General features: G+C 37.3%; 1 protein-coding gene across 1 annotated transcript; it reads right to left on the reverse strand.

Moving 5' to 3' along the window:
- Window positions 1–14293: 14293 nt before the first annotated feature.
- On the reverse strand, window positions 14294–59458 carry LOC114046354 (sulfotransferase 1C4-like). Its single transcript, XM_027866668.1, has 7 exons — window positions 59281–59458; window positions 33926–34048; window positions 31528–31625; window positions 27932–28058; window positions 23887–23981; window positions 20342–20516; window positions 14294–14406 (listed from the first exon to the last, which is right to left on the reverse strand). The coding sequence occupies exons 1-7, from the start codon at window positions 59456–59458 to the stop codon at window positions 14294–14296; spliced, it is 909 nt and encodes a 302-aa protein (XP_027722469.1).
- Between the last annotated feature and the right edge of the window lie 12631 nt (window positions 59459–72089).

Consider the following 72089-nt stretch of genomic DNA (forward strand, 5'->3'; position numbering starts at 1 on the left):
GACTTTTTAAGCTAAGGTCTTTCACAGGTCTCTGTCTGCAACCATTCAGTAATTAAGGCTAGGTATGAAATAAGAAAAAGAATGGCCTCTTTTACCTAGTTTAAAAAAAATCTATCTAGGAGGGGAAGAGCCTCAGGGTTTTTGGGCAGCACAGAAACAGTTGCTATTTGTGCTCACTTTGAGCCATCAGAGCCTAAGTAAAGACAAAATGAGGCTTGGACTGGGACCTATTGCTGGCCAATCAATGAAAGCCAGAGTGATTTGAGTTTAAAGCATGGTCCTTAAAAGAAATCTAGTCTGTAAACCCCAAGATAATCCTGTGAGGTTTCATCGATCAAAATTTATATTCCTTTGGCAGAGCACCCACAGGTAAAGGTATGATTCCTTATGTGGACAGAGTGAGAATAGGGAGGGAGAGGAGAGATGGAGAGTTACAAAAGAAAGCTCCCAGGGGAGGTATACACAGATCCAGAACCAGATTGCCAGAATATATGTATGAGCATGTCTTTGTCAACCACTGAATAAGGTGGAAGCCATAATGACTACATTAGATGCACTTTGAGCAGTCTTTTGTGTGTGTGTGTGTGTGTGTGTGTGTGTGTACAGAAGGAAAGTAACACCCTTATTGGCCGGCAACAAGTTTAAGCACCAAATTTTTTTTCAGGTGAAAGGATAATTGCCAAGAGACTCAAGAGAGAAGAAGAAGTCAGGAGAAAGAAGCTATCAAAAGTTATGGAGATGAAAAGTGGGAGGGGAAGCAGGAATTAGAATAACAGAGGATAGAAACAGCAATAGCAGTACTTGTTAGAAATTTAAGTAAGCAATTGGGATGGTGGTTGCAGCAGCTGCTGACCAAGATTGAGAGCATCTGTGAGAAAGTCTGTGAGTACTTGGACAATGGAGAAGAAAGTTAATGGCATCTAGATAGACCATAACACAACTGTACATTCTAGAAGGACATTTTGGATGTGTCATCTACTGCTTAGAGGTGATGATTTCCACTAATGGAAGTGCTAATGATGGTAGGGTTAATTTTTGGCTTGATGATTTTTCTGTATATCTGGCCTAGGAGTTCCACCCAAATGTACCAAGGGAGTCTTCCTTGTTTCCAAACTGAAACAGACCGACCATTCCCTGCTCTAACAGGAACCTATAGCTAGCTAGTTCCTACAATAATTTTGGGACTTATTTAGTGACTTTTTCAAATTGAATCTAGCAATCAGCAGATCCCCTGTCTCTGTCAGGGGAAGAGGCCTATAGTCAAGCATGTCAGTACTTTTTAAGTCTAAGTTGAGATCTCTGCTACAATCCGATGATGGTCATGGATAAATTTCTGGAGAGCTTAGTTGAGCTCTCCAGGTTTACTCTATTCCTTTCACAGAATCACAGATTCTCAGAGTTGAGAGGGACTTCAGAGTCATTGTATTCCAACCAGGACCTGGATGAGAGTTCCCTCTTCAATATCCTAACAAATAGCCATTTAGCATTCACTTAAAAACTTCATATGAGGGAAAATGCATTAGCTACTAATAGTAATTCTACTTTTGGAAGGTTCTATTTGTTGGGAAGCTTTTGTTTATGTGGTAGCTAAGTCTATTTCTGCATCTTTTACCCATTGCTCCTAATTCTGACCTCTGGGACCATATGGTACAAAGTCTTCCTTATGTCAGCCATTCAGGTACTTGAAGGAAACTCTCATTCCCCCAAACATTGACATTTTCTTTAGCTGTTCCCTGCATGACATGATCTTGAGACCCTTCACCATCTGAGGTACTACCATTAGATGTTTTCCAGCTTGCTTTTGTGTTCTGATGAGAGTGGAGTACAGTGGGGCTGTTATCTCCCTTGTTTTGGGCTCCATGTTTCTCTTGATGCAGAGTTATTGAATGCCTTTCAACATCAGTTTTTCTGGTTGCTCTGATTTGTGTAAAGTTAGTTGTCCACACAATCCACTAGATCTTTTTTTTTTTTAAACAAGTACTGTACATAGCCATATCTCCCCCCTCTTGTATTTGTGAAACTTATTTTTTGTCACCCCAGGGATAGGTGTTTGCCCTTATCCCCAGAAAATTTTATTTTATTTGATTGGCCCCTAAAAGTCTGTTGAGATCTTTTTGTTTTCCAACTTGAACACAGTATATTAACTATCTTTCGCAGCTTTTTTTGACTTTGCCCAAGTCTGTGTCATTTAAATTTCCACTAGACATCTATAAGCTGAATTTGAGTTACAACTTCCTGAGTGGGTTTATTGAAATGTTCCTACATCTATCTACCAATACTTTTATTTAGATCATACCTTTTTTTTTGTGTACATACCAGGACAGAATGAGAGGTATCAGATACTTTGCTGAAACCTAAGTAAAATATATCCAGAGCCCTTGATCCATCATTCTAGTTACTTTGTCAGTAAAATGAAATGAAATTAGTTTGGCACCATCATCTATTCTTATAAAGCTTTCTTTTCTAGATACGAATTTACCATTCCTGTTCTTTAAATTCATTGGAATATAAGTTCTGTCTAGGCCTGGCACTTGAAATCATCTAGGACATTTAGGAACTCTAGAATTATCTTGCTACTTACCTTTAATTTCTAATTTCTTTTAGCCACTTTTGTTCTCTTCTTTCCATTCCAGGTCATTCTTGGTAGAGAAAACCAAAGTCAAGTAAGAGTTGAATAATTCTCTTTCTCTGTTGTCCATCATCCTTATTCAATGAATCCAAGAAGCAACCCTACCTGTTCTTGGGTCTTCCTCTTTCCTCCAATATAATTTAAAATAACACATTATTTTGGCCTTTAGTTTTCCTTGTCAGACTTAGTTCATTCTGAGCTTTTGCAAGGTGGACACTATTATTATAGGACAGTGCCATACTCATTCATTAACATTATCTGTCCCCTTTTCTTTCTTCTACTTCTTTTAAATATCTAATGTGCTCCATTATTTTCCTGTGCATTCACATTTGGACTCTTTAGGTGGTTTTCCCTATTCCTCTTAATCAGAATTGTTTCTCAATTCAATTAAAAAAAATTCAACAAACATTTATTAAGTGCACACTATGAGACAAGGGCAGTGCTAGGTGCTAGGAACACAAAGAAAAAATAAAACAGTCCTTTCCCTCAAAGAGCTAATGTTCTGTTGGAGGATGGGCACAGCATATACATAAATAGGTAAATACAAAGTTTATAGAAAATTCTACAGAGAAATTTCAGGATGGGGTGAGTGCAACTAATTAGAGGAATCAGAAAAGACTTCCCCTAGGAGGTGGCACTTGAGCTATGTTTGGAAGGAAGCTAGAGATTCTGAGAGGCAGAAGAGAAGGAGGACTCCATCTGTGCAAAGACATAGAAGTGAGACACAGAGTATTGTTGTATGGTGAATATCTGGCAGGACATTTTGGCCAGAACAGAGAGTATATGAATGAAAGAATGATTAAAGTATTTAATCAAGTGCTTACTGTGCACTAATCAATGTGCTAAGTGCTGAAGAAGAGTAATATGAGGGAATTGAAAGAATTGGGGAATTGAGTGAACCACGCAGACTCCATGTTGTGACTCAATTCTAGAACTAGCTTAGTTTCTATTCAGTTATGAATCTAGTCCAAATTCTGTCTTGTGAGAAGACCTTATTCAGTTGTAGGGATTGGGAGAAAATCTTATTGTATTGTTTGAACCTAGCGTTGCCTAGCTGGGAAACTGGACCACCTCTATTGGCTGTTTAGAGACCCTTAACTAAGGGCCTAGGTTATATTGACCAGAAACTCAGTCAAATCCAAAGACTGATGTGAGCAGTTTTCAAACCATTGTACATCTCAAACAGCCCATATATCTTATCTGAAAACTGGCCCTGTACTGATCAATCAGTTATTGTTTCCATGTTCCTTTGATTGTTTACAGACACTTGGGGCTAGTGGGACATCTCTTTCTGAATTCAAGGAACTGCACCTGTTTGCTTTCCACCTTCCCACTTGGAAAGACCCTAATCTTTCATTCAATTAGAAATCAAATTATTTAATGTATCCTGGCTAATTGTTTCCTTTTACTTAATTGGCCTTATTTGATTAATTGTTTGTAAAATATAAAAGTCTGTCTCTTCCTGTATTCCAGTTCCAGCCCGAAGCTGAAGAAGGAGTCTGGTTCTGATTTGTTAGGTAATTGCCATACATTGCTTAATAAATTAAAATGCTTGGAAACTTGAACCTTTGTTTCCTCAGTATTTTCATCTTTCACTTGGCACAAATAGGAAATTATATGGAAAGGAAGATACAGAGGGCTTTAAATGTTAGACTGAGGCATTTAAATTTGTATTTTACCTTACTGGCAATAGGATGCACAGAAATTTTTGAGTATGGAATGAGATGATCAAATCTGTGTTTTAGGAATATCAATTTGACAGTTATGTTGAGAATGGATTTGAGAGGAGAGAAACTGGAAGGAGGGATATTGTACTAATACAAGAAAGCAGGGATGAGGGCCTTATAACCTTTATGAGGAGATCATTAAAAATACCCTTCATTAGTTATTTGATTCCTACCAATAGGAGTCAATTTTGCTGTGCTGAGAAAACTGGGATGTATCAGGCAGGGGAAAGGGCCAAAATTAAGATCCTGCATGGAATATATTCTTCCTCTGGGTCCCCAAAGTTCAAAATTATAGACTATTAGTAGGAACTCTCTGGCTGCTGGTAATTGCTGGGAGGGTGCCCATGATGAGATACAAATAGTAATATATCTGTGTCTCAAACCACATGGAGCTTCATTAAATAAAAGTAAAATATTGAATCTTGGTAGGAACCATATGGGCAGACATTGCATTGCTGCATCCTAGGCTGTGTAAACACCTTGTGCTCTGAAGAAGAAAAGAACTCTGTAAACCCAAGGCCATATTGATAATGCTGCTACAAATGATAGTGCTAAACTCATATTATTACTAAATTACTCACTTTGCTAAATGGCAAGAGAATTAATGATATTTTATTTTATATTTTTTGCTCTTTCTACCATTCTTCTTGCTATACATATGCCAACACGATTTTGTTATTGCATAACTGCATATTTTTATTATACTGTATATTGTTATTTTTAATTATTTAAATACTCACACAAAGATGTTAGTTACTTTCTTTCTTCCTTCTCTTTCTCTTTTTCTTTCTTCTTCCTTCTGTCTTCCTTTCTGCCAAATAACTTCTCGAATTAAATTGGAAGGGTTGTACATAGTGGGATGTTTACTTCTTTAAGTGTCTCTTGTTGCTGGTTTCACAGCAACAGGTTGAAACAAGGGGGAATAGGAAACTGTTCAATTCCCAAACTTGTCTCATGCTTTCCCTCAGTCATGACTTGCACCCACAGAGGATGTAGGAGGAATTAATTAAATTCAAAGAGCAATAATCAGTGCTGACATAAAGGAATGATGATTTGGAAGAGACTTGGGGACAGTAAATGGCTTAAAATGTGATTTAACCTCTGCCAGAAAATCATTGGAGCCTCAGTTATTGCCATGAGATTAACTGTGAAGAAATTTGGATCTACACAGATTCTGTAGCTTTTGGAGAATCTGTATATTAAAAGGTAGAAGAAAGGTGGCATTTTTGAAAAGAAGAAATAGCTTAGAATAGGAGCTCTTAACCTTTTTTGTGTCATAGACTCCTTTGGCATATAGACCCCTTCTCATCATGATGTTTTTAATTGCATACAATAAAATCATATAAAGAAAATAAATCATATTAAAATACAACTCTCTATGGTGATTTATTTTGTGAGATTCTCAAGTTCCTTATATGTTATTCACTCTAAGTCCCACTTGTTTGTGTATTCTCTCTCTCTCTCTACCTTTCCCCTCTCCCTTCTCCCTTCTCCCTTCCCCCCCTTTCTCTCTCTCTGTCTCTGTCTCTTTCTCCAAGTTAATGAACCCCAGATTAAGAACTCTGGTTTAGAGAAACTGATTCTAGGGGTATTTCCAGGGGCAGAGATTGCCTGACTATGGTCATCCCTCAGTCTACAAACATCTTCCCTCTTAGTGACAGAATTTTTTCACTTAATTTTGTTAGATTGTCTGAAACTCTGCTATTAATAGATTCATTTGAGTTAATAAGCAACCTTTTTAAAAAATGCAAATATCACTAATGGGACCAAAAGTTTATAAATATTCAAATATTAGTATGAATGTCTTCAATGAGATTACTTTTGATAGTAGTGATTAACTGGAGGGAATGGGGATTTTGATTTGTATGTCTTGATTTCTCATCCTCCATCCAAGACAAATACTAGAAGAGGAATAGAATAAATGAGATCCATCCCAAAGGCACAGGGGAAAACATGATCTGGATCCTGGGGTTCTCATTTCTATATGCCTCTGACCTACAAGACTGGAGAAAGTGAGGCTGGTGACCTGGCACAGCCCTCTCTCTCACTCAAATCAAAGTCAATTGCAAGTCATGCCATCATCTCCATGATGTCATGGTCCTCTTCAAGAACAAAGGACAAACACAACCTGTGAGTAGTCCAAGCTGCCTGAATAGGGACCCAGAAGTCCAGTTCCAGCTGAGTAACTCATCTGGTTGTCCCCTTTTCATCTCCCTCTTTCTCTCCCTCTTTCTCCTTCTCTCTTTCCCTTCCTTCTCCCTCCCCCTCTCTTTTTCTTCTCTGGGGTTTACTGGCTAGATTTTTCTTTCTCAAAGACCAAGCCTCAAGCCCAATTCACTCATAAATTTGACAATAGGTCCCTGCCCGAGCACCACTTCATGGTTATTTTTTGGGCCCTCCTTGCTCAGAGTGAATGTAGATAGTAACTGTTTCTCTTTTGGCTAGCAACCCCGAGGGTCTTCCTCTCCCAGTTTGATTTTTTTTTTTATTAAAGGGGCCATCCCTTGACTCACTTCTTAAAGAGGCCTGTTCACTGAATGGGTGTTACCTCACTCAAAGTGAGAACCTGAAAAGACCTTAACTTAAAAGGGCCAGGGTCTCCCATTGTGGCCTGGGTCATTTCCAGTTGTCCCGATAAATATCTGGCCACTGGACCCAGATGGCTCTAGAGGAGAAAATGAGGCTGGTGACTTTGCACAGCCCTCCCTCACTCAAACTTGACTTACTCCCTCACTCAAATTGACTCAAAGTCAATTGCAAGTCATGTCATCATTTCCCTGATACCATGGTCCTTTCCTAGAAGGAAGGACAAACAAAACAACAACAACAACAACAACAACAACAACAACAACAAGACCACTGGGAGGGCTGAGGGGAATGAGCCCATGTATCCCTAGTAGAACCAAAGGCTGAGTAGACATACTTGTCTCTGTATCTGGCTTTGCGCTACCTCTCTCTCCTGACCTAACCAGTGCTTACCAACTTCTATTTCCTGCCATGACTCTTTCTGTTTCTGACTTTGGATTTTGCTCTTAGCTACTCTCATTGTGTTCAGCCTTAACTAACTTGGGTCCACTTGGTGGGCTTTACCACATATAGGGCAAGTGGCTATTAGTCCTATCTATCACCTCCCCGCCTGCATCTCCACATTTCTATATCTACAAAGATGAACTGTTTGCAATTGCTTTTGGCTCAGTTACCTTGCTTCCTTTGCTCCAGATTTGTATGCAACATGGAAGAAGGAAGGTAGATAATTGTTAAGTGTAGAATATTTGCAAGGATAGGACAGGCCTGGGTTGAGGACTTAGGGCAGCAAGAATATCTGATGTTCCCAGTAGCCTGGAGATTAAGTGTGAAGAAGTGGAAAAGAGTTGCAAAAATATTGCCAAAGACAAACTGGCAATTTCAAATTTTGCTTAGGGGTGGACAAAGAGAGGAGAGATATAGAACTGTCCTTCTTGTCATCTTTCTTCTCTTTCCTAAGTTAACAAACATTTATTAAGCTTCTACCATGTGTCAAGCATGGTGCTAGATACTGGAATAATTCAGTGACATAATTCAGGCTAGTACTATTACTATTATAGTTCAACAACAAACGTGGGTTCAATTGACTCTAAAATGCTAATGTGATCTTGGGCTACAGTAAGAGGGGCATAGCTTCTAGGAATAGGAAGGTAGTAGTTGCACCGTTCTCCATCCTCCTTAGACATCTCCTGGAATATTGTATTCAGTCTTGGTTACCATGGTTTGAGAAGGACTGAATAAGCTGGCAAATGTACAGAGCAGGACAACCAGGATGGTGAAGACCTTGATTCCATGATAAAAGAGCTCCAGTTGAAGGAATCAGGAATGTCTAGTCTGGAGAAAAGCCTCAGGTGGGATAAGATAGCTGTCTTCAAGCATTTGAAAGGCAATCATATGCAGAAAGGCTTGGAAATGTTCTGTATGGACTCAGAGGGTAAAACCAGGAGCAATGAGTGGAAGTCCTAAAGAGGCTAATTTAGGCCTGATGTCCTCACAATTAGAGCTGCCCAAAAGTGGAATGGGCCATCTTGAGAGCAGTAGGTTCCTCTTCACTGGTGTTCTTCAAGCAGAGGCTAGATTCCTTTGGTGTATGGGTTGGACTAGATGACAATTGAGGTCCCTTTCAATTCCCAGAGGCTATTATTGTGTGACTCTTATGCAGGTTTTAAATTTTTATTTATTTTTATTTTTTAATAGTATTTTTTCCAATTACATATAAAGACAATTTTTAACATTCATCTAAAAATTTTTAGTTCCAAATTTTCTCCCTTCTTCCATCCCTTCCCCTTTCCCTAAAATGGTAAGCAATTTGATAGAGGTTATATATGTTCAATTATGTAAAACATATTTCCATATTAATCATGTTGTGAAAGAAGAAACAAACCAAAAGGAAAGATCTACGAAAAAAAACAAAGTGAAAATAGTTCATTTCAATCTGCATTCAGACTCCATCAGTTCTTTCTCTGGCTGTGGACAGCATTTTCTATCATGAGTCCTTTGGAATTGTCTTGGATCATTGTATTGCTGAGAAGAACCAAGTCATTCATGGTTGATCATCGTGTGCAGGTCTTTTAGAGAACTTAATCTTCATTTATGCTCTCTCTATGGGAAAATATACTCTGTATTCTGAGCAATCAATATACAGGCAAACTTTGTTCATAAATTTTATTTTATTTTATTTTTTTAGGCAGTTGGGGTTAAGTGACTTGCCCAGGGACACACAGCTAGTAAGTGTCAAGTGTTTGGTCTGAGGCTGGATTTGAACTCAGGTACTCCTGACTTCTGGGCTGGTGCTGTATCCACTGCGCCACCTAGCTGCCCCTGTTCATAAATTTTATGATGAGACTAAAGTACTTACACTGGTATTGTCCATAACAGGGAAAGTTAATTAGCAAAATGCATGAATTGTACTTGAGAATGTAGTTAATTTTTTGTAATTAATTAGGTTTTTAAATTATGACCTCTTCATTATAGCCATTAGTAAATTAAACTCTTTCTGTATTTCCACAAGTATACTTGAAGTAACAGTGTCATTGAATTTTAGAGTTGAAAGTTTTGTGAAACATTAAATACTTTTATGTAATTCAACTTCTGATAATAGCAAGGAGGACAATTACAAAGAGATTTCTAAAAAGTTTTATTGATAACTTTTGCTTTTTATATCTTAAATATTTCTCAATATGTCCCTGCCTCCACAGGATAGAAAAAAAGAAAAAAATCAGTTCAGCAAAACCAATCAACATAGCAGCTACGTCTGACAGTGTATGCAATATTTCAAACCCATAGTCTCCCACCTATGCAAAGAATGGAAGGAGATAAGTTTTCTCAACTCTTCTCTAGTACCAAGCTTAGTTGTTACAATTACACAGTATTCAGTTTTGTTCTTATCGTTTTTACATACATGTATAAGTAGAGTTTTTTCTTTTGAAAATAAATTTTTATTGCTATCTTTTGTTTTTATATTGTTTGCTTTTACCTTTGTATCTCTCTCCTCTCCACTTAGAGTGTCATCCTTTGATATAAAAAATCTTTTTTAAAAAAGGAGGAAGAGAAAAAAATTTGCCAAAATTTATCAACATATTGAAAAAAATCTGATGCTGACTTTAATGCTTCACTCACCCATAATCTCCTACCTCTGCAAAGGACCAGGGGAAGGAGACAAATAAACTTTTTTTAGATTTTTAAAAGTACATTTTTTACTGATATCTTAAAATCACCAAAATTTCATGCCAATATTTCTCTTTTCTGCCTCCCAGAGAGCCATCCCAAGTAACAGATAATATTTTTAAAGAAAAAAAAAGAGAAAAAATCAAGAAAACTGATCAAAACATCAAAAAAGTCTGAAAATGAATACAAAGTACCACACCTCTGCAAGGGGTAGGATCGGGGCATCTTCTCATATCACTTCTTTCAAGTCATGCTTGTCCTTTGTAATATTAAAATATTCTCTTTTAATTGTTTTGTGGTTATTCTTTCAATGGACATCTGCTTTGATTCCAATTATTTACTATGACAAAAATTTCCGCTATAAATATTTTGGTGTGTATAGGACTTTCCTTTTATCAGTGGTCTCTTTTAGGGTTTAAGCCTAGTGGTACAATCTCTGGGTCAAATTGTATGGATGTTTTATTCACTTTCACTAATAGACTTTCAAAAAAGCTATAACAATTTATTAAACATCTGTTATGTGCTTATGTACTTTGTCAAGCCTGGTGAAGAGATAGTTAAATATGAAATAACAATTATTTTTAAGGATTTTCTAATCAAACAGGAGTCAAGATGGGTACATGAATAACTGATGTAAAAGACACTGAGATGAATGTAAGGGAAAATGCTATGAGAAATTTGAAGAAATAGAGATTTCTCTTTGGGTGTGAGTGAAAGAAGAGGGTAAGATGAGAAGAAGTTAGTGAAGGCTTTGTGGCAAAGGTGGTATTTCACCCCTTGAAGGGATGGATGTACGTGAATGGATGGAGGTAGGTAGTGGAAAAATCTTCTAAGGTATAGGGGATTAATGTGAGTAAAAGCATGGAGATGGGATAGTAAAGGACAGGAATGTAGGCTGGAGAGTATAGCATTCAAAGTCCTTCATACCTAGCTCCCTCCTACCTTTCCAGTCTTTTACACCTTACTCTCTGCTATGTGCTCTTCGATGAAGTGACACTGGCCTTCTGACTGTTCCATGACCAAGGCACTCCATCTCAAGTCTAATCATTTTCTCTTGCTGTCCCCCATTCCTGGCATGCTCTCACTCCTCAACTCCACTGACTGACTTCACTGGCTTCCTTTAAATCCCTTCTAAGATCTCATGTTTTACTAGAAATCTTCCCCAATCCCTCTTAATTCTAGTGCCTTTTCTCTGTTAATTATTTATTCTGTAGATAGCTTGCTTTGTCTACATTTGCTTTTATGCTGTCTTCCCCACTAGATTGTAAATTCCTTGAGGGCAGGAACTTAAATCTTTTGCTTTTTTTTTTTTTTGTATCCGTAGGGCTTAGTATAGTGCCTGGCACATAATAGGAACTTGATAAAAGTTTATTGATTGATTTTATTGATTGGTTTACTGGGAATATAGCTTGGCTATCTTGAAGGTCTCTGAATTTAAGGATCAGGAAGTGATACTTTATTTGGTAGACAATGGACAGTCACAATACTATTTCTAAGTATAGGATGTGATACCATCTGGATGGTTATTACTTTGGTAGTGATATGAAGGATGGATTAAAGTAAGAATAGACTGGAAACACACATTCAGGGAAGGAAGTGTGGTATAGGCAAAGAACACTGGGCTTTGACTCATGAGACTCTGAAAACCTGGGTTTGAGTCCTAGCACTTCCATATATTAGCTGTATGACCATGAGTAAATGACTTTTCTTTTTTAGGCTTTAGCTTCTTTACATATAAAATGGCTAGATTGGACTAGCTTTTACCATGCTCCCTTTAAGGTAATATTCTGTAATTCTTTAAGACCACTGCAGTAGTTTAGGTAGGAAAAGATGAGGGACTGAATTTGGGTGGTTACAGTTGGAAAGGAGAAGAGGAGAGAGATGGAAGAGACTTTGTGGAGGTTATTTTTATACTAGATATGAAAAGAGAATAATAAATCATGATTTCATTCTTTACTGAAGATTGATTCTTTTCTATTGATTGCTATTAGATAGGTATATTATTTACATTATGTATATGCCAAGAGGTAGTCATGGCTATGGTTTAGCCTCCCTCAGGTAAATGAATTTGAAAGGTGGCTTTATGTTTCAGTATTGTGTGATGACATGTATCCACACCCATCAACATATGCATTTATGTACTATTTAAATGTGTAAACATCAGTTAAACTGGTTTGGAAAAAGTATAGTGTATTTTTCTACTAGTTGTAAAATGCGTGCGAAATTTTTTTCTTTTTTTAGCAATACCAGGATTCTTACTGTTTGTGTGAGGATGAAAATACTGATAGTTTCAGTGAGAAAGAAGCCTTTTTGAAATTCTAGCAGGGTTGGATTAAAGGGGAAATAAAGGAAAAATGACCATATATGTGAATAAGAAGTTCATTGTTTTGCTTATGATTAATAGGAAATCAAGTTTTTGGCTGCCATATTCATGTCATATTCATTATCTTAGACCTGTACAGTATAGACCAATAAGTTTTCCTGGCTATATCAGAAACATTTGAAGACAGAAAAATATGTAGGGTATTTAGTAGATTTCTAGCTCAATACGATTGGTAGCCCCCAAAGCTAATTCAGTTGTTGGCTTCATTAAGAGTGGCATAACTTCCAAGAAAATGGAGGTAATAACCTTCTGCCCTAGTCAGGCAGCTTCTGAACTATTTACATACAATTTTGAGCATGACATTTTATTTTATTTTTTAAAAATAATTTATTTATTTATTTTTAGTTTTCAGCATTCACTTCCATAAGATTTTGGCTTTTAAGTTTTCTCTCCCTTCCTCTCCCCACCCCAAGACAGTGTGCAATCTGATATAGGCTCTACTTATACAGGCATATTAAGCATATTTTCCCATTAGTCATGATGTAAAGAACAATTAGAAACAATGGGAGGAACAATGAGAATGAAGAAATACAACTAAACAACAAAGGAAAAGGAGAGCAAATAGTATGCTTCCATCTGCATTCAGACTCCATAGTTCTTTCTCTGGATGTGGATAGCATTTTCCATAGTGAGGCTTTTGGAGTTGTCTTAGAACCTTGTATTGCTGAGAAGGGTCAAGTAATGTGGCTGTTAGTGTGTACAATGTTCTCCTGGTTCTGCTCATTTCACTCAGCATCAGTTCATATAAGTTTTTCTAGGTTTTTCTGAAGTCTGCCTGAGCATGACATTTTAGAGATATCCTTGATAAGCTGGAGAATATTCAAAAGAATCTACCATAATGGTTAATACCCTCAAGTCCATGTTATATGAAGATCCATTGAAATAGATGGTGATATCTTACCTTGGGGGAGAGGAGAAAACTCAGGGTGATATGATTCCTTCCCCTTCCCCCCCAAAGTTGTTGAAAGGTTATCATATAGATTGTTTTTGGCCACAGAAGGCAGAACTAGGAACAATAGGCTGCAGAAGTGGAGGCAAATTTAGACTCGATATCAGGAAAAAACTTCCTAATAATTGATGTTAAGTCAATGAGCTACCACAAGACACTGGGTTTTATCCTACCTTTAAGACTGAATAACCCTGTGTCAGGAGGATTGTATTGTAGAAACAAATTCATTTTGGGGTATATATTAATTTTGAGACCATATGACTGCCAAAGTCCCTTTCAACTCTGAAAGTCTGTGATTCTAAGTTTTATTCCCTAAATTAACTATAGTAGAAAGTTACGTGAAATCAGTATCCTTGAGGATTGGGGTGAATTTGTCTATGTAAAATTTTTTTTTTGCTACATGGGGAACCAAGGATCTCTGAATCCTCCCTTCAGATTGTAGAGTGACTTGGCACAAAAGCCATCATGCTTTCTAAACTTTTTATATATTTTTCATTTTGGGCCTTATTTTGAGAGTCTATAGGTACACTATGGTTATATATGGATTTGGTGGCCTGTAAATTATTGTGACATAATCAAAGAGGAGAGCAAGATAACTATAAATGAATATATATAATCTCAATAAAAGTGTCAGAAACATACTAAATTCAATTTTATTATGAGTAGCATTATGGAAATGCACCTATGTTAAAGATCTATGGAGAGGAACATGAAAAAATAGGATAGTTCCTGGGGTAATTGGAGCCAATGGAGACTAATCTAAAAAGGGCTTAGAAAAGTGAGCCTAAAATTTTTCCTTATTTTAAGGCATTGTTATGAGAATATTGTATAGTTAGCAGCAATCTATTCAACTTTAAAGCTTTGGGTGAGTACAAAATTCTTCATCATTTTGTCTCAGTTCCAAATTTTCCTTCTTAGTATTCCATGGAGAAAGAGAGTGTAGTATCATCCATCTTTTCCCTATAGTCTTCATTACATCTCTCATTCTGGGCTACAGTGAAATAATTTTTCCAGTCTCCAATCACACCTAAAATAGAGCAATGAAAGTATTAGTAAGCATATTTAACAAAAACAGAAGATGGGGCAGCTAGGTGGTGCAGTGGATAGAGTATTGGCCCGGGAGTCAGGAGGACCTGAGTTCAAATTCGACCTCAGACACTTGACACTTATTAGCTGTGTGACCCTGGGCAAGTTATTTAAGCTCATTGCCTAGCACAAAAACAAAAAATAAAGACAGATGACGCTAAGTGCACATGCTATAGTGTTGTGTAGAGTGCTACTTTGACATTAGGAAGACAAAGGTTCAAATCCTATCTGGCACTAGGCATGTAATGATCAACAGGTTATTTAATCTCTCTGAGCCTCAGTTTCCTTTTTTGTAAAATAAGGATAATAAGCCTGTTTGTGACTGCCTCATGGGTTTTTGTGAGATTGAAATGAAACGATATGTGTAAAATGCTTTGAAAATGTTAAAGTGCTGTATAAAAGTGGATAATTATTATTTCCTTTCTTCTCAATAGCATGTTGAGTTTTCATGGCTATGATGATACGAATACAGATTTAGAGCTGAGAGGGACCTTAGAAGCCATCTAGTCCCACCAGCAGAGGTCATTTAGGTGACTTGTCCACAGTCACACATGTAATTCAGTGACAGAGGCAGGATTTAAACCCAGGTCCTTTATTCCAATCAGAACCCTTTCCACTCTAGCATGTCGTCTCAATGAGAAAGGGAGGAGTAGGTATTATCAGTCTTATTTTATGGAAGACACTGAGGCTAGAGAGTTGGCCTGGACTCCTAGTCGTGACTCTCTAAGATTATGTTGTTACCATGTTAATCATTAAGGATGCTTTTTATTTAAAAAAAAAAATCTATCCCGCATGTGTAAATTTACAGCACCAAAACTTGGAAAGAGCAAACCTTATTTTACAATCATTTCAGCTTTTTCCCAGAGTATGTTTTTTCCCAGCTCATGTCACTTTCTATATGAAGCTGTCCTTGACTGCCTCAGCTGGTAAACTCCCCCCAACAAATTGCCTTATATTTATTTAGTATATCTTTTTCATTTACTTACATATGCATTTCCATGCTAGAGTGAAAGTTCCCTAAGGGCAGGGACACTTTTGTTTTAGTCACTGGATCCTTAGCATCTCGCATGGTATAGGATCCCTAGCACAGAGTGTAATATTAATCACACAGTAGCTACTTAATAAATGCTTGCTGGATGTTTGAATGCTTGAAAACAATCTTATATAGTAAGCTAACAAAATTGTACATGGGTTTAAAATATCTTTGGGCTCATACAAACTAGCTCACTTTCATTGGCCTCACCCATACAGGGTGGTGCTACATTTCTCTTTATTTTCATTAATAGCATGTCAATATAAAAATGTAAGATATCACTATTAACCATTAAATAGTTTTCATTAATAGTAACATACCAAATATATGCTAAAACTCAAGTCATTAAAAAACCTCCAAGATTCAAAGTATGCTGATTTTTATTTTGGAGAGGGAAGGAAACAAGCATTTATTAAGCACCTACTATGTGCCAGTCACTGTGCTAAGCATTTTACAAAAATTAACTAATTTGATCTTCACAACAATCCTGGGAGGCAGGTGTTATTATTCTCACCTCCATTTTACAGTTAAGGAAACTGAGGCAGATAGGTTAAGTGACTTGCCTAGGGTCACACAGCTGGTAAGCATCTGAGGCTGGATTTGAACTCATATCTTCCTTATTCCAGGCCTGTTGTTCTATCCACTATGCCTCCTACCTGCCTCTGTTTTAAAATTTGGCTCATTTAAAAGTTCAGGATCTTATTTGTGGGGTATCAACTTTTTTCTTAAATGTATTTGTACTAAATTTCCTATAAAAATTCATGCAGAAAATAATTCTGTGGATGTGTATATAACAGGGTTGTTTCACTTTTAAGTCAACATGAATGATATGTATGGTAATGAATAATGCATGAGAAATGTAGTCTTGAGTGGTATAGAAAGACTAAAAGACTTTATTTGATTTGGGAATAGCAAATTCATTAATGAGTAACTAAATATTTTAAGGAAAATGGTTAAAGGACTTGTACTTTCCGTTTCTAACTGCTTATACTTACAAAGTGTTTTAAGCAAAATTAGGCTCATCTGTCTATAGCTCTTTATGCTCTTTAGAGGAAAGGAAAGGATCTCTAGATATTCAAAACACTATTATTGAGAGTCCAGAGATCAATGTTGTAATGAGAAGGAAGAGATATTAATTATTCTACCTGGTAGGAATCTTTTTTTAATTTTAATTTTTTTATTATTTAGGCAATTGGGGTTAAGTGACTTGCCCAGGGTCACACAGCTAGTAAGTGTCAAGTGTTGGTCTGAGGCCGGATTTGAACTCAGGTCCCCCTGACTTCAGGGCCGGTGCTCTATCCACTGCACCACCTAGCTGCCCCCCTAGTAGGAATCTTAACTAGAGGTTGTTATTAATTATATACCCTGTTAACTAGTAGGCTAATTAAGGATAAACTACTATCCACTTAACCCTTTACTTTTTGCTCTTATAACTCTCTTATCATATTGCCTCATTGGAGAGGAGAAGGAAATTAGCCATGAACCCTGTCTTGGGTTGGCATTACAAAACTTTTGAAGTTGGACCTTACCCAAATAATGTAGGCTGTTCAAGGTTCCAGCACCAGAAAGGACCTCAAAGGTCATTTAGTTCAAATCTTTTATTTTGCAGATGAGAAAACAGAGGCAATGAATGTTCTTTCCTCTGTTCAATGCTGCCTCTTAGAGTTGAAGGGCTTGGGAGTAGGATATCTGGAAAGCCTGGAAAGCCATGACGGGAAAATGTGGGAAATAACACAAAATACCAGTGCATGAATTTTGAGAAAAGAGGGGTCAAAGAGAAGAGGCAAAATAGCCTTTGCTCTGCAGCCTTTTTCCTGTGACAAGGCTTTAATGATGAAGCTTATCTATACTTTTGGAGAGGAGCTGGTTCATGGGGTCAGTGGTGAGGCAGGAGAGGCTGGAAACAAGGTGGGAGTAGAACATGGCAAGAGAGAAATGTGGCTAGAGGAGTAATCATTTGATTCTAGGTTGCTGGCCACTGCCTTTTTGGGTGAGCCAGAAATGAGCTGAGGGGCCTCTGTTTCTCAGGTTCCCCTTCTGACTTGATTGTGACCCTTTGCCAGTCCATGAGAAAGCTAATGGGGGCACTTAGGCCATTTTCTAAATTAAACATTGAGGATACTTGAGTGAGAGTTCCTAAGTCTAGGTACCTGAATGATGTGAGTCAGGTAACTTCTGGGTTTGGGGCATGCTTATAGCATGGTAACCTGCATCTTGGAAAACTTAGGGGTGAATAGCCTATGGAATAGTTGTTTCAATGTATTTCAAGTCTATTTCCTTTGGTCCTGAATATGGTATGTAATTAAGCCATCCGTTTATGAGAGAGAATTACTTCCTGATCTTGTATTTTATATTTGATTTTACTCCATAAATGAGTTCATTTTGTAACCATATTTTGTGTAACAAACCTGAAGCCTGTTCTCTTTCACTGAGTGAAGAAGCTTGTGTGTGCAAAAGTTCAATCACCTTTCTCTTTGAAGATAGATACCAAAGGCTTAAGCTTGCCCATAATCATTAAAGAAAAACTCTATTTGCAATACTCTCATTAAACATTATTTCAGCATTTCCTACGAGGTTTGTACGTTTATTCTTGAGAAGCTGGACTAATTGACCTCTTCTCTTTAGCAATTAAGGTGATCTTATCTATTCCTCAGGTGCCAATGAGTCTGTATTACCTGGGTCCCTATCAGTATCAGTATTCAGGAAGCAACTGGGACCCATACAATTCACAAAAGCATTCCTTAGAGATAGAGAAGTGGTCTCCATTCCACATATGGGTTATACCAATTTTCTTTAATGTAACCAATAATGTGCCCTCAACCCGGTGATGCTGGCCAATAATATGATTTCTGTTCTGATCTTTGTTCTATGCTTATAAAAATGAGTTACATCTTCAATTCTGGGTCTTCTGGTCAGAGGTAGTGCCATCCTTTATTAAGGTGAACCCATCTTTTATTATTGGGTTATATTCTCCCATTCATAAATGATAGCTTTCTTAGAGAATTGCCTCAGTTTAGCCTTCTGTTAAATTTCACACATGACATGTGGTTGATTCTAATATGACACATTCATGTGATAAATGTTTACTGAGATTCAACAGGCTAGGGATGAGAGTACAGTTTTCCCTGTGAATGGGGGCTTGAGTCAAGAATTTAATTGGATAAATTCATACTAGCTCCTCCTTCCCAGATTAATGCAGTGAGCATCTATGACCCACAAAAGAGACAGAGGTGAGGGATAGAGACAGTTCTCTGTAAAACAGAGAGCTTGGCATTCTTCCTAAGCACCCCTTACTGGTGTTGGCTAAAGCATACAACTGCTAGAATGAGCATGAGCTAGCCAGAACTTAGCCAGGTGGTGCAGTGTATAGAACACTGGGCCTGAAGTCAGAAAGACTTATCATGATGAGTTTAAATCTGGCCTGAAATACTTGCTAGCTGTGTGACCCTGGGCAAGTCACTTGACTCTGTTTACCTTAGTTCCTCACCTGTAAAATGAGCTGTAAAAGGAAATGACAAATTGCTCCAGTATCTTTACCAAGAAAACCCCAAGTGGGTTCATGAAGAGTTGGACATGACTGAAACGAATGAACAACTCAAGTGTTGGTTAATTGGGTAGTAGCACCCCTAGTGGCTAAACTCTATTCATCTTTATATAATTTTATCACCATGTACTGAACACGATTTCTTAAGAAGGAATGTTTTAATGCTCAAAGAATTTTCCTTTCTTCCTTCCATTCTTCCTTCCTTCCTTCTATATCTATCCTAAGTTTAAGATCCTCATTTATCCCATTAGACATTATTCATGGATGCAATGTTAAGTGTCTATCTCTTTTTCAGTGTCCATAAGTGATAAGTAATTCTAGAGTAAAGCAATGTTTCATTTAAGAAAACCATATTTTATACACTGTGCCATCTCGAGTTTGAATGATAGAAAAGTGCTTTATGAATTAATATTAGTATTTAAAATATTGAGTACCCTAATGGGATGGTGGATGGCGAGTTGCCCTCAAGCCAAGAAGACTTGTTGGGAAACATATTGGCTATGTGATCCTGGGCAGTTACTTCAGTACTCTGGATGACTCTCTGACACTCTAAGTTGCTGAGAAAGTGCTCAGCTGCATTGATTGTGAACATTCCCTCACCTCAGAGTTTTCTGTACCAGTGAAATCACCAATCCAGTGCTTAGTACAGATCCTGGCACATAGTAGTGACTATAGGTTGCACAGTGGATAGAGCTCTGGTTCTGGATTCAGGAAGACCTGGGTTCAAATCTGTCCTTAGATACTTCCTAGCTGTGGGACCCTGGGCAAGTCACTTAACCTCTGTTTACCTTAGTTTCTTCATCTGTAAAATGGAAATAATAATAGCACATACTTCTGAAGGTTGTGAAGATCAAGTGAGATGATAATTGTAAAACACTTAGCATAGTGCCTGGCATTTGGTAAATGCTATATAAACATTAGGTATTGTTATTATTATTGTTATTATTATTATTATGGCAGCTAGGTGATGTAGTGGACAGAATGTCAGACCTGAACTCAGGAGGATGTGTGTTCAAATCCAGTCTCAGACACTTATTAGCTGTGTGACTGTAGGCAAGTCACTTAACCCTGGTTGCCTCAGTTTCCTCAACTGTAAAATGATCTGGAGAAGGAAAATAGCAAACCACTCCAGTATCTTTGCTAAGAAAACACCAAATGGGGTCACAAAGAGTTGGATACAACTACTCAACTAAACAAATTATTATTTTTATTAATGCTTATTCCCTTCCCTATACCAATTTAAAGCATTGACAATAATGAAGAAACTTAATTTTCTTAGTAAAAGAACATATACATTACCTTTCCTCATGAATGGGGATACAGACTGATTCATCAGGGAACTTAATGTATAGTTTGACATAGGATTGTTCTTCATTACATTAAATGAAGTATAATAGACAATTTTATCTAAAACTTTTTCATCCAGGTTCTTCCCCAGGAATTCCATCACTTTCTCAATTTCCCGCCTGGGATGCTGCAGAGAGAATGGAAGGAGAAATAAAAACTTCTTCATTCTGCATTAAGATCAAATGTCATAGCTGGCATCACAGCAGAGCACTAACCATGGGAATTGTGATGCATCTCTTTACAAACCTCTTGGTTCTACTTACATGTTGTTCTGAAGACCTAAGTCAGTTTTGAGGTTATCTGAGATTTCTAACAGAAAGTTCTATTCAAAAGGTCTTGGGCAATACCACTTCCATCAGAAACAAGATTCTGATTCTTGGTTAGTGCTTAATTTGTAAACTTTGAAATTTTGTTTAAACTTTAATCCTATTTCATGCAGCATATTAGTGATAAGGGAAGGGGTTAATATTGCTGTCATACAGTTTAAGAGGCATATATGTGACAGATAGTCTTTTTTTTTTCTGTGTGGAGGGAAGGAAGCAACCCTTAAGATATCACAGTAGAGATTTTTCTTTTGCCTTTTCAGAGGTGCCAAATAGGTGATATGGTGGATAGAATACTGCACCTGGAATAATAATAATAATAACAATAACAGCAACAGTGATAATAGTGAACATTTATATAGCACTTATGATATACTAAGCACTATGCTAGGTGCTTTACAATTATTATCTCATTTAATTCTCACAACCACCCTTGGAGGTAGGTTCTATTACTGTTCTTACCTTACAGATAAGGAAACTGAGACAAGCACAGGTTAAGTGACTTGCCCAGAGTTAAACGGCTAGTACATGTCTGAGGCCAGACTTGAATTTAAGTCTTCCCAATTCCAGACCTGGTGTTCTGTCCTCTGCACCATCTAAGTTTAAATCTGGCCTGAGAAACAGGAGTAGCTGTGCAACACTGGATAAGCCATTTAACCTCTGTCTGCCTCAGTTGCCTCATCCATAAAATGGGGATCATTGCAGCACTTCCCTATTATGAGGATCAGTCATGATAATATTTGTAAAGTGCTTTGCAAACATTAAAGCACAATTGAAATGCTAGTTATTATTATTATTATTATTTATCAATCTCTTACTCCATTCTATTTACCATTACCCTAAGGTAGCTAACCTACTCCCTCCTTTAGTTCCTGGGCTAGTCATTCTTTTGATTGGCAATTGCTTCAGTAGGAAGCATAGAGGAGATTTTCCATCTGAGGTAGTGACTTGAATGAATTTCAAGGCATCCTTGCTAGTGGTGCCTTTGGGTTGGCTCCTGATCTGCTTCCCAGCTTTGGATTAGCTTTAGTTAATATCATTTACTATCATTTACCATTACTATCATTAATGCCATAGCATAGACAGACACAGGCTATAAAAACAACACTTGGTCCCCATTCATAGCTGGTTATCTCTACTAGCTTATGAGCTGTATTTCAGACCCGACGCCTTCTCTGAATTTTCTGAGAGCAGTTTGTTGTAGTAGTCAGTGACCTCAAGAACATTTCCCCTAAAGTGTTTGGAGATCTTCCTTATTTCTGGTATTGTGAAACCTTTAGGTTATGCCCCAGGGGTTAAGTTAGGTAACTCCTATTGACTGAGTCTAAGGATGTGAACCTCTATGGGGATTTTCCGTAGGGTTCATATGTTCTTGGGGACGGAGTTAGACACTTATTGTGGGTTAGGTGAGTGGGAAGCCTGAAATCATTGCCAAAAATTCTATCAGAGATGATATAGTTTTGAGGTCCTACACTCATTCTAAGCTGGGCATAGAGCACATATACTTGACCAATAGAGGGGAGCACAAACTACCATCATATTCCAAAAGGAGGGTAATGAAGTGTATCTGGAAATAAAGGCAGCTGTAGGGCAGAGACAAGAAGGGAGGGAGGAAAAGAGAAAAGAAGAAAATCATGTGAAGAATAATGGAGAACAGTAGCCAGTGAAGAAATTTAGGATATAGACAATTACTACATCATTCAAATGTTAGAATGAAAGGCCTTAGAAAAGAGTTTGGAGAATCAAGACATTAGTACTTATTTAAACATGAAAGGGACAGAGATGATAATAAACATAAATACAGAAGAAACGAAAATGCCTTGTTTTAAATGGATTGAATTGAGCGTCCCTGGGAAAGAGCCAAGTAACTTTTCTCTCCCCAGCAGATATATGATGAAATGCATAGCAAAGTGATTACTGGAGAATACTTTATTGTGAATTATTAATAACTCTTGAAATGCTCTTGAAAGATGCTAGAAATCTGGATTTTTAGAACACTTGGTTTCTAGTATTTTATTTGTTAGATTCCTTATTTGGATAAACCTTTTGTAGGTGCTAATTGACTTGTGCACAATTAAAATTTTGTAGTAGGTACAGATTCAAGGCAATGTAGGCCACTTTGGGTTTATGTCTAATTTATACAAATTTGACTTTAGATAAGTTATTTTAACTCTGGGCATTAGTTTCCTTGTATGTAAAATGAGGAGATTAGATTAGATCATTGGTTCTCAAAGTGTAGTTTGTAGAGGTTCTTGAGACCCTTTCAGGGGTTTGTGAGGTCAAAATTATTTTCATAATAATTTGTTATTGTTCAGTTGTTTTGGTTGTGTCCGACTCTTCACGACCCCATTTGGAATTTTCTTGGCAAAGTTACTGGAATGATTTGCCATTTCCTTCTCCAGCTCATTTTACAGAAAAGGAAACTGAGGCAAACAAGGTTAAGTGACTTGCCCAGGGTCACATAGCCAGTAAGCATCTAAGGTCAGATTTGAACTCAAGAAGATGACTTTAAGCCCAGCACTCTGTCAACTGCGTCATCTAGCTGCCTTTTCATATTAATACTAAGATATTATTTGCCTATGAAAAATTCTTTCCCTTTTCCCTGTGTGAGGCAAAATTTTCTTCATAGGTATAAACCAAAATGACTTATCACAGCAGATTAAATGTAGAAGAAGATATGAGAATCTAGCTGTTTAATATTAGCCAGATATTACTTAGATATGAAAAACTTCAAAAATCTATTCTTTTCACTATTAGGTTTTGGTTTGGAAAATATAGTTTTTAAAAGTAAAATAATGTATAATATGTAATGATTTTTGTTATTTTTAAAGAAATTAAATATTTTAAAATGTACCAATTATAATTTCTAATATGGTAAATATTGATAGATACCACTCACATAAAGAAAGCTCTTTGGGGGTCCTCAATAATTTTTAAGAATGTAAAGGGAGTGTGCAACCCAAAGAGTTTGCTAAGGTTTAGAAAGGTTACTTGACTTGCCCTCAGTCACACAGTTAGTAAATCAGAGGCAGGATTTGAATTCAGGTTTTCCTGACTCCAAGACCAGCACTCTATTCATTATGACATGTTACATCTTAGCCTTCTTCATTACTTTCATAAAATTGAAATGGTAGGTAAAATAGATATATAGTCACAATCCAAATTATTATGTACTTTCTTAATGTCTTCGTAGAAGAGGTAGAGAATGGGGTAAATGTCTTTTGCTTCCCACCATCCTTTTACGTGATCATACCAGGATCCCCATAAACCTGAAAGAGAGGAACATGGTTATCTTGGTCACAAATAGTAAAGGACGGTATGTCCCCTGCTACTTACTCGCTGGGACAAGAGGCAAAGAGAGTGTTTGGCAGAAGCACACTTGCACTACATGGTCTGTTCCTGACTCATACAGGAACTGACCTGGGCCTTGGCCCCTGATTCTGCAGACCCCATTTCTTCAGACTTTCTGGTGTCAACATTGGTCTTGATTCTGACCGTCTTTTTGCTTTTCACTTCTTTTTATTCTGACATCTTGCATCCCAAACTCTGTTTCTGGTGTTTATTGTCCAGTTAACCTCTTACCTCTTGGCAACTGTGGTGGTTAAATCTTGCCTGCCTAATGCCAACTGACTAAACTTGACATTTGGAATACCTATGTGAGAGCAGGGCTGAGTCCAACTAAAGCTATAAAGCAAGAGATGTTTGATTTTGATCTTATCTCTTCTTGCAGAACACCTCATTTTTCTCATGTTGGTACTCAGAACTTGGTACATTCAACATCTCTCCACATTTCCTTCTATCAACATGTCTGTTTTGTATCTTGGAGGGTTATTTTTTATTCTGTCACATTAGAGAGCAATATCATAGTACCATTCCCTTTAAGACATTAGTGACAGATTAACGCGTTACCTGTTCCAGGAGTATTTGCATTTCAATGTGTGTGTGTGTGGAAACTATTGAGTCCACTGTTAGTGCCTTTCTTCCCTACCCTTTATATATCTTGTTGTCTCTCCCATTAAAGTGTGAGCAACTTGAGGTCAGAAATTGAGTTTTTACCTTTCTTTGTGTCCCTAGCACTTATCAGAGTGCCTGACATGTGGTAAACACTTAAGAAATGCTTGTTGATTGACTATCATGATTGATAAGCCCTGTGGCATCCCAGGGGGTGTGATATTTTTGAATGTGGAGACTTTGGCCACATCTCTTAAATCACAATATGTCAGTGGTTATGTATTTCACCTATGCATAAGTTGGTCATATGTGACTGATATTTTTAACGTGTGTCCAATAAAGTACACGCTTATTGGGAGGTTGAATTGGTGCTGCTTGGTCACCAGCTTTCTGACCCTCCTCAAGGAAGTCAGGACAGCTCTAAAGGCATGGATGTGGCTTGGGAAAACCCTGGGAGGTTTATTTTCTTTAATACCTCAATAATTCTGTGTTCCCATTGATGTGAATAATCCCTTTAATAATGCACATGGCACTTAGCCCTTCATCCCTCTCCATACTGTGGGTCTCTTTTATCTGTCTCATAAATATGATACTGGGGTATCTACTCAATATACTGAGTAAAGGGGATCTTTTTTTGTGTCTCTTGATATTGCCTAGATATCAGTGGAGTATGTGGCCTGTTCATTAGTTAGCCATTAATTAACATTCCTCTTGCCACATCTTTGCTTTTTCCTGGTCAAACATTTCTCTGGTGATAATGTTTACATAACAATTCCTACACAATTACTTATCTATAACTGTTGCAGCTTTCTCACACCTATTATGTGCCTCTTTTTTTCTCCCTTTGAATGGTTTTAAACTTTAAATTACTAGAGATTGTGGTAATCTATGACTTGCAATTGCAGTTGTATACAACTTTGCCAGAAGAATGGGATGTTAAAAAGATGTTCTTTAGTTTCAGAGAGAAGATTGAGATCAATTAAAAAAAAACTGCATAAAACTCTCTGCGTGCATTTATGTATGCACATGTATTTATAAAGCACATATCAAACCTTAAACCACTACATAAATGCTAGCTATTATTATTATCATTATAATTATATGCCGATGGATGAGCTATGTGGGTTGCTTGTCTAAGTGCATTTAATGTACTGGACAATAGACATTCTCTATCCTCGTGGTTTTTCCAGTGAGGATTATTAGGCTAATTTTTTTCTAGGCAACTGGGGTTAAGTGACTTGCCCAGGGTCCCACAGCTAGTAAGTGTCAAGTGTTTGGTCTGAGGTCGGATTTGAACTTGGGGCCTCCTGACTTCAGGGTCGGTGCTCTATCCACTGCGCCACCTAGCTGCCCCTTGGCTAATCTTTTGAATGATTAGGAATCCCATTTCAGAGGCCCTGAATTGTTCTAGAACTAGATGAGAAATCAGAGAGATAGAACATGGTGGAAGGTTTTAAATTTATAATAATAATAATAATAGCTAGTAGCATTTGTATAAGACTTTAAGGTTTGCAAAACATTTTACAAATCTGATCGTATCCTCACGACAACCCTGGGAGGTGGGTGGTATTATAAATCCCCTTTTACAGATGAAGAAACTGAGGCAGACAGGTTAAGTGACTTGCCCAGGATCACAACTAGCTCAGTTTCTGAAGTTGGATTTGAACTGTGGTTTTCTTGACTCCAGGTCCAGTACATAACCAACTGTGCCACAGAACTATTTTGGAATTGAACACTATGCATAGAAACTGAGAATGGATTATAATCTTTTGACTCAATTAGGAAGCCACAATACAAATCTACTAATCCCTAAGGTTGTCTTCCTCTCATATGTTCACCTTGGTCACTCATCCAAGCTTTCTGTAGTCAGAGTAATTGAATTAGTTTCACTGTTGGCACAAGGAGAAAGAAAATTTGAAAATTAAAACTAACATTAAGTACAGTATAGAGATGTTTTCTATACCCAATGTATCTCATGAAAAACAAATTTCTATAATGTTAAGATATGTTAATTATCATAGCAAAAAGTTACTTTAGGTCTGAGGATTATTTCTATACTTTCCTCCAGAGTCATCGAAGTCCAGTGACTTGAGGAGAGAGTGAGGCTGATGACTTTGCAGCTCTGCCTCACTTGAATCCAATTCATGTACAAGTCAAGACATCGCCCTCATGGTGTTATTGGTCCTCTTTGAGAACGAAGGGCAAACAACAGCAGCAACAACACTCTATGCCTTATGGATGTTGAACATACTACTCTAGCAAACTTATTGATATCTTTCTTAATGAAATAAAGATTAAGTTCAGCTAAATGTGAAGTGGCAACAAGTCAGTGGACTCACTATGAAAGCAAGGAGAAAGGTGTTGAATTATGAATTTTGAATCTAAAAAAGAAAAAAAAATAAATTCTTATGTGGCTTATCATTTTGACTTGTGACATGAAGCTGCAAATTTAATCTTACATTGCAGACAAAATTTGTGATAAGTTTTTACTGTTGTTTTGTTGATTAGTCATGTCTGACTCTTAGTGACCCCATTTGTTTGTTTGTTTTTTCTGGTAAGGATACTGGAATGATTTACTTTTTCCTTCTCCAGCTCATTTTACAGTTGAGGCACAGAGAGGTTAAGTGATTTGCCTAGCATGTCACATAGCTAGTAAATGTCTGAGGCTGGATTGGAGCTCAGGTCCTCCTGACTTCAGGGCTGGCATCCTATCCACTGTACAACTGTGATATATAACAGGTCATATTTACTAAATGTATTGTCAAAATGGTAGATTATCTTAAAAGGGTTAAAATTATACAACTAAAAGAGTTAAAATAACTCAAATCATTGGCAAGTCATAGACCTCCCATACCTCCAAAACTGTAATTCCGCAATGATCATTGCTGTGGGAGAGTTTATTAAAACATATGCAAGAAAGTTATGACTTGGATGTAGTTTTGAAAGCATGGTTGCATATTAAAAATTAATATAGATTATAAAGTAACTGATTTAAAATTAAATGCTGCCTATTGCCATTGTCACATTTGTTTATGCTAAATGATGTCTCTGGTTGAAACACTTTCTCGTAGAGAAAATGAAGGGGGTTCCCAAATTGTATCCTGCATATAAACAGCCTTGAAATCCCAATCCCTTGGTACTTCCAATGTTACCAGTCCTGCAGTAAGCTTCAGGGCCCATGTATGTTCACCTCATTTTTTTTTTTTACAACAGAAATACTATATTCCTTTAGGTGCTGGAGAAGCTGATTTTCCTGTACCTCACTCACCCTTGCCTTCCAAGAATGTTTCAAAATACTCTTCCCAGCTTCCTGGATCTGGAAGTCCTTTATTCATCCTTTGGAAATGGAAGAAGGACACTATGTTATCCTTGATATTTCTGGCCACATAGATTATCTGGAGTAGGTAAAAGGAGTAAAATAAAATGCAAGAGAAAGATAAACACAAAGTATTGCATTTAGCATGCCTACCATGTAGGCAGAGAGAGAATGTGGTGGACATCTAGGATTGTCCTGGTAAATGTTTAACAGCTCACTTTCCAGAAAAGAAATAAGTACACTTGACATACTTTTGAGTTTAATCAATGTTATTAACATTTCCTCCATCATTTTCTTAGCCTAGAAAATGTTCAAAGCAATCAATAAAACCCTGATTGTAGCCTTTGCTGATTTTCGAGGTTTAAATGCTCACACTGAAAATTTAGCAGTCTTTTCTTATGAGAGGGTATGGACTGACTCCAGTACACAGCTGTGTAGAGCTGTCCTTGAAATCAGGAACACTTGAGTTCAAGTCCTGCCTGTGATACTTACTGGCTATGTGACCCTAAGAAGGTCACTTAAATTTTCAGTGATGAAGATAATTTTCTAAGATTGCTAGCTGCAGAGAAGGTGCTGATTTGCATTGGAAGAGCAAATTCTCTATATTTACTGGTCCAATCTCTATTCCTAGTCCTATCATGTAACTGTAACTGAATATTCTTTTTGTTTACTTTCAAATCAGGTTCATTAACACATGCTTTTGCTTTACATTTATCCATAATTAACTCAAGTTTCTCTGAAATAGACAACAATAAATTTGCCTAAGTACTATGCCCTTCACATATACAAAGTCCAAAATTCTATGTAGGCATAGCATAAGTGTTTGAAAAAGTTTTAAGCTAAAACTAACATCTTTTGTCAGTGTATGTTTGCTTTCTTCTAATTTCTGTTGTGTAGCTGAGATATCCTTTGTTATTTCTACCTGAATATGGTTAATGCCAATTTGATTATGGGTGTGATCACAATGACAAGAATGAATAGTTTTCTGTCTCCCAGAAAAGCTTGTAACTCTATTTTAGATCAGAATTTGTCTTAATGTTTTATTTTGTGAAAAAAAAAATAAAGCCGCTCTGTCTAGGACACCAGAAGTTGCATCATATTTATTCATGCCGTCTAGGTAATACTAGTAATTAATTTAGTATTACATAATTGGTTTAAGTTGAACCACATGTATGTCACATTCTATCTAGCTTAGCCTGGGGTGGGCGTACTCCAGGGTGATGGCAAGCTTTGGCTTATGTGGGGGAAAGTGGAACCCTTGTCTATAGAAACCCACGGTGGCAACCTGGTGCCTTCTTATTTTTCCAGTCTTCTTGTTCTTCTTTACCCTCGCCACCGTCTATGATTCAGTTACACTGGCCTATTTGCTGCTTCTCACATACAGCTCTATCTCTGGATAGTCTCTTTGCACAGGTTGTCTCCATGTGTAGAATGCTCTTCCTCTTCACCTGTAACTCCTAGATTTCTTGTCTTCCTTCAAAATTCATATCAAATTCCAACTTATAAAGGATGCTTTTCCTTGTCCTTACTATATCCCTACAGCACCTTCCCTCTGACATTACTTTCCATTTGCCCTGTATATAGTTTCTTATGTACAAAGTTATTTGCATGCTACCTTCCCTAACTTAAATTTGAGCTTCTTGAGGCAGAGATTGTGTTTTTGCCTTTCTTTTGCTTCCTTAGCACTTAACACAGTGCCTGGCACATAGTAAACACTTAATAAATGCATGTTGACTGACTGGCTGGGATAAGCTGAAGCTTCTCTGTGTACAACATCTTGGAATCAAGAAAAAACGACAACTTTTAAGGGCGGATGCAGGAGCAGTAGACTTCTCCTAAGTTAACAAACGGACCAGAAGAAAAGGACATTACTATCCAGTAAAAAAATTCTGGTAGTAATCTACAGGTCTTCATGATGCTTTTCTTTCTTTTTCAATGAGTTCAGTGCCTGGCTCATATACTTTCTTTCCTCTCCAGCTCCTGTACTCATACTAAGGGACTTCAACATGTTGTGATCACTCCCTCAAACACCCTTGCTTCCCAGTTCCTTAACTTATTTCTCCTACTGCTGCTCCTTCACCCCAGCTCAGTTCCACAGAAAGATGCTCATATCCTTGATCTTGCCATTACCCATATGTGCTCCACTTCCATGTTCATGAACTTTGAAATTCCCTTATCATAATGTGTTATCATTTCACCTCTCCTCCTAGGCAGCTCCTAACTTTATTATTTAACCTTACTAGGACCTCTGAGTCTTCTACCCTTTAGATCTTTTCCCAGGTCAACACTTCTGTACTGACTATACTCTCCTCAATTGCCCATCTTGACCCTTTGGTCAGCCAGTTCAACTCTACACTGATTTCTTCTATCAAGTTCCTTGCCTTTGATCCTATTGCTCATCTTGTCCTGCTAGGCTTCAGTCTTGGATTACTCTTGCCATCCACTGGCTTCACTCCTCCATGAACTGCTATATGAAGCTAGAGAAAATCACGAAATTGTTCTGAGTCTACTTTAATTTCCATAATCTCAACTGGATCCTCACTTTAGCAAGGCTCTCCCTAATCAAATCACTGTCCTATTCACTATGTAATGTTTTTTTTTTCAAATGTTTTCAAATCTACCATACCTCCTTCTTGCCCTCCTTTCTCAACTGAGAGCCTTGCTTTGTATTTCACTGAAAAATTAAGGCTGTTAGCTGAGAGCTCCCCCTTATCCCTTCTTTCTTATCTCATATTTCTTGGTTGTCTTTTTTCCACTATCTCCTCTTTCATTTGCCGAACATGAAAATGTGATCTTTCTCCTTGTTGAGGTGAACCCCTCAACATTCACATGTCATCCTATTCCATCTCATTTTTTCCAGCAGTTTGCTTCGGCTATCGAGAGTGACTAGTGCACTTATCTCATCCTCTTGGATCTGATGGTAGAACAGGCTTAGTCCCAGGCTAGGGAGAGAAAATGTGAGATCCTTTGAAAAGGAGAAAGGGCATTGGGAGCTGGAGGTTATCTGTATGTGTGTGTGTGTGTGTGTGTGTGTGTGTGTGTGTGTGTGTGTGCAACGGTAGGAGGGAGAGAATTATTAGATGGAGGGTTGAGAGTTTATGACACCGGAGCCTCCATATAGGATGCTGCCTTCTATCCTGCACCTCTTCTATTGGCATTAGGGAGAGGGGCCATGAACATGTTTGAACTGACTCTGAACATCTCTGTACCTCTCCCACATCTACCTTTCAGTTGGGGCTATTAGCAACTCACTTCAAGCCTGGAATACCAATTTTGTACTGTCTCTAAATTCAGCCATGTGTGGGGCAATGTTCTACTTCTCCCCACTCTGGTTATAGCTCTGCATTGAATGTCTCTGCAGATAGCAGAATCATATTGCCCTACTTTCCTGGGTACAGGAACCCTCTGGCCTCAACTCCAGCTACTCTTGGTAGGTGTGGCACAGTTGACATGTAACTTGATCAAGTTTTCTGCATGGGTAACATATAGTCCCATCTGCCATGTTTTCCTGGCCTCCATTTCCTTCTTCCTATCATGTTGACACTTACCTTACAGTTTTCTTTCCAAAAGGATGGAGGCAGTAGTTGCACAGGAAGATGGGTTTTCAGGACTCTTGGTGAAGGCATTTCATTAGCCTTATCCAGTCCTGCAAGATAGTTTATTTTCATTACTTCATTGCTTTACTATTCAGTTCCATTTTCCTTCTGTCAATAGCTTGGAAGGCAATTGAGTAACTCAAAGCTAGTTTCTGACCTTTTGGGCCACTCTCTTTATACACAGGGCATGCCATTTTCCTTGTAAGAGTTCAAGAAGAAAAGCATAAATTATGTTTGCAGTTTATATCCATGTGTATATCTTATAAAACATTAAATTTTAGGGCTGAAAGGAACCTTAGAGATCATCCAGTCCAAACACCTCATTTGAGATGAGAAATTTGAAGAGTGGTCGATATAGGCCTGGGGCAGCTAGGTGGCACAGTGGATAGAGTGCTTGGAATAAAGTCAGGAAGACTCATCTTCCTGAGTTCAAACCTGGCCTCAGCCACTTACTAGTTATGTGACCCTGGGCAAGTCACTTCACTTTGTTTGCCTCAGTTTCCTTATCTGTAAAATGAGCTGGAGAAGGAAATGGCAAAATGCTCCAGTGTCTTTGCCAAGAAAACCCCAAACGGGGTCATAGAGGGTTGGACATAACTGAGAATGACTGAACAAGAATAAGATATGGGCAGACAATATAATATCCATTCCTGTATTCAGTGTAGTAACTAGAGTGCTGGGCCTGGAGTTAGGAAGTCCTGATATCAAATTCTGCCTCAGATACTTACTGTGTGGCCCTGGGCAAGTTCTTTAACCCCTGTCTCAGTTTCCTCAACTGTAAAATGGGCTTAATAACAGCATCTACATTGTAGTTGTTGTGAGGATCAAATGAGATAATATTTGTAAAGCCCTTAGCACAGTGCCTGGCACATAGTAAGTGCTATATAAATGCTTATTCCCTTTCCCTATTCCTCTCCTTTTGGATATTTTAAACTATTTGGAAATCAGAAGAGCTATTGGTACAGAATTAGGATTTTACTAACCTTGCTAAATGAAGTATATTACTTACAGAAACCCCAAAGAAAGTTGTTTGTTGTTTTAGGCAAAAAAACAAACAGAAAGTCAATCCTACTCTTTAGACTTCTTTATTTTCAAAAGATATAATAATATGGGGGAAGGAATGGCATTGCCAAGGGAGAGAAAGGAAAGTAGGAAGGCAAGTCCAAGATAGACCCTTGGGAGAGCATATGTGTTAAGGGGAATGAGAAGCCAGTGAAAGAGGCAGAAAAAATAGTGTTGTAGAAGTAGGAGAGCGAGGAGAACACGTTATCTCCTAAACTTTATTGTTTTTATTCACTCATGTTTGACTCTTTGTGACCCTATTTGGAGTTTTCCTGGCAAAGATACTGGAGTGGTTTGCCATTTCCTTCTCCAGTACATTGTACAGATGAAGAAACTGAGGGAAACATGGTGAAGTGACTTGCCTAGTGTCACACAACTAGTAAATGTCTGAGGCCAGATTTGAACTCAGAAAGATGAGTCTTCTTGACTCCAGGCCCAGCACTCTATGCTCAGTGTTCTCAGTGGAATGCTAGGTTATTTAATGTAAATAGTGGAGCTGATAGTGTGGTTGGGGGTGATGGTGAGAGAAGAGGAGAAAAGATTTGTTAGAATTGCTGATGCAAATGAAATAAGGAGTCCATAAACATAGTTTAGAGGAGACCATAGAACTGCAGAAAGGGCCTTATTGAGTTTATGTATTAAATATTTGAAATAAGTAAATTTTGTGAATTTCTCCAGAAGACCTGGAGCAAGAACAAAGAAATCAGAGAGAGAGTGATTGAGGGAAGAGTTTTTAGGGGTTGAGAACACAGGAATTTCAGGGATGTGGTGTAGTGTTCAGGACAACATTTGGAGTCAGATGATCTGCTTTCAGATTTGGCTTTGGTACTTGTTATCTATGTGCCCTTTGGTATTTTATCCATTTGGGCCTCATTTGTAAAACCGGAGGGTTGGACTAGGTCCTGGTGGTTGGCCTAAGGTCGCTTTGAGCTTGAAGTCCTATGATCTATGATTCTAGGGTAGTGTCCAAAGAATTATATAAGAGGAAAAACATGAGGCTAAGGCTAGGTGTGGAGGCAAGTGAAGCCAGACTGGGGAAGACAGAGACAACAGAGATGGGTCATGGACCATAGGTCTTATTGAAGGCAAGAGGTTGAGAGTGAAGGGATGAAAAGGTGTGGATGGATAATAGAATTTAAAGTTTCAGATCTTGGAAGTGGTATAATTCTGAGATCATAAGGTCTAAGTTGTGGGAATATTAGTTTGTGATTAGAGTGGTATAAGGGTGGTCATTGGATTTATGGGTAATTTGTAGATTGTGTTCTTAAACTGTTCATATTCAACTTACCAACATAGGGTGGGTTTATCCTTTCAAGGAAAGGCATTCGTATGTCAGTTGGAGCTCGTCTTGTTTTTTCAATGTCTCCATCATTCTGTATCATATCTACAATCTCTTGCAGCCATGTTGTTCCTGGGTAGGAAAAAAAAACCAAAGAAAGCATTAAGATTCAGGAATTGCTATCCTATAAGTGAAGCATGGAAGAAATGAATCTGTTTGTGTTTATAGGCAGTGGTGAAGACAAAAAATATCAAAGAGAGATATATAGTCCTGGAGATAAGAGAGAACTATTAGAATTTATTGAGATGGGGGAGAGCTCCATAGTTGGATAGACTTATGTTTTAAGGAAAAGTCACTTGATGGTTTTGTGATTGGTTTGGGTCAGGAAGAGACTTGAGTATTATGAAATTATTATTGCAGTAGTCCCAGTGAGAGATGATGGGGGACTGAACTGAGATTTAGTTGTTCGAGAGATGTTGTGGAGGTAGAAATTACAAGGTTTGGCAACTGAATGGATATGTAGGGTAAATGATAGTGAGGGGTCAAGGATGATACCAAGGCTGTAAACCTGAGATGACAGAAAGATGGAAGTGTTCTTGATAGTAATGAGGATATTTGGAAGAGGGTTGGATTTTTAGGAAAAGATAATGAATTCTGTTTTGAACAGGATGTATTTGGAATATCCAGTCCATAATACTGATAGATAGTTGGTGAAGTCAGAGAGAGAGACTAGGACTAGACAGTAGGATAGAATTCAGCAACTCAACACCTCCAGTCAAGACAGCTGTCTGACAGAAGCCAAAAAAAAGAAGCAACAACTAAAAATAGTGTTAGATTGCATAATGATCTAGAAATCCAATGAATAACTATAGTGAATTCTTCTACCCCAGAACTATGCAAAAAGTCAACCAGAACTTATAGGCAGCAGGAAAGGGGGCTCACTAAAAAAGCTGTCACTTGTACTTTACTTAGACAAATAAACCAGTAGCCTCTCAGCACACTAGAGAACATCCAGAGACATGTGTAACCTGCCATGTTCTACATTCAGAAGCAGTGAGAGTAGCAGGTATCCTTGAAAAAAGCTCCACAGTGGTTGGAAACCTACAGTGTACAAGTTGGAAGTGACTGTGAGTGGTAATGACCAGTGTGCTACGTATGGAATCATGGTAGTGCTCAAGCCTGGAACATCCCAGGCTCAGGGGCTCTGAGGTATCAATTTTGAGACACAATATAGGAATTTGAACATCTATTGGTCTCAGCCTCAAAGATCCAGGAGAATCTATAGGTCAGTGCAAGAACCCAGATGACTTAGGTTGAGACCAAGGACTGTCTACTAAAAGCATGGCAGGTCTGGCACTGGAATAAACTCTCAATTAAGGAACTATGTCTGGAGACATGAGTAGGCACAAGAATATACAAATAAATACAAAGAATTATAACAGATCCAAAAAAGTCCAACCTAGAAGGAGAGGGTAACTTCCTAACAATTGTAAGTAGAGACTTAGAGAAAAAATGATTTTTCTGTAAGAATTAAATGAATACTTAGAAGAAATGAAACAAGATTTAAAAAATGAAATAAAGTCTCTGGAGGAAAAAATGAAAGAAGAATAAATAGCTTAGAAAGAAAGTGACAAATCTTTTTTTAAATAGTATTTTATTTTTCCCCAATTCTATGTCAAGACAATTTTTAGCATTCATTTTTACAAGATTTTGAGTTCCAAATTTTTCTCTCTTCCTCCCACACTTCCTAAAATGGTAGGCAATATGATGTAGGTTATATATGTACAATTATGTAAAACATATTTCCATATTAGTCACAGTTGTGAAAGAAGAAACAGATCAAAAGAAAAACATCATGAAAAAAATAAAGTCAGTTAAAAAAAAGTATGCTTCAAGTTGCATTCAGAGTTCATCAGTTCTTTATGTGGATGTGGATAACATTTTCCATCATGAGTCCTTTGTACTTGTCTTGGATCATTGTGTTGCCGAGAAGAGCTAAGTCATTCATAGTTGATCATCATACAATGTTGCTGATATAATTGTTGCTGTGTACAATGTTTTCCTGGTTTTGCTCATTTCACTTTACATCAATTTGTAGAAGTCTTTCCAGGTTTTTCTGAAATCTGCCTGCTCGTTATTTCTTATTGCCCAATGGTATTCCATTACATTCGTATACCATAACTTGTTTCATCATTCCCCAATTGATGGACATCTCCTCAATTTCTAATATTTTGCCACCATGAAAAAAGCTACTATAAATATTTTTGTATATGTAGGTCATTTCCCCTTTTTTATGATCTTTTTGGGATACAGACCTAGTGGTTGTTGTTGTTGTTTGTCCTTTGTTCTCGAAGAGGACCAATGACATTAGGAGGGTGATGTCTTGACTTGTAAGTGAATTGGGTTTAAGTGAGGCAGGGCTGTCCAAAGTCATCAGCCTCACTTTCTCCTCTACAGCCATCTGGGTACAGTGGCAAGACATAGATCAGGATGACTGGTGCAGTGGGAGATCTTGGCCTTTTTTAAGCTAAAGTCTTTCCCAGGTCTCAGTTTGTCTGAGACAACACTCATTCAAGGTTATGCACCATTTGGTTGTCCTTTGGACATAATTCCAAATTGTTCTCCAGAATGGTTGGATCAGTTCATAAATCCAACAACAATGCATTAGTGGAAAGTGACAAATCTTACTCAAGTAGTAGACTCCCTGGAATGTAATGGAATACTATTGTGCTATAAGAAATGATGAGCAGACAGACTTTGAAAAATCCTGGAAAGGCTTGTATGGTCTGATGCTGAGTGAAGGGAGCAGAACGAGGAGAACTCTGTATATGGTAACAGCCATGTTGTGCAGTGACTAACTTTGATAGACTTAGCCCTTCTCAGCAATACAAGGATCTAAGACATCTCCAAAGGCCTCATGATGGAAAATGCTATCCACATCCAAAGAAAGAACTATGGAGTTTGAATGCAGATCCAAGCATATTATTTGCTATTTTTTTCTTCTGTTGTGTTTTGTTTCCTCTTTCTGGTTCTATTGGTTCTAATTCTTACTGACAACATCACTAATGTGAAAATATATTTAATAAGAATGTATATGTATAGCTTATATCAGATTGTGCACCATCTTAGGGAGGGAGGGGGAGAAAAATTTAAAACTCAAAAGCTTATGGAAGTGATTGTTAATAAATCAAAATAAATTAATGAAAAGTAAAAAGAAAAAAGGAAAGACTCCCTGAAAATTAGAACAGCTCAAAAAGAAATCAATTTCTCCATGGTACAACAAGGAATAGAACTGAATCAAAAGATTGAAAAAAAAGAAGAAAATGTAAGGTGCTTGCTTTCAAAATTATATCCTAGAAAACAAGTCAAAGAGAGGTAAGTTAAGAATCATTAGACACCTTGAAAAACCATAATTAAAAAAAAGCTTAGATAGTCCTATATTTCAAGAAATCTTATATAAAAACTGCCCAGATCTATTGCAACCAGAAGAAAAAGTAAAAATACAAAATACACATGAATTATTGTTCTTTGAAACAATCCCGAAAGGAAAAGGATCAAGGATCTCACAGCCAAGATCTAGTGCTTCCTTATCAAAGAACAAATATTGCAAGCATCCAGAATGAATGATTTCAGTTATCAAAGAACCAGTTAGGATTATACCAGTAAGTCCTGAAAGCTTCTAATATAAATGAGAGGAGATCATTGGACTACAATATTCTGAAAGGCAACCAAAAATAATTTATCTTGCAAAGCCTTTGTCATTCTTGACCCTTCTGTCTCCCTTGCTCTATCCAGTCAGTTGTCAGATTCACAAAATCTCTAATCATCTGTTCCTGCTGCCATCTACCAGGCCAGACTCTAATTCCTACTTGATCTGTTGAGATGACTTTTTAATTCCTCATTCAGTCTCTAGCTTTTCTTCTCCTCCATTCACTCTGTACCCATTGTCAAATGTCATTTCATACACATTATCCCGCTGCTCAAAAACTGTCAGTGGCTCTCCATTGTTTAAGAATAAAGTCCAAATTTCTTAGGCTGGTATTCAAAGCTATCTATACCTGGCCCTTACCTATGGATCAACTACTCCTCATACATATTTGTCACATGCTTAAATGTATTGTTTTCTTCCTTATGCCTAGTTCGCTTTATTCTTTTTTTCCTTCCAAATGTTGAGTCTTATGGGAAATATGACCATAGTGAGATATTACTTGGTTGTTGAGGAAAGAAGGACATCAGACCACAGATTCACCCATATCCAACTCAGTGTTGATGACAGAGACCAATTTGATGTTTACAACTGCTTTGGGAGGTGGGTGCTATTATTAGCTGCCTTTTACAGTTGAGGAAATTGAGGCAAACAGAGGTTAAGTGACTTGCCTAAGCTCATGCAGTTTGTAAATATCTGAGGCTTAGGTTTTCCTCATTCCAGGCCCAGTGCTCTCTCCACTGCACCACCTTGTTGTCCCCATGTACCACCTTTACTCCCCCCCACTTCATTAGCTGAGTACAGGCAGGGGTGCTGCATCAGTTTAAAAAGTTCCCACTAATTTGTTAACTGTGAACTATTAATTCTCTGTGGAATTTCCAGACAGTCTCCAACAGTGGAATACTTGAACATGGCAAGTAGAGCCCATGTATTGGCATAAATGAGTTTTTTGTTTGGTTGATTTATGTCTTTTCCTGAACAGTTGTTCATGAGCTGAGGAATTCCTATTCTTGGTGGCAGTCTAGTTAGTTTGAGAAGTCAGGATCTCTCAGTTGGGTCTGGCTGGCAGTAGGAGGAATTTAATATGTTAGAGAGGATGATCACTAATAGAAGGGAACCTAAACTCTGGAATGATCAGCCAGAATTTTTTGGAATTTGCTGAGTCATTCCATGTGGCATTTCCTGACCTCAGCAAATATGGCGGACAAGCCAGGGGCAATGACACTCTGATTTGCAGTACCCAGACCTACCATAAAAGGGCAGAGGCAGGTCCTAGTTCAGCCTAGCAGCAGTGGAACCCACAGAGCTCCTGTATAATACAGGGGCATAGTGGAAGCGTAAGCCAGGAGCAACAACCCTATATGGGAGGCAAAATGATGCCTCAGATTTACAGTAAGATAGCTCTTTGGCCTCTGGCAACACTTTGTCCTGGTATGGGGCAGCAGAGCATTTAGCCCTGGCAGAGTGGGCAGTGAGCACAGATTTAACTCCAGAGGTGCTGGGTAGGGACAGTAGGGACAAACACTGGTCCCTGCAGTGTTAGCTAATGGGCAGAAGGCAAAGATGTGGATCCCATTAGTGGTGGACAGCAGGAGGTCCAAATTCAGGCTCTAGTACTGGTAAGCAGAAGCAGGAAGATGGAACAGATTGGGGTTCTAGTAGTGGTGGACAGTGGTGGTCAGGGGTAGAAATAAGGGCTCCAGTGACAGTAGTATCTTAGTGTCAGAGGAGTGGGCACTCACATGAGCAGTAGGAAAAGGGAAGTCTAATATAGGCCTTGCTTACTGGGATTAAAACTGAATGGCTCCTTCACATTGCTGCTAGTACAACATCCAGTTATCATTGTACAGTTCCTCCCCAGAAAGGGCTTGGTCCAAACCCTTGGACCAAGGGTTGGATGTGTTGGGAGGTAGCTTATTTTCTGGGGCCCAGAGAAGTGGGACTTACCTAGATCACATATGTAGTAAGCATATTAGGTAGGTCCTCTAACTTCTGGAGCCAGGGCTCTTTCCAGTATTCCATTTGGAAATGAGCAAGTGAGCATATATCCAAAAGTCTGAGGGCATCTAGGTGGCATAGTGGATAGGGCCTGAAGTCAGGAAGTCTCATCTTCCTGAGTTGAAATCTGGCCTCAGACCTGGGCAAGTAACTTAACCCTGTTTCCTTCCGTTCCAAATGACAAACCACTCTCAGTATCTTTGCCAAGAAAACCCCAAGTGGGATCACAAAGAGTGGGACACAATTGAAAAATGACTGAACAACAACAACAACAAAAACCAGAAGTTAACAGGATTAAGCCAGAATCATAAAGTAGTGCTAATTAATCATGTTATGTTACCAATAATATATGTATAACAGAGTATAAACAGCATCAAAAAGTCAGAAATTATGATGTCTTGGAAATTTGTGGAACTGTGGGGAGCTCCAGCTGGGCACTCAATAACATGTAAACTGTTAAGCACATCTGTGCTTTTTGTCTCATGAAGAAACAGGATGCTCACACACATACAATTGATTTAGTTGAAGAAACAGATATCCATTGTCTTCCCTTTAAAAATCTGCTGTTTGTGGGCAGTTCTTCCTGGCTTAAAGTCTTGATGTGGATTCCCTTTACCTCTATCCCAGGCTCCAGGGACGGGAAAGTGCAGTGCTTTGTCAACTAGACTAGTGCAAGTCTTGTAGTACTGAGCTCAATGCAAGAGATCGTTAGTAGCCAGGGCTACTTTCATTGATCTGAATCTTGATGCCTTTTAGAGATGCTTTTATTTACATTACTGTAATTGTGACACAATTTTTTTCTTTAAAATATCTCTAATAGACATCCACAAACTCTCCCCCTCCCCCATTCCATTCCATTCCATATTTTTGGGACATCCGCCTCGTGGATTTATGAGGCCTCCAGCTGTAGCTCAGAGGGATTTTGCCTTTGGAATGTCTTTAACTTGAGGTATAGTCTAGCAAGCCAATTGTCATCTGTGCCCCATTAATAGTTGTACCATATCTACAATTCCATTAGTAAGAGTTATCTGGTTCCCATCATCCTAAGTTCTTTTTTTGAACCATCCTTTTTGTCTAACTATATATACACCATCCAATATACCACATGTCTCATAGCAACCAGTCACTGTAGACTGAATATACCCTTTTCATGAGAAATGAGATTAGGGCCATCAAAGAAGAAAGAGGTCTGAAAAGCTAAAGGAGAACATAGCCCCTTAGTTTTCTTTTGTCCACATTAATAATTCCATTGCTGTAGGGAACACCCAGGATAGTTATTCCCTCTACTTATTCAGATCGGTATTGTTTTTCAGTTGTTTCGGTTGTGTTTGACTCTTTGTGACCCTATTTGGGGTGATATTGAAGTGGTTTGTCATTTTCTTCTCCAACTCATTTTACAAATAAGGAACTGAGTCAAACAGGGTTAAGTGACTTGCCCAGGGTCACACAGCTAGGAAGTGTTTGAGGTTAGATTTGAACTCAGGAAGAGGAGTCTTCCTGACTCCAGGCCTGGCATTCTATCTACTGTGCCACCTAGTGCCAATACAGATTGGTAAACTTTCTGTAATTTATAGTCTTCAAAAGTTGCTTAGGACATGAAGAAGTTAACTGAATATTGAGTGACTCCTGCATTGTCACACAGCTAGTATGTCTTAGAGGCAAGATTTAAACCCGGGTTTTCCTGACTTCAAAGTAAGTTCTCTATCCACTAATTCCATGCTACTCCCTCATTATTCCCCTCTAAAACATCTCTAGCAGCAACAACAAAAAGCAAAACTACTCTCAAAAGATTATTATTTTTGGAGAAAAAAAGGAAAAAAGAACAAACAAAAGCAGAGTGTAGTCTTGCTCTGAAGATTTTACAGTGTCATATAATCCTACATATTATTATTGCTATTATTTATTATTCTAAGTAGTCATATATTACCATGAGATCATGATAGACTCTCCTAGATCACTTTCTTTGAGTGATACAGTAACAGACCCTACTCCTATATTACTCTTCTCTCAACGTAAGCTTAATCTCATTGAGGATACGAAATTCATTTCTGAAAGTTACTTTATCTCACTTATAAATTCATTTGAATGGAAATGACATGCCAAATTGAATCACCTAGTAAACTAGAACAATGGATGTTAAACTTTTCCAGGCTGTTTTTCATTTGAGTGGAGGTAGAATGAATCCTGCCTGTCTCATGTTATCTTACTACTACATTCCTTCTCCTGTGTTCCCCAAGACATTTTCAGAAAGAATCATTCAGAAAGAATGAGAAGGTGGATAATTTGGCCTCAGTTTTTTATATTTGCTCATCAATGAACAAGAAATTTTTAATTAATTTCAGGAAACAAAATCACATTATTATACATAAACTTTTAAAGCTGTAGAAGACTCTCAACACAGAGTTTAGGCCACCTTCAAAGATCACTCTCTGGCAATCGCAAGAGACCTATCCTTAAACAAATACTTTTCTAGGTATGGGAGAAATCACACTTTGTGGGGTTTCTTCCTTTCTCCCTGAATATTTTAAATGGGTAAATTTTAGTTAAAATGGACATTTAGGACAGATGTGAAGGGAAAAAGAAGTCACAGAAGGGTTAGTGACACGAGTTCAGGAGTGGGGAAGGGGCAGTCACCTGAATTTGTATTGACATTTAGTAAAGTAAGCTAGAGAAATTTATAGGTTGATTATATGGATTCGAGTCTTAGGGAATTTTTAGTAGAAATTGGTGAAACCACCTTATTTTTCTACTTATGAGCCATCTGTCAAAGTGTCTGGTGGTGAGCATCCAAAATGTCAGTCCTTAACTAATCATTGCATTTTATTACACCTTAGACACACTATCTAACATTGAAGAAGAAGAAAGCAAACAAAGCAAACATCTTTCTTTCCTGGTTTCTTATTCCACAAACTTTAAATGTTATTTAAAGAATGTTTTCAATGTTTAATGGTGCCAGGTAACTTTGCTTGCAACATAGATACTCAGGCTAAGGGAAATATCTAGATGGCAGAGACTGCTGAGAATTTATTCATTTATTTTTTCACAAAGAAATCATAGGATCATAGATTTAGAACTTAAATCTACCTTAGAGATAACTTAGTCCCACTCTTCCCATTTTAAAGACAAGAAAGTGAGATATCTTGAGGTAAAGCAACTTGCCCAAGGTCACACAGGTAGTAAGTAACTAAGTTGAGATTTAAACCTTTGACTCACAATGCAGTGCACTTTAGATTATGTACCATCTTGGAATATACCATCCCGAGTAAAATCCTCTTTGTTTTGGGAGATTTACAAAACATGATGTGTGGAAATCTATGCTTTCTTAAAAATCTTATTTTTAGGGTCATGTCTAGATAGCACAGAGTGAAGAAGAGAGTTAGTGGCCATCTTGTAAATCTGATCAGAGTAAAATATAAAATAAAAGTATTTAGTCTCCAATGTGTGTAATTTTGACCTGAGCAATCTATGTTGGCCATTTACTCTTATTAAATTTATTAAACAAAGAAGGAAATATTAATAGAATCTTAGATAAGCTAGATATGACAGACATCTAGAGAGAATTGAATGGGTATAGAAAGGAATATATCTTTTTCTTAGTGGTACATGGCACTTTTACAAAAATTGACCATATATTAGGTCATAAAAACTTTATAGTTAAATACAGAAAAGCAGAAATACGAAATGTATCCTTTTCATATCATAACGCAATAAAATTACATTTAATAAAGGACCTTGGAAACATAGATTAAAATTAATTGGAGACTATATAACCTAATCTTAAAGAATAATTGGGTTAAAGAACAAGTCGTAAAAACAATAACTTATATTAAAGAGAATAATGATACAACATATCAAAACTTCTGGGATGCAGCAAAAACAGTAATCAGAAGAAATATTTATATTTTTAAATGCTTACATGAATAAAATAGAGAAAGAGCAGATCGATGAACTAGATTAAAATTAAATTAAATTAAATTTAAAAAATTAGAATTAATAGTTTTCCTTATATTAAACCAGCCTTGCATTCCTGGTATAAATCCCACTTGGTCATAATTCATCATCTTTATGATATATTGCTGTAGTCTCCCAGCCAGTAATTTGTTTAGGATTTTAAATTTAAAAATTAAGTATTAATTAAATTAAAATTAATTAAAATTTGAGTAGAAACTGGTAAAAACTACCTCATTTTTCTTCCTATGGGTCATCTCTTTTAATTAAATTAAAATTTAAAAATTAGTTAAATTAAAGGGCAATTAAAAATTAGAAAAAGAATAAACTAAAAGTCCTCAATTAAACACCCAATTAGAAATCCTGAAAATTAAGGATGAGATTAATAAAATTGAAGTAAGAAAACTGTTAAATTAAAAAATAAAACTAGGAGTTGGTTTTATGAAAAACTGATAAAACAGGTAAACCATATAATTAAAAAAGAAAAAAAACCAAGTCACTAGTATGAAAACAGTGAATATACCATTAATGAGGATGAAATTAAAGCAATTATTAGGAGTTATTTTGCCTGATTATATGCCAATAAATTTAGAGATTTAAATTAAATGGAAGAATAATTACAAAATTATAAATTGCCCAGATTAACGGAAGAGGAAATTGAATATCTAAATAAACCTATCTGAGAAAAAGAAATCAAAAAAGCCATAAATGAACTTTCTTAAGAAAAAAAGCACCAAGGCCAGCTGGATTTAGAAGTGAATTCTATCAAACATTTAAAGATCAATTAATTCCAATATTAAAGAAATTATTTGGAATAAGGCAAAGTAGGAGTTCTATCAAACTTCTTTTATTAAGCAAATATGGTGCTGATACCTAAACAAGGTACAGTAAAAACAGAGAAAGAAAATTATGCACCAATTTCACTAATGAATACTGATGCAAAAATGCTAAATAAATTATTATAGTAATAAATTACTATAAATATACTAGACTGTAACAATATATCACAACGATTTTACATTATGACAAAGTGGGATTTATACCAAGAATGCAGGGTTTGTTCAATATAAGGAAAACTATTAACATAATTGATTATATCAATAACAAAGGTAGCAAAAAGCATGTGATTGTATCTGTGGATGCAGAAAAAGCTTTTGATAAAATATAACGCTCATTCCTATTAAAAACACTTGAAAGAATAGGTATAAGTGGATTTTTCCTTAAAATGTTAAGAATCATCTAAAACCATCGGCATGCATTATTTGTAATAGGGATAAGGTAGAAGCCTTCCCAATAAGATCAGGAGTGAAACAAGAATGCTCATTATCACCAATATTATTCAATATTGTACCAGAAATGCTAGTAATAGCAATAAGAGAAGAAAAAGAAATTGAAGGAATCAGAATGGGCAATGAGGTAATAAAAATATCTATTTTTGCAGATGATATGATGGTATACTTGGAAAATCCTAGAGATTCAACTAAGAAGCTGGTGGAAACAATAATTTTTTTTTGTTTTTAGGCAATTGGGGTTAAGTGACTTGCCCAGGGTCACACAGCTAGTAAGTGTCAAGTGTTTGGTCTGAGGCCGGATTTGAACTCAGGTCCTCCCGACTTCAGGGCCAGTGCTCTATCCACTGTGCAACCTAGCTGCCCCTGAAACAATAATTTTGGCTAAGTAGCAGAATATAAAATAAACTTACACAAATCATCAGCATTATTATATATTGCCAAAAAAATTCCACAAGAAGAAATAGTAAGAGATTCCTCACTCAAAAGATGATATAAAATATCTGGGTGTATACCTGCCAAGATAACTTGGAACTATATGAACTATATGAACATAATTATAAAACACTTTTTATATAAAGTCAGATTTAAATAATTGGAAAAATATTAATTGTCCATGGGTAGGCAGAGGCAATATAATAAAAATGACAATTCTACCTAAATTAATTCACTTTTTCAGTACCATCCCAATTAAATTATCAAAAAATTATTTTATTGAGCCAGAAAAAATAATAACAAAATTCATTTGGTAAAACAAAAGGTCAAGAATGTCAAAGGAAAAAAATAATGAAAAAAATGTAAATGAAGGAGTTCTAGCAGTGCCAGATCTTAAACTGTATTATAAGGTGGTAATTATCAAAACTATCTGGTACTGGCTAAGGAATAGAATGGTGGATCAGTGGAATAAAATAGATATATAATAAACAATAGTAAACTATTATAGTTGTTTGATACACGTAAAAATTTAAGGTTTCAGGATAAGAATTTACTGTTCGCTAAAAATTGTTGGGAAAACTAGAAAGTAGTCTGGCAAAAACTAGGCATATATCATTATCTTATACCATTTAAGGTCAAAATGGATATGTGACTTAGAAATAAAGGGAGATATTGTAAGTAAATTAGAAGAACATGGAACATATTATGTATAAAATTTATGGATAGAAGAATTTATGAATAAACATGAGATAGAAAGCATTGTGAGATGTAAAAAGGATAAATTTGATTACATTAAATTAAAAAAATTTTGTACAAATAAAACATATTAAAATGTACTCAAGAGGGGTGGAGCCAAGATGGCAGAGGGAAAGCAGTGACTTGCTAGAGCTCTACCCCAAACTTCTCCAAATACCTACAAAAAATGGCTCTAAACAAATTCTAAAGCAGCAGAACCCACAAAAAGGCAGAGTGAAACAAATTTCCAGGCCAAGACAACCTGGATGGCTGATCAGAAAGGTATATCGCACCTGTCTGGGAGAAGAGCACAGTTCAGCATGGGTGCGCAGGCCACAGCAACCCTGGAGCAGGCCTCAGAGAACTGAATCATGGGCAGCTGTGGCAGTTTCCAGACTTCTCAACCCACAAATGCCAAAGACAACTCAGAAGGTCAGTGGGAAAAGTCTGTTACTGCGGTGAGAGAAGAAGCTAGATCTCAGCCGCCCCGAGGGCAGCGGCTGGCTTCTGAGCTTCTGGCCCACAGACTGAGGGGGAATCAAGTGGCTGATCAGAGGGGGATTGCAAGGATCTCTTTGCCAGGGCTGAGGCAGGAATCTCTTGCTTGGCCCGTGCTTGGATCTGGGTTGCAGCTCTGAGGGGTGGTCCTGGGGCGAGGAGGAGCGCTGGTGTGGTGGAGCTTGTTGTGGCTGCGGAGAGGAAACACCTCGCCCCTTATCATAGCACCTTGGAAGAACTGACACTTTTAAGGTCCTTAGAAGTGCCTCTGAAAACAGCTGTACAAATCCCTAAAGCTTGGGACAGTACATTCTCCACATTGGAAACATACTCTTAACTTAACAAAGAGTTTAAACTCAAGTAATTGGTTGGGATCATGAGCAAGCAGCACAAAAGGAGTCAGACTATATTATCTTACTTTGGTGACAAAGAAGATCAAAACATATAACCAGAAGAAGAAAACAAAGTCAAAGCTCCTACATCCAAAACTTCCAAGAAAAATATGAATCAGTCCCAGGCCTTGGAAGAGCTCAAAAGGGATTTTGAAAAGCAAGTAAGAGAAGTAGAGGAAAAACTGGGAAGAGAAATGAGAGTAATGTAAGAAAATCATGAAAAGCAAGTTAACAGCTTGCTAAAGGAGACCCAAAAAAATACTGAAGAAAATAACACCTTAAAAAATAGCCTAACCCAAATGGCAAAAGAGGTCCAAAAAGGCAATGAAGAGAAGAATGCCCTAAAGAGCAAAATTGGACAAATGGAAAAGGAAGTCCAAAAGGTTACTGAAGAAAAGACTTCCTTAAAAATTAGAATAGAGCAATTGGAAACTAGTGACTTTATGAGAAATCAAGACACTGTAAAACAAATCCAAAAGAATGAAAAATTAGAAAACAAGGTGAACTATCTCATTGGAAAAACAACTGACCTGGAAAATAGATCCAGGAGAGAGAATTAAAAATTATTGGACTATCTGAAAGCTATGATCAAAAAAAGAGCCTAGACATCATCTTTCAAGAAATGATCAAGGAAAACTGCCCTGATATTTTAGAACCAGAGGGCAAAATAGAAATTGAAAGAATCCACTGATCTCCTTCTGAAAGAGATCCCCAAAGGAAAACTCCTAGGAATATCATAGCCAAATTCCAGAGTTCCCAGGTCAAGGAGAAAATATTACAAGCAGCCAGAAAGAAACAATTCAAGTATTGTGGAAACACAATCAGGATAACATAAGATTTAGCTGCTTCTACATTAAGAGACTGCATGGCATGGAATATAATATTCTGGAGGGCAAAGGAGATAGGATTGCAACCAAGAATCACCTACCCAGCAAAACTGAGTATAATTTTTCAGGGGAAAAAATGGTCATTCAGTGAAATAGAGGACTTTCAAGCATTTTTGATGAAAAGACCAGAGCTGAATAGAAAATTTGACTTTCTAATACAAGACTGAAGTGGAACATGAAGAGGTAAACAGGAAAGAGAAATCATAAGAGACTTATTAAGGTTGAACTGTTTACATTCCTGCATGGAAAGATGATATTTGTAACTCATGGGACCTTTGTCAGTGTTAGGGTAGTTGGAGTGAAAAAATTATATATATGTATATATATATATTATATACACACACACACACACACACACACACACACACATATATATAGATAGATAGATAGATAGATAGAGGGCACAGGGTGAGTTGAAGATGAAGGGGTCATATCTGGAGAATAAAATTAAGGGGTGAGAGAGGATTATACTAGGAGAAGGAGAAAGGGAAAAGTAGAATGGGGTAAATTATCTCACAAGGAAACAGAAAAGAAAAGGCTCTTACAGTGGAGGGGAAACAGGGGAAGGTGAGAGAAAATGAGTGAATCTTATTCTCATAGGATTTGACTTAAGGAGGGTATAACATACACACTCAGTTGGGTATGGAAATCTCTTACCCTACAGGAAAATAGGGGGGAAGGGGACAAGAAAGTAGAGGGATGATAGAGAGGAGGGCAGATTGGGAAAGGGGGTAATCAGAAGCAAATGCTTCTGAGGAGGGACAGGGTCAAAAGAAAGAATAGAATAAATGGGGGGGTTGGATAGGATTAAGGGAAATAGAGTTAGTTTTTCACAGCATGTGTGCTATGGAAGTGTTTTGCATAACTGCACATGTATAGCCTATATTGAGCTGATTGCCTTTTCAATGAGGGTGGATGGGGAGGGAGGAAGGGAGAAAATTTGGAACCCAAAGTTTAAAAAACACATGTTTAAAAAAGTGTTTTTACATGCAACTGGGAAATAAGAAATACAGGAAATCCTGCCCTATAGGAAAATAGAAGGGGAAGGGGGGGAGAGATAGCAGGGAAAGCAGACTAGGGGAAGGGGTATTCAGAATGCATGCCATCTTGGGATGGGGGGAGGGGCGAGTTGGGGTGAAAATTTGGAACTCCAAATCTTGTGGAAGTAAATGTTGAAAACTAAAAATAAAAAAAAAAAGATTTAACTTTGAAAAAAAATGTACCCAAGATTAGAAAGAAAGCAGAAAATTGGGAAAAAATTTTTATAGACAGTTTCTCAGATAAAGGCGTCACATCTCCATATATAGAGAACTTTGTCAAATTTATAAGAAACCATTTGGGATTTTCTTGGCAAAGATACTAGAGTGGTTTGCTATTTACTTCTCCAGCTCATTTTACAGATGAGGAAACTGAGGCAAACAGGGTTAAGTAACTTGCCCAGGGGTACACCAGTAGTAAGTATCTGAGGCCAGATTTGAACTCAAGTCCTCCTGAGTCCAGGTTCTATATTCACTGAGCCCTATTGGTTACAGTGATGGCCTGGATTCTGGGTAGAGCTGCAAAATGCAATTAGTAGTCATGGTGTTGGCATGACTATCATTTGCTGTTTCAGCTGTAGAAGTTTTCCTTTGCAGAGTACTGGAGCAAGAGGGGGGGCAAGGGAAGCCAAAGGTCATTCAGAGACCAAGAGTTATGAGAATACACGTTCCTTGGGGTCTTGGAATTTAATTAAGGGTAGCAAGAATCAGAATATGGGTGTCCTTGCATCTGTTCAGATGAGAAAGACATAATGCCTTGAACATAGGCCAGGAGTCATTCCCCAGTTGATAAATGATCAAAGGAAATGAACAGGCAGCTTTTGGAGGAAGAATCAAAGCAATCTATAGTTATATGAAAAAAAATACTCCAAAACATTATTCATCAGAGAAATGCAAATTAAAACTATTTGAGATAAATCTCACATCTATTGGATTAGCTAAAATGACATAAGGGGAAAATAACAAATGTTGGAGGGGATGTGGAAAAACTGGGACACTAATACACTATTGGTGGAACTGTGAACTGATCCATCTATTTTGGAAAGCAATCTGGAATTATGCCTGAAGAGTTTTAAAACTGTTTATGCTCTTTGACCCAGTAATACCATTCTGAGGTCTGTTTCCCAAGGTCATCTGGAAAAAAGGAAAAGAACCTATATGTTTCAAAATATTTATAACAGTTCTCTGTGGCATCAAAGAACTGGAAACTGAGAGGAAGCCCATTAATTGGGGAACGGCTGAATAAATTGTGGTATATGATTGTGATGAAATATTACTGTGCTGTCAGAAATGATGAGGAGGCTGATTTTAGGAAAACATGGGAAGACTTACATGAAGTAATGAAGAGTGAAATGAGCAGAACCAAGAGAATGTTTCTAGATGCAGTATTGTTCCAACAGTAATTGTGAGTGACTCAGCCAAGGGTGGGGTACCTGAGGCCTGGAGGCCATGTGTGGCCCTCTAGATCCTCAGCTGTGGCCCTTTGACTGAATCCAAACTTCACAGAATGAATACGCTTAATAAAAGGATTTGTTCTGTAAAACTTGGACTCAGTCAAAAGGTCGCACCCAAGGACCTAGACCTCAATATGTAGCCTTGAGGCCACAGGTTCCCCGCCCATGGACTAAGCTATTCTGAGTTATATGAATATTCAAGACATCTACAAAAGGCATATGAAGGATGATTCCATACATCTCCAGAAAAAGAATTGATATATGGAACTACGTATTGTATAGTTTCACATAAATATCTGTGTCAAATATTGGTCTTCCCTAGTGTGGGATTGGGAGGGAGGGAAACAGTTTGGAACTCAAATGTAAACCAAAAAAAAAATATTAAAAAACAATAACAAGAAGAAGAAAATAACTACTGTGTTGGAGACTCAGAATACAAAGATCAAAGGGAAACAATCCCTGTCCTCAAGGAGCTTATCTTTCCTCACAGGATACAATAGGTGCACAAACACACATATATATATATACAAAGTGATTTGAGGAGGGAGAAAAAGGAGGGGGAATCTAGAAAGTGCTATGTAAGGAAGTAACACCTGCTAATCCTCAGTGCTAGATAAGGCTTTGAAGAATGGAGTTGAGGAGGGTTTGTACTCCAAGTATGGGGAATAGTTGAGTGCATGCAGTGAGGTGGGAGCTAGGATATGAAGTTGGGGAAACACTTTGACGGGAATATAGTTCATGAAAGAGGAATGATGTGAAATGAGTCTGGAAAGATATGTTATGAGTAAGGTTTTGGAGGGTCTTAAAAGGCTGAACATTAGATGACCTTGCACCCTAAAATTCCACTCTTCCCAACTTGAAAACATTCTTCCTTGAGTGACTTGTACTTTCTGATTCCTTTAGTCCCTGCTCCTGGGTTAAAGAAATGCACAAAAATGGAATTAGTTTCACCTTCTTCACATTTATGGTACATAAAAACCAGGCCAAAGAGTTTTACTTTATCTTAGAGGAAGTAGAAAGTCAACGAAGATTTTTGTGCAGGTGAGTGATATGGTCATATCTGTGTTTTTAGGATGCTTATTTTGGTTATGAGGTTTCATGGTGGAGTGGATAGAGAGCTGGCCTTATCAGTCAGGAAGACCTACATTTAAGTCTTCTCTTTGACACATACTGGTTGTATGACCCTGGGCAATTCACTTAACCTCTCAGTAATCTAGACAACTCTTTGTTGTTGTTCATCCTTCGTTCTTGAAGAGGACTAATGACACTAACTGGCCAGGGCTCTTGCTTATTCCTGCCTACCTGCTGTTCAGATAAGAAAGACATGATGCAAATCCTCAGTAGGGAGAAAAATCTCAGGAATTTATTTCACTGAGATTACTTCCATGTGGTCCCAAGAGCAAATGGTCCTGTTATTGATTCTGTCACTGTTGTATCTATTCATCCTGCTTTTAGGTGAAGCATTAAAGATGATCGTGACCTTATGTGCTTTGCCACTAAGAAAAAAAAGAAAAGAAGAAGTAGCTATGAATGTTTACATATAAGGGTCTCTTTCCTCTTTTTTTGATCTCTTTAGGGTATAGACAGTAGTGATCTCTCTGGGTTAGAGCATAGTCAATATTTACTTTAGCACTTTCCAGAGCAGTCTCACATACAGCTCGATGAATTCTCATTGGGATGTAGCCTATTGTTGATACTGAACTTGCAATCAATAGCGCTATAACTCATGCCTGAATGAAACTTAACTAATACACATATTTTCTCTCTAAGGCACATCAGAACTGTCTTATACTTAGGGATGCTAGACAGCACTTCAACACTATGTTTGGGGCCATTTTAAACAACTTGAGTAATTGGAAGGATGGTGCCCTAGATAGAAACAAGGAAGTTTGAAAGGGGGTAGTTATGGGAAGAAAGATAATGGGCTCAGTTTTGGACATACTGAGTTTAAGATGTCTGTAAAACATCCAGTTTGGGATATCTAATAGGCAGTTGGACATGAAAGTATAGAAATTAGGAGAGAGATTAAGTCTAGATAGGTAGATCTGAGAATCCTCAGCATAAAATGATCAGTGAAACTCTGGAAGCTGATAAAATCACCAATCAAAATACTATAGAGGGAAAAAAGAATAAAAGGTAATACATTTATGTCCATTTTCCTCATTTTATTTCCTGAAAAAGATGTGTATAAGGGAGATTTTTTACATCAGTTTTTTTTTTAAATTTCTGGAAGTTTAATATCTGTCAGACTGGTATGAAATGTTCTGTGATCTGTAAGTAACACTTTCCACTGGTTTAGGTTACTATTTATTGAGTGGTAGAATGTTGTGAATCATGAAGGAAGGTTTTTAGTAGTAACTCTAACTTATGTGGAAATTTACTTCTATTCAGCTCTTAGGTATACTATCTTATTTACAGTTTGCTATTATGGGAAGAATGCTGAGCTTGGAATCAGGAGATCTGTATTCAGATCTCTATTCTGCTGCTTGCTGTTTGTGTGACCTTGGGCCAATCACTTTTCTCTGTGCCTCAGTTTTCTCTTCAGCAAAATGGGGATGATAATATTTGCACTACCTACCTTACAAAATTAACATGAAAAAAGCCCTCTGAAAGGTTCTAGAACAGAAAGAATACTTGCTTCATCAGCCTTTGCACAGGGAATGTCAGGAAGCACTTAACTTTTTCATTTTCCCTTATTAATCATTTTTTCAAATGCATGTGGAAGAGTTTTTCTGGAATTATTAGAGAGCCTGTATTCTGTGAGAAAAGGACCCAAGCAAAGAAATTAGCTCATTTGTTGGTCCTTTGCCAGTGGAACCACCTGGTGTCAGATCCATTTGACACCTGCAAGGAATCCAAAACCTCCCAAATCCCTTTAGTTCCATGAAGCTCTTACCAGGATTTAATCTGTGTTTATAAAGGGATTACAAGAGCTGTTTACTGCTTCTTACAGGAAGTACAATACACTTAAGTAACCTGTGAAGTTAGGTATGTGCCATACAGAGAAGGAAAACCAACTGACTTCCTCCTTCCTGACACCCTAAGTGAGGGGTGTCTGCAGGATTAGAAATGGAGTAGGGGGGAAACCTAAATGCTTTATAGTTCACTTTGCTTTCACATGAATTAGTTTATTAGTCCTACAAGTTAAGTAGAGAAGTTTTACAAAGAAGAAAACTGAGGTGTATAAATGTCATAAAACACATCTCTACTGCTCTTAGGTGTACTATCCCATTTGCAGTTTGCTATTATGGGAAGAATGTTGAGCTTGGAATCAGGAGATCTATATTCAAATCTGTATTCTATAACAGCCTGGTACTTGCCCATAGTCATACCTCTAAGAGATAGTAACAGAGCTGAGACTCAAACCCATTCCTACGTCTTGGCAGAAATGGGACTAAAACCTATATCTTTCAACTTCCAAGCCCAGGTTTTTTTCTATTGTACTTACTGTGCTTCATTTACAGAGTTGGAATTTCAGATGGATCTGGGCTTTGCTGGGGGAATAGACAATAATTTCTCCTGAGACTATTTTAAAAAATTTAATCATTATCTTTTATTTTTATATCACTTCCATTTTCTAATAAATATCTCAACCCACTACCCAGGGAGCCTTTCCTTATAACAGTGAATAGAAAAGAAAGAGGGGAGAGAAAGCAGTTCCAAAAATGTTACCAACATATTGACTGAGCCTGACAGTGTATACCAGTGGTGTCAAACTCAGAAATAGCTTGACTAAACTAAACATAAAGATCCCTGCAGCCACATGTTGATTTATTATTGTATTTGCATTTATTTCATTAAATCTTTCCCAATTGCATTTTAATCTGGTTTAAGTCTCTACTCAAGAGTAATGAGACAGCAGTGTTGCCCATGGGCAGCATGTTTGACACCTCTAGTGTACACAGTGTTTCATCACACCCACAGTGTGTAGTGGACATACCTTTTCCTTTGAAGGGAGAGAAGTGCATTTTCTTTTCTTTTTGTCCATTTTAAGCATGCTTATTAAAAATTTAATCAACAAGTAGAAACACTACACTATACAAAAAAATGTTAGGTGGCTCTATGGATAGTGGGTTGGAACTGGTCAGGAAACCCTAAGTTCAAATACAGCCTCAAACACTTACTACCTATGTGATCCTGGGCAAGTTACTTAATCTCTCTCTGCCTTGATTTCCTCATCTAAAGTGGGGATAATAATAGCTCCCATTGTTGTTGTGAGGATCAAGTGAGATAATATTTATGAAGCTAATTTCATTGTTTTTATAAATTCTAAAGTGTTAGTTACATAAATGCTAGAAGGAAGATTCTCCTCTTCAGGGCCAAGCTCTTTCAATATTTTTTTTGTTCATTTACATTACTGCAGTCATTATGTATAGTTTTCCTGGTCCTTTTTTTTTTTCAGTCTGTATCAGTTCATAAGTCTTCTCATTCTTTTCCATATTTTTCATATTCATTGTTTCTTACACTGTAATGATGTTCCATTCTATTAGTATACCACAATGTATTTAATCATTTCCCAATCAATGGGCATCTACTTTATTTCAACTTTTCCTACTACAAAAAGTGCTGCTATAAATATTTTGGTGTACATGGGATCCTTCATTTTATCTTTTACTTCCATGGAGTATATATGTAACTATGGGATCTCTGGGTCCAAGGTATGGGCATCTTAGTCACTTCCTTAACACAATTCCAAATTGCCTTCTAGAATGGTTGAACCAATTTCACAGTTCCAACAGGGTATCAGTGTGTCTATCTTTCTAAAACCCCTCCAATCTTTGTTCATCTTTGCCAGTTTGCAGACTTCAAGTTTGCAATTCTCAATCCCAAGACTTGTTTGGTGTCCCATGAAAATGAATGAGTTTGGAAAGCACAGGAACAAAACTAGTTCAAGGGACAAGGCCATTTTCTTCCTTCTTAGTCACATTCCTGACTTCAAGTATACATGAACTAGCAACAACCTCTCTTATAAAAGTAATACAGTGTAAAATTGATCTTGTGGAAGAATTTTTTTAACTATATTTTTAGTGTCTTTAGAAATATTATTTCCAGCCTGTGGGTAGCTAGGTAGTGCAGTGGATAGAATGCTGGACCTGGAGTCAGGAAGATATCTTCTTGAGTTCAAATATGACCTCGGATACTTACTATTTATATGACCCTCAGCAGGTCACTTAACTGTATTTGACTCAGTTTCTTCATCTGTAAAATGAGTTGGAGAAGAAATGGCAAGCCACTCCAATATTTTTGCCAAGAAAACTCCAAATGGAGTCATGAAGAGTCACATATGACTGAAACGATTGAACAACAAAAATTCCTCCAGCCTAAAACTATTTCCAGACTTTTCCCTTGGGAAAATTGGAAGAACAAAGGCTAGAACTTTCTTTTAAAATGGAGTAAAGATTTTAAACTAAACTTAACTCTTCTCTAAATGGTATCATTGACTCCCCACTCCATGAAGTCATTACTATCTCATCTGAAGACACTGTCTTCTCTTTAGAAATTCAAGATACCACTCACAGACAGGAACCCTTGAGGGGAAATGGTCTAGTTAGGAACTAAGTAATGACTATTCTGGAGTCAAATTTGTATTTTAACATATATATGATCTTTTCCTTGTTCAAGATTTATATGTTACCTAAAATTGTCTTAGGGCAGAAAACCATGTTGGAGCACATGGAGGCTATGCCACTTTGAATCTCTCTCTGTCTCTGTCTCTGTCCCTCTGATATATGTTAAATAAATTGGTTTCTGGCAGATTTGAACCTAAAACTCAGAGTATATGATTAGTATTATTATTTCTTCCATCAGGTTTTTGTTTTATTTATGTTCCCTTCTCATTACCCACTGTTTTTTGTATTTTCTTCAGATTTATTTTATTGCCATTGGTTTGATATTTTACATAGTTTTAGTCAGTGCATATATTCTTCTTTTGGTTCCAATTTCTTCACTCTGTATCACTTCAAGTAAGTCCCCCCCCACTCCAACATTTCTTAATGTGGATATTTGTCATTCTTCATGGTATAATAATATTATACTTCATTCATATATCACAATTTGCTCAGATACTTCCTGATCATTAGACAGTAAGGTCATTTTCATATTTTTGCATTTACAAAAATGCTGACAAAGGTATTTTTGTACCAATTACTTTTTCTTCACAATAGCATATTTCTTCTAGTGATGGAATTACTGGGTCAAAGGGAAAGAGAGAATGAAACAGAGAGAAGAGAGGAAGAAGATATTGATAGAAATAGATATACACACATTGCTTTCCAAAAAGATGCCTGATATTGAACAATTCATCCAGTAATGTCTTAGCATGCCTATGAATTTCATTTGAAATCGTCTTTTCTTAAGTAACATGTAGAAGATGTAAAGGAAGCATGGTTGAATAGATAGAGTGGTAGATTTAGAGTCAGGAACATCTGGGTCCAAATCTCAGCCTTGATACACACAAATATTTGACCAAAGACAAGTTAGTTTTCTCATCTATAATATGGGGAGAAATATACCTGTAGGAAATACTTCTACAGAATTGTTGTGGTTCAAATGAGATATCAAAGAGAAAGCACTTTGAAAATAAGAAGGCATTATATACATGCCACTTGTTATATTGAAGTTTTTTAGATTTACATTTCCCTAATTTCCAAAACAACTAAATACTTTCTCATGAAGTTATTGATAATTTGTAATTCTCTTTTCAATTCAATTCAATAAGCAGTTATTATTATGTGCTTGCTTCATGAAAAGTACTGTGCTAAGTACTAAAAAAAAGTGACAAAAATGAAATGATTTCCAACTTTAAGAAGTTTCCCTTCTATTACAGGAATGTTTTGTAAACCTTAATGTGTTACGTAAATGTGAAAATTATTGCTATTATAATGGCAGTAGGAGGATAAACCAGGTTCTATCTGTAATTAATGCTTTTTGCTACAAAATACTTTTTTCTTAGCTGCTTCAAAATTTCTCTTCTTGTCTTCATACTATTAATTATATATATATATATACACACACACACATATATATATATATAATATTGTAGGTAAGAAAAATCAGGATTTCCTCATATTCATTTTTATTTTCAATTTACAATATGTAGATGTTTTCTGTCATTTCCTGAAAATTTCCCTGCTCTGTTCCTTGAAATAGTAGTCATATTATTTTTGTTATCACAATTTTCAAGAAGTCCAATTATTCTTAAGGCCTTTCTCTTTGTTTTGTCCTCCAAATTATTATTTTCACTTATGTAAATTTAAATCTCAAATTTCTGAGGAGCTACCTACTTTGCATTGGAAGAGTGAGTTACTTCAGGGAATTCCCCATTTCAATGAAATCCTATCCTATCTGTCCTCTTTTGGTGGCTAGGTGGAGCATTAGAGAGAAAAGAGATCAGAAATCAATAGACTAACTGAGAAGCTATCTGAGAAGCGATGAAAATGTGTTTATGAATTTAGAAAAAGGGATGGTGGAAGGCAAGAGGAATTTTGGAAGCAGAATTGATAGGACCAGACAACTGATTAGATGTGAAGGATAAGAGAAAAGAGTCTAGTTTACAAACCTTGGGGGTTAGTTGGATGGTGGAGCCCTCATTGTAAACGAGAAAATTTGGAGAAGGGTTGTTAGAAGAAAATGGATTCAGTTTTACACATATCAAGATTCAGAGGGAGGATGTTTTGCAGGCAGTTGGTGGTGTAGGACTGGAATTCAGGAGAAATATTTACATACATACATACGTGCATATATATATATATATTATATATATATATGCACGTATGTATATATGGGAGTAGGTGAAATCACTAAGACAGTATAAAGAGAGAAAATGGCCCAGGACAACCTTAGAGAGGATCTAAGACTTGGGAAATAATTCATTTAGCAAAAGAAACAGAGTAATCAAACAGGTAGGGGGAGAAATCAGGGGAGAGCAGTGTCATAGAAGCAAAGGAAGGAAAGAGTATGGGTGTGTGGTAGCCAACAGTGTCAAAAACTGCAGAGAAGTCAGGAGGGTTATGGATTGAAAAATGGCCACTGGATTTAGCATTTTATTCATTTATTTATTAGGCAATTGGGGTTAAGTGACTTGCCCAGGGTCACACAGCTAGTAAGTGTCAAGTGTTTCATCTGAGGCCAGATTTGAACTCAGGTCCTCCTGACTTCAGGGCCGGTGCTCTATCCACTGTGCTACCTAGCTGCCCCAGGATTTAGCATTTTAAGGATTATTTGATAATCCTGGAGAATAGGGTATTGTGGTAAAAGAAAAAAAACAGATTATAAAGACTTAAGAAGTAAACAGGTGGTAAGGAAATGGAGCCAGCAAGTATAATTTTTTTTTCTAGAGGTTGGCAGTGAAAGGGGCAAGAGATAAAACATGATATTTGGAGGGGATAGTGAGGATTTTAAATGAAGTTTTAAGAATGCGGGAGACCTAAGCATACTGCTAGGCAGCAGAAAATAAGGAAATATTGAAGATGAGAGAGAGGAAATGAATGGGTCAGGCTTCCAGAAAAGATCAGAGGGGATGGGATCAAGGGCACAAGTTGGCCTTAGAAAGAAGAAAGGGCCACCTCTTTCTTAGACATTGGCACAAAGGAGGAGAGGATGGGAAAAGGTTTAGAGGGATATTGAGGTATGAAAAAGAGAAAGTGGTGGATTTCACAAGGATAGCCTAGTTTTCTTAGTAAAATAACAACTGAGATTATCTTCTGAGACACAAGAGGGTAGAGATGGTTTGGGAACATTGAAGAGCTTTGGAACAACCATTATAAGGAGAGTTATAGTCAATCAGGGAAGAATAATTTGATAGTAACCAAATAATTGCTATTTCTCTTCCTTTCCAAGTTGTGCTAACAGCTTAGGTCTCATCAAGCCCTATCTTATTTTAGAAAGGTTCCTTTTTTTCTCCCTTGGGCTATAGAATATGTACTTGAGAAAAGCTGACAAATGTTCTGTCTCCTATTTCTCATTTCCCCAATCCCAGAGACATACCTGCTTTAGGATAGGAAGAAATGAGTACATCATCAGGTTTGGCTTGGAAGTCCCAGATTTTATTCCAGTACTCACAGGTACTTTTCTGCAGAACAACTCCTCTCACTTGGGAAACTTCCTCTCGGTTCATCAATTTCCACTTCAGTTCCATTGTCTCTTCTTCTTTCTCCTGTGACATCAAGGCAGAGAATCAGCAAAGGAAAATGTGCAAAATAAACTCAGGATTCGCACAGATTTATGTGAGTTCTGAGAATGTGAACCATGCAAATCTTTGCTTGTTTGTTTAATGCCACCTAAGGGAAATGGGAACTTGGAGGGAGAGTGCTTAATGACAGGAAGCAAAAAAACCAAATAAGTAGGATCATTATGATCATCATTTCTTGATGGGGCCTGGGCCAAAATTATTAAACCCTGAGGTTGTTCTTTACCTTGTCAAGTGTCAGTACCAAACTAATAGCTATAGGAAGCTTGCTTCTTAGCAGAACGATACCAAAGGTGTTGGCTTCCTTTAAATAGGGTAGAAAAGTTGTAATAATAATTCTCACTTTTATTTTCTAAAGTCAAGGCAAAGGTGTTATAAGGATTTTATCATAATTTTTTCTTTTGAGTTTTAATATCAACTGGAAATCTCTCCTGTTATAATGATATTGTTTACCACTTCCTTTGAAGCACCCCTCCATCAATGTGAACTAAGGCTGATAAGGATAGCATGGGAATGGAGTGATCCATAGTTTTATTTCCAACTCCTTTCTTGGATTTGATCTCCTATGATTTTCTTGGGCATCTCTACTGCTCTTTGTCTTCCTATATTGTGGCCACTCTCTATGATATCTAGGGCAGCTAGAGAGAGTGCTGGTCCTGGAGTCAGGAAAACTAATTCTTTTTTTTTTTTTTTCCTGTGAGGCAATTGGGGTTAAGTGACTTGCCCAGAGTCACACAGCTAGTAAGTATCAAGTGTCTGGTCTGAGACCAGATTTGAACTCAGGTCTTCCTGACTCCAGGGCCTGTGCTGTATCCACTGTACCACCTAGCTGCTCCTAGGAAGACTCATTCTTGTGTTCAAAACTGGCCTCAAACATTTACTAGCTGTGTGACCCTGCCCACTTAACCCTGTCTGCCTCAGTTTAACTTAACCCTGTTTGCTTCAATTTCCTCATCTGTAAAATGAGTTGGAGAAGGAAATGGCAAACTACTTCAGTATCTTTTCCAAGAAAACCCCAAATGAGATCATGGAGAGTTGGATATGACTAAAAATTAACTGAACAGCAACAATGATATCTAGCTTGGTAGATGTATTTATGCCATGTTCTTCCTTCCTGTTTCTTTTTATTTATTGCCATTTATAGCCAGTTTCTACTTGGTTCCATAATCAAGCTTCAGGATTAGGCCAACTTATATTCCCTTCTATTTTCTTTATTTCCACCAGCTCACCTCTTGCCTTCATTTCTGTAATTAGTTATTCTTTTGTAGAAGATGCAGGCTTTCTCCTCTCCCTGGAACAAAATAATCTTTCTTTAGTCGCTCCTTCTCCACTACACCTCTATTCCCCCAGGGTTTTAGTTCTAAACTTTATGGGGAAACAGGTATGTGTTGGGAGGGAAGGGAGTAAAATAAGGAAATGAAAATGTGTAACCATATAATGTCTTAATAGTTGTTCTTTGACACATGTGCCAGAAACTCATCTCATTTGATTCTTGTTTCCTTTCCTCCTCCATGCACTGATTTATGTTTGTTGTTTCTAGAACTGTCCCCACCCAAATTGGTTACACAATTTTCTCACAGAATGCTACCTGGAAACATCCCCCTTTCCTTGACGAAGAAAGCAGATGAAAAAAGAATCTCCAGATCTCCTTTTTGTTTCCCTCCTCACCCTTCAGATAGTATCTTAGGCCCTAGATCTACCTGTGCATTGCCTCCCGCCAGCAAAAAAAGATCTGACTAAACTGTATAAATTGCACCTATCTAGACATAGGCAGAATTTACATCTCAGAGGGATTTCCATCCTGGTTCTCTTCATATTTATCACCCCTTTCATCTTAGCTCCCCCTGAAGGGCAAGCAAACCTGCATAACTAAGCAGTCTGAGTGGAGGTTTCACCATACCTAGAAATACTATGACAAAGTAAGTCATAAAGCCGTAGAATTTTAGATCTCAGAGTGATTTAGGCCAACATTCCCTACCATCTGCATTTACATCTACAACTGTAGAGCTACAGGTCAGTTCTAGGAAGTGAGGCTTATATTTGGCAGATATCAAAAACAGTCAATAAAAAGGTTTGAGTGTAAACCCTTAGCTATTTGCCCTTTTTTTTTGTTCTAGCTTGACTTATTTAATAAGGGTGACAAATGCAGAGATGATTCTATGTGAACACATACCATTTCCAGCTTATTTTACATTATTTCTTTACTAAATAAAACTTTTTATACCTTCTTGTTGTCTACTTAAAGTATAAACTCCTTAGCTTAGCATTAAATCCCTTCATAGTCTGGATCAACCTATCTTTTCTGATTTATCCTGTTTGATTCCCCTTCATCTACTCTGTGCTTCAGTGAATTTAAGGAAATGTTTTCTGAGGATGGAATTTGGATCTCTGGACCATGGTTTAAATTATAGGAATGCTAAATTCTTGACAAAGGATTGTGTGACATTTAAAAAGATTCAAGAGACATAGTTTCTGGGTAATTGATGTATTAATAAGGCCAGCAGGTTATTAATAAAAGGATGGCCACTTGGCCATCTCTCAGACCAAAGAAAATCATGGCAGCCCAGACTCACAGTTTATATACACTTCAAAACAGTAGGTTGTTCATCAAACAGCAATCAGATTTAATTGGGTAACGTGATGAAGGGCTAAGTATCTCTTGGATAGGGAAAGTATTTTTGTACCAGACCATTCATAGCTTTAGACTATCAATTCAAAGAATGTATGCCCCATCCAAGCCTGAGCAGACCTCCCCTGGGTGAGGTCTGACTAAGATGGATAAGAGCCAATGCAATCTCATTATCAGTAATGTCCTTCTGAAGAAGAGCTGAACTTTTTAAAATGAGGATTTAGAAAAAGGGAAGAGTCTTGAAAGATCCCCAAAATATTAGTTATTAATAATAATTTCTAATAATTGAGTATACCTGTGAAAGACCAGTAAAATATATTTGTGTTTGGAATCTTACAAATTTTAATCAGGAGAACTTTAAATTGGAAAGGAATGAAGAGAGAGAAAGAGCTAAACACTATAGAGAGTACTAATAGTGTGGGAAGGTGAACATTGGTTGTGAGGCCCAGAAATTGACAGGAGATAAAGGAGACCACAATAAAAATATGTCATCAGAGATGTCTACAAAACTGCAGAAAGTATGGGTAACAAGGAAGTACCTTTCATTCTGCAGGTAAGGAAATATTTTAACATTCCATTAAAAATTTTTTTTGAGTTCCAAATTTTCTCCCTCCTTCCATTATCTCCCCCTCCCAAATATAGTAAGCAATTTGATATAGGTTATATATGTGCAATCATGTAAAGCATATTTTCATATTAATTATGTTGTGAAAGAAGAAACAGACCAAAAGAAAAACAAACTATGAAAAAAATAAAGTGAAAAATTGTATGCTTTGATCTGTACAGATACTCCATCAGTTCTTTCTCTAGAGGCGGATATCATTTTTCATCATGAGTCCTTCAGGATTGTATCGGATCATTGTATTGCTGAAAATAGTTAAGTCATTGATAATTGGTCATTGTACAATATTGCTGTTACTTTCAGAGTCAGAATCAGGTTACATAGAAGTTATTTCTTTCCAGGAGTTTTGCACAGAAAGTGACCTGGGCTAGTGCAGAGGCAAGGGCCAGTCACTCATCTCTGGGTAACAAAGAGGTAGCACATGATGGTGCAGAGAATCTTGGACAAAAAGTCCAGGTGTGAATCCTTCCTCAGATATTTAACAGCTGTGTGACTCTGGGCAAATCACTTAATATTTCTGAGACTAAGTCTTCCCATAGTACCTTTCTCAAAGAGTAGATACAAGAATAGAATTAGATAATGCATGTAAAGCAATTTGCAGATCCTAAAAAGTTATCATCATCGTGATGCAGGGTAGGGTATTAGACAATATGAATATTAGGGTATGAGGTGCAGTGGATAGAGCACTGGGCCTAGAGTCAGGAAGACCTGAGTTCAAATCTAGCCTCAGATACCAGTTATGTGAACTTGGGAAAGCCACTTAATGACTGTTTGCCTCAGTTTCCTCAACTGTAAAATGAGGATAATAATAGCACCTACCTCCCAAGGTTGTCGTTAAGTATCAAATGACATAGCTATTTGATATTCTTGTTGGTGTTACTATTTTAGCAGCAGGAGAACTGCAGACAGGCAGTAGGCAGTTAAGATTACACATCTCAGCTGGAATGCAATAGAGAGGGGTACAGCAATTGATGAAGACTCAGAGTAAACTTGAATTTGAGTGTGGGGCTTGTTGGAACTGTGTACCAACCATATGAACTTTGAAGGTGAAAGAGAGAGCCTTAGCGGGGTAAAACGGTTCCTTGTGTGACCTTGGGCAATCATTTAATCTTTCTTGTTCTTAGTTTCCTCATATGTAAAATGAAGCAGTTTGAACTGAGGCCATTCCTGCCTCTGTCCAAGGTTGCTGTTTTATTTACACAGCTCAGGAAGCTCAGAGTGCATGTCTGCCTTTGGGGCAAGTTGTTAGCATCCTGTTTCAGTACTGAGGTGGCAAGAAGAAACTGAAGTTTTCAATCCTGAAATGCAGTATTATCTTGTTTAGCCACGCAGCTGTATCCTGGATCACTAAAGTTTCTAGATCATTTTCTAAACTGGTCATAAGTAAACCACATGTAGCCTCCTCAGCCCTCATTGAATCACTACCATCTTTCAGAGACAGCTCGGTGGCACAGTGGATAGAGCACTGGCTCAGGAGTTAGGAGGACCTGAGTTTGAATCTGACCTCAGACACTTGACACTTACTAGCTCTGTGACCCTGGGCAAGTCACCTAACCAACCCCCCCCAAAAAAGTAAATTTCAAATTCCATTGCCTCTCATTCAAAGCCTTATGCAATCTAGCACCAGGGTACTTTCCCAGCTTTATTTTATGTACAGTCCCTCCACACACTCAATTTTCTACTCGAAGTGGACAATATTGTGCTTTCTAGACATACACTGTCCTCTCTCCTGCCTCTGAAACTTTGCTTATGTTCCTCCCTGTGATTGGAATGATATTTCTCTTCTTTTTCACATGTTAACTTCCTCCTCATTCTTTAAAGCTTAATTCAGTTGTCACTTCCATAAAGCCTTTCACAGACAGCATTAACTGACTTCACTTGACCCTTTAACAGGTTTCATTTGACCCTTTGTTTTGCAGCTCTATTATGCACTTATGTGGAGGGCTGGTGGGCAAAGCAAGAAACTCAGAGACTCATTCCTTTATAGAGGCTCAGAGCTTTTTAGCTAAACTCTATATTTTCCATTAGCTGCTATACTGGTTTTGACTCTCCAGCTGCATACTCCCACAAGCATACTCCTACTCATCATACCCCCACCACAGTACCCTATGGTACACTCACCTTTTTTTCAGCTTCCTTTTGTATATTGTCTTCCCTCTTTAGATTGCAAGCTCTCTGAGGTCAGGGATAGATTTTCTTTTTTTATTTGTATACCCAGTGCTTAGTGCAGTACCTGGGACCTTTGTTGTTTTTCAGTCGTTCAGCTGTATCCAACTCTAAGTGACTCCTTGACTTTTGTCCATGGGGTTTTCTTGGCAAAGATACTAAAATAGTTTGCCATTCTTTTCTTCAGTGTGCTCCAATTTTACAGATGAGAAACTGAGTCAAATAGGGGTTAAGTGACTTATCCAGGGTCACATAGATAGTAAGTGTCTGAGGCCAGATTTCAACTCAGAACTTCCTGACTCCAAGCCCAGTGCTCTATCCACTGCCCCACCTAGCTGCCTAACCTGGCACATAGTAGGTGCTTAAATAAATGTTTATTGACAAACTAACTGTAATGGGAAGAATTCAAGAATTGGAGGATTCAGATTTTGGGCAAATCAATAAATCTTTGTGAGCCATATCTTCTTCATCTGTAAAATAAGGGAGCGGACAGGATGAACTCTAAGTTTTGTTATATCTCTTACACCATGATCCTTATATTATTATCATTATCAGCATTTGTGCCTTTGCCATCAACTAGGCTTTATGTCCCTTGAATGTAGGAATGGTGTGTCATGTCAATTTTTAGTTTCCTTCTGTGCCTACCACAATGCTCTGTGTACAGTCTAGGCAAGTGTTTTGGTTATGATCTAATGATGTCTCTGTGCCTCAGATTCCTTATCTAACTTGGATGGTTAGATTAGATGACTTACAATGTCTAAATCCATGATGCTACATGGTTAAGACTTGTTGGTATCCTAGAAAGCAGAATTATAAGTCCAAGGCAAAACAAACAAACAAACACACAAACAAAACCCAAAAACACAAAAAAAGAGTCAGCAATAAATGGTATCAGGCAAAAATTGAAGGATTGTGGTTTGAGTTTGATCAAAGAGCTTTTGCAATCTCTCAAATTCCACAAATGGGCTCATAAGTTGGGCCATGTGACACTAGTTCTATCCTCCTTGATCCTCTAGATAGAAGCAGTTACAAACAGCTTCTATGAGCCTCTACTGTTGGAAAGAGAGTTGTGAACTTTCAGGGTGAGAAAGCAGTTGACAAGGTAGTAACGTTCAAAGAGTCAAAACTGGTGGCAATGTCATTAATTTTTACATTCATTCAAAAGGATATAATTTCATACTTTTCTTTTTAAAAAGTTACAAACAGCTTCCATGTCTCTCTCAATTGTCTCCTTGGCAGAAGATAATGGCTCTATCCAGTCATTCTGGAGAGCAATTTGGAACTATGCCCAAAGGGCTATAAATTTGTGCATACCCTTTAGCCCAGCAATACCACTTCTAGGTCTGTATTCCAAAGAGATCATAAAAACAGGAAAAGGACCCTCACGTACAAAAATATTTGTAGCAGATCTTTTTGTGGTGTCAAAGAATTGGAAATTGAAGGGATGCCCATCAATTGGGGCATAGCTGAACAAGTTGTGGTATGTGAATTTAATGGAATACCATTATGCTATAAGAAGTGATGAGCAGGCAGACTTGAGAAAAACCTCGAAAGACTTGTATGAACTGATGCTGAGTGAAATGAGCAGAGCCAGGAGAACACTGTACACAGTGGGATGTTGTTGTGGGATGACAAACTTTGATAGACTTAGCTCTTCTCAGCAATGCAAGGATCTAAGACAACTCCAAAAGACTCACAATGGAAAATGTTATCTACATCCAGAGAAAGAACTATGGAGTCTAAATGCAGATGGAAGCATATTACTTGTTTTCCTTTTCTTTTGTTGTTTTGTTTCTTCATTCTTGTGGTTCCTCCCATTAGTTCTAATTCTTCTTTACATCATGACCAATGTTAAAATATGCTTGATATGTATATATCAGTAGAGCCTATATCAGATTGCATGCCATCTTGGGGAGGGGGATGGAGATGGAGGGGGAAAAAATTTTAAACTCAAAATCTTATGGAAGTGAATGTTGAAAACTAAAAATAAATAAATTATTACAAAAAGATAATGGCTCTATTAGAGAAGTGACAGATAAGTGGGCACATACAGACAATCCATTTAAACAAAAATAATATTTCTATTACTCACCTATTGGAACTTTTGCCATAGGTATGGTTTATCTATTTCTTTAAATAAAAACACAACTCTTTATTAAAACATTTAAACTTAGATAATAAGAAAATACTATAGCTTAAAAATAAGTTTTAAAGAAGTTAAAACTTTAGGTACAATATTTAGGTGCTGTACCTATGGCTCATTCTTGTTATTATTTTTTACTTCTAGTCCTTCCTCTACTTTCCCTATTTTGGTTTCAAAAAGAGAGGTCTTTGACTATTCCCTCTTTGAAAAGAAACCCTAGTCTTTCTGTCTTTAATTCCAGGACACTAGACTGTGCTGCTTCTCTGCTCCTCAGAGACTGGTACATGACTAGATACTAGCCCTGGGATTTTTCAAACTTCATGAAACTACTGGGAAGGAGTACTTTCTATTCAACCTGATTCTATATTGAAATGCAATCCAAAAATACACACACACACACACACACAGACACACCTCTGCCACTGATTTCTTAGAGCTAAGATAAAAGAGAAGTATCAAAGGAAGGCTCATTCTTCCTCTCTCATTATTTTACTTCATGGCTTCTTCGCTGTAGGTGAACTGGAATCTTCACCTTCTGGACACAATCAATTAGAAAACACTCACTTAAACTATGGCTCACTCTATTCCCTTGTTACTCACCCTCTTAACCCTTAGCTCATGATGAAGGCAGGGGTCTTTTAGACATGTAATATCTTTTTATAGTAATAGTCAGATATAGTCAGAAAGATAGCCACCAACACAGCTCTCATTTACATTAGGCTTTATACTTTAGAAAACATTTGCCTTATAATGGGGGAATAAACACATAAAAAGGAGCTGAAAAACTAGATTGTGAGGGCAAAGTCCAAAGAATCAGAAGCAGAGTTGGGAGAAGAATGAAGGATGGCTGGCCTTGTCCCCAAAATGGAGACTCTAGATAGAAAGAACTCACCAGTAGGAGAAGGAAGCTGCAGGGGCAGAAGGAACTTCCAGCGTGAGAAGGCAGATGACATGGTGGTAATGTACAGAAAGCCAAAAGTGAAACCAACACCACTACTATTTTATATATATTCCTTCAAAGCACGCTAGTTCCTTTTGCAGGCCCTCACTGATCACCTTAAACCTAGAACATAGTCCCACTCTAGTGCCAGGAAGAGGCAGTGAATCACTAAACTTTTGATTTCACTTCTCTAAGAGGTCCAGTGTGTGGGACATGGCTTTTGAAATTTTGTCCCAGTTGATCCTTTCTCCCAGCTACCCTTCACACACAGTCTCCACTCATATTGGGATTTTATATACCTTTCCTTGCCCCATTAAATCTCAATCTGTAGTAAGGAAGGCTCCAAATCAGTCCATCCTACTTTACCCTTCCTCTCTTGCTCTCAAACTGGTCACTGCTTAGTATTTCCTTAACCCTTAAAAGCTGTACATGATGATTTCATTATCATCATTACTAGTAATGTCACAAAATTAATTGAGTTAAAATTATCACAAAATATAATGTAGAAATAGACCACAAATTTAGAGCTAGAAGCAACCTCAGAGACCGTCTAATTCAAACCCACTCATTTTACAGATGAGGAAAAAGAAAGATAATTGCCCAAGGTCACATAGGCCTGGGATTTGAACCAAGGTCATCTGAGCCCAAATCTAGCCTCTTCACCACTTTGTGATGCTGCCCATTGACATCACTAATGAAACACAATCTTTGGTAATGCTAAAACAGTTGCCAGTTGTGATGATAAGCAAATGCATGAACTTAAAAGAATATGTTTGTACTTTGCTGACCCATAATTTCCCTATCTGAATCCTAATACTAATAATATGATTTTAACTGCACTGAATCACTCTTTACTGTAATACTTTTATATATATGGCAAATTAGAATTTGAACTTCCACTCAGGATGACAGAAACATACATGCCCCCTTTCAATGAAGCGGCCTTTTTAACTTTAGCATCAGGTAGCATTAGGGGGCAGAGAATCTGTCTGGCTTGTTTCCCAAGTACTTAACATTGACATAATAGAAGTGCTTTTCTAAGTTTGCCTAAGAGAAAGTAGGACATTCACTCAGGCATTCTGGACCAAGGTTCCTTGTCTTCATTCCCCCTCCTCCTCAATCACTCCTTTCCCATATTGCAATGCTTTCCCCATCGGGTGGAGGACATTCTGGCCTCAAGCCTTCCCATTGCCTGCTTGTATGAATTGTTCATAAATTTAGTGCTCTTAAGTGGGGGATTTCCCCTATTACACCTAACAATGGTCTGAAATGGTCTTACCTATTTAAAGATAGGATTCCAAATGTTGAAATGGGCTTGCTAACTTTTTACACTGTCACCATCATCCTGTTTGATGGTTACACTTTTCTTTGTCATGTTGTTCCTGAAAGGAAGACAGAATAAAGAATTTCAGACTCAGGAATTGCTTCTCTGTGTTTAAAAAAAAATAGCATTTGAAAATGTAGCGTGTCTCACTAAGCTCTCCCCTAAGAAACTAGAGATATTGTTACTGTATCTTTAAGAGTCTCATAGAATGTTGCAGAAAAAGGTGGTTTGAGTTGTAAGTTTGGTTACAATTTGGAAATGTCTTGTAACGAGGGGCTTCTCCATATGCATACAGAGAGTCTATGTGAGAGAAATTTAGACAATCAAAGAAGAGTCTGGGAGGAATGGCTGGTTCCCAGGGCATTCTGGAAAGATTATTTCCTGTGTGAATTGAAGAGATTAGAGAGGAAAAAAAAATAAGATAAACATTTCCTGAGAAACTGAATTTAATTCTTATCTTGAGGAGAAATATGTGGTGGATTCTTGAGAAACTATAATCAGTATTTGGAGGGATAGGAATTGTGAAATTGTGCAGTTCAAAGTGGTCATCTGGTGTTCCATTGAGAGGGCAACTATGTGGCTAGACTTGGAGTCAGGAAGACCTGAGTTCAAATCCGGCTTCAGACACTTAGCTGTGGTACCCTGGATAAGTCACTTGATCTTTCTCAGACTCAGTTTCCTTCTATATAAAATGGGGATAATAATAGCACTATCTCACAGGGTTGTTGTGAAGATGAAATGAGATGATATGTGTAAAGTATTTTGTAAACCTTAAAGCCCTATATTAACTCTAGCTATTTCTTGAAGCTTTGAAGCTTTGAAGTAACTCTAGCTGTGATCTTTCTCATAGCCAAAATATTGTGAATAATTATTTTTATTATTGATTTCATTTGCATGTATATTAAAATTAACATTTAATAATAGGAGATTAAGGAATTTACTGTAAAGAGAAATAGTTGTAATTACTACTTGGGAAATTACTACTGGGAAAGGAGGTTTCTTTTTTATTAATATTTAATGAAATGGAGCAGAGACTTGAGCTAATTAATTAATGAGGAAAGCAGTTATCATTGTATTAATTTAAAAGAAGACAAATAAATGTATCTCTGGGCTTCCCTAGGATTCAAGATAATATAGAAACAAGTTATGTAGCAGGTTGAGGGGTGACCTACAAATAAGGTTGGCAGACTTGTGTAACCCTATTATGTTTTATCTCCATGTTACAGAAGTAGTTTCCTAGGATACAAAAAATCCCAGCATATTAATATGCTAATATTGTATTCTAAGATATAAATTAATCATAACATAGAAAGTTAATCTATAGAAGCACTTATATGCGAAAGTGACATAGATAAGGCTTTTATATCTGTAAACATGGAGGTAGCCATAGATAACTTTTGGGGCATGTCTACAGAAAACACTCAACCCTTATTTTGGCAGCCAGATTTTTAAAATTCTTCTTTTTTCTTTTCCTATCCTCCTCTTCTAGTTTAATGGAATGACCAAATTCTGATAATAAAGAAGAGAGGTTAAAATCTGTGATAGTTTACGAACTGGGAAATACCATAAGAATTTTCTTGACGTGGATAATCATCTCACTGGTGCAGATTGAAATCCATCCATGTTTTCTCACCCTGAACTGTCCCTGTCCATGTCCATCTATAAGTTCTCCATAAGAGATCTTCCCAACATGCTAGGGACCTTCTGTTAGTTCTTTTAATATTTTGACAAGTAGACCACTTGGCCCAATTCTCTATCTGCTGTATCACTGTGTGTATAAGAGATGCATATTCAAGTGCATTAGGTTGAGACAATTTATTAGATCCATTCATTAAAATTCTCAATCTCTTTCCTAGTTTCTAATTTCATCCTTCCACCCTAATAAACATTCATGATAAAGTTCTGTCTCCTTGGTCCAGTCTTTAATATCCTCTACAATATGGCCTCTAACTGCTTTCCTAACCTAAATCTTCCACTAGTTCCCTTAAAAAGGTTTATACCTTTTGTCTGAACAAACTTTCCTGCCAACTATTTTGTAAATAATCCATGGGAAATCTGCTTAGATACTACAAAAGTTAGATAAATAGGAAGATCTGGACAAGAAATAGACCTCTCAGTACTTTTTTTTTGTTTTGGAGGCAGTAAGGGTGAAGTGACTTGCCCAGGGTCATAAAGTGAGTAAGTGTCTGAGGCTAGATTTGAACTCAGGTCCTCCTGACTTACCTCCCAGTACTTTGGGGGAGATTAAACTTTGTACTCCATATAGTGTAGGTTTTCCCAAACATCCATTTTATAAAGCAAGCAAACTGTTCCCCCTATCACCTTGGGCTATCTTTTGTAAGCGTGAGAGAGGCTGATAAATCTTCTAGGTCTCATTTCCTGTTCTACAGGCCTCATTTACACACTTGCTTTGGATAGGAAGAAATGAATAGAACATTAGGCCTGACTTTGCAATCCCAGATTTGATCCTAGTAGTCACAAATAAACTTTATCATAGTAATTGCCTTCATTTGGGAAATTTCATGAAGTGGCCTTGAACTCCATTTCAGATCCATCATTTCTGTCATCTTATTCCTGGCCATTGAGATAGAGAAGTGGCAACAGAAAAAAGTTGTGAAAAGAAAGCCCAAGACTGACACAGATTTATATGGACTCTCAGAACATGAGAAGACATTAGATAGAGAAGGCAGTTGCATCTTTGATTTCTTCTTTAGTATGCTTGGTAGTCTGGGAAGGAAAAACTAGAGTTTTGGAAGGAAGAAGAGGATCTTTGGTAAATTACC

Source organism: Vombatus ursinus, unplaced genomic scaffold, assembly GCF_900497805.2.
Source record: "Vombatus ursinus unplaced genomic scaffold, bare-nosed wombat genome assembly UNPS02014781.1, whole genome shotgun sequence".
Taxonomy (NCBI): Eukaryota; Metazoa; Chordata; class Mammalia; order Diprotodontia; family Vombatidae; genus Vombatus; species Vombatus ursinus.

Coding starts and splice junctions, on each gene's coding strand:
- LOC114046354 (XM_027866668.1), bottom strand. CDS start 59,458: ATGTCACAGGAGAAAGAAGAAGAGACAATGGAACTGAAGTGGAAATTG. Junction 23,982..27,931: donor AACATTCTTGGAAGGCAAGG/GTGAGTGAGGTA, acceptor CCTCTCTTTCAG/GTTTATGGGGATCCTGGTAT. Junction 14,407..20,341: donor ATCCCCATTCATGAGGAAAG/GTAATGTATATG, acceptor GCTCTATTTTAG/GTGTGATTGGAGACTGGAAA.